General features: G+C 39.7%; 3 protein-coding genes across 11 annotated transcripts; all 3 read left to right on the forward strand.

Moving 5' to 3' along the window:
- The first annotated feature begins 5,070 nt into the window (after positions 1-5,070).
- Positions 5,071-17,555, forward strand: LOC105011695 (leucine-rich repeat-containing protein 24). The gene is made up of 5 exons (XM_010871931.5): positions 5,071-5,502; positions 6,703-6,885; positions 10,388-10,666; positions 14,195-14,363; positions 14,523-17,555. Exons 2-5 carry the CDS (start codon positions 6,733-6,735, stop codon positions 15,659-15,661), a joined length of 1,740 nt encoding a protein of 579 aa, XP_010870233.3. The 5' UTR covers positions 5,071-5,502; positions 6,703-6,732; the 3' UTR covers positions 15,662-17,555.
- Positions 17,556-22,877: 5,322 nt separating this feature from the next.
- On the forward strand, positions 22,878-28,911 carry LOC109616028. The gene is made up of 11 exons (XM_020048932.2): positions 22,878-23,187; positions 23,310-23,540; positions 23,666-23,986; positions 24,199-24,324; positions 24,417-24,460; positions 24,598-24,676; positions 25,073-25,272; positions 25,382-25,646; positions 25,727-25,869; positions 26,602-26,843; positions 26,949-28,911. Exons 1-11 carry the CDS (start codon positions 23,056-23,058, stop codon positions 27,209-27,211), a joined length of 2,046 nt encoding a protein of 681 aa, XP_019904491.2. The 5' UTR covers positions 22,878-23,055; the 3' UTR covers positions 27,212-28,911.
- Positions 28,912-29,223: 312 nt separating this feature from the next.
- On the forward strand, positions 29,224-41,751 carry ttc14 (tetratricopeptide repeat domain 14). Of its 9 annotated transcripts, XM_020049411.2 has the most exons (14): positions 30,780-31,323; positions 31,421-31,610; positions 35,537-35,661; positions 35,747-35,946; positions 36,087-36,171; positions 38,143-38,272; positions 38,366-38,521; positions 38,621-38,692; positions 38,978-39,097; positions 39,275-39,397; positions 39,482-39,599; positions 40,107-40,213; positions 40,396-40,641; positions 40,740-40,885. In XM_020049411.2, the coding sequence occupies exons 2-14, from the start codon at positions 31,477-31,479 to the stop codon at positions 40,768-40,770; spliced, it is 1,647 nt and encodes a 548-aa protein (XP_019904970.1). In that variant the 5' UTR covers positions 30,780-31,323; positions 31,421-31,476; the 3' UTR covers positions 40,771-40,885. The 9 variants fall into 9 exon arrangements, 7 of the variants coding, with proteins under 7 accessions (XP_010870225.1, XP_019904970.1, XP_010870226.1 ...); XM_010871923.4 differs by lacking the exon at positions 30,780-31,323 and adding an exon at positions 29,224-29,367 and having other exon boundaries at positions 40,396-41,751; XR_002197125.2 differs by lacking the exon at positions 40,740-40,885 and having other exon boundaries at positions 40,124-40,213; positions 40,396-40,478.
- The last annotated feature ends 11,146 nt before the right edge of the window (positions 41,752-52,897 follow it).

Genomic DNA, 52,897 nt, shown 5'->3' on the forward strand with positions numbered 1-52,897 from the left:
GCTGCCACTGTGCTGACACCTCCTCCCTCCCCCGTGTTGTCCCTGTCCTTGTCCATCTGGTCATGCTTCTGACCTGGTCTAAATTTAAATAGACTCTGGATTTAGCCCGCATGCGTTTATTCATTATTCCAACTGGACTCTTAATATTACACCCGGCACAGCCAGAAGAGGACTGGTCACCCCTCTGAGCCTGGGTCCTCTCTAGGTTTCTTCCTAAATTTCGGCCTTCTTAGGGAGTTTTTCCTAGCCACTGAAATTCAACACTACTGTTGTTTGCTCCTTGGGGTTTAAGGCCGGGTGTTTTTGTAAAAGCACTTTGTGACAACTGTTGTTGTAAAAAGGGCTTTATAAATACATTTGATTGATTGATCAAAGACAGGTGGGAAAAATAGATTATTTACTATCATTATCTCAACGTATGTTGTAGATATTACATTCCCTTTTAATTGTTTCCATGTTCTTCTGAACAACATTTTTCTAGGTCCACTTTCTAAGGGTGCTCTTTGGCTGCTGACCTATCTTAAGGAAGTGTTCAGTAAAATTAGCTATTTCCGAATATTTATCTGCTTAAAAATCTGCTTTAAATTTATAAAAGTGTTTTATTTTTTTATCTTTATTGATTTGTCTTATCTTTAATGTTATTTATGAAATAGATTTCCAGAACCAGGACTAAACTTTGCACAAGACTTTAATCTGCGGAGTCAGGGTTGCAAAAGGGCTAAGATCATTGGACCAGTAAATGAAAAGCCACTGGTTACAATTTCAAGCCAACAAGGTGAAACACCCATGTCGTTCTGACCCTCAACAAGATAGTAAACTGCTTCCACGTTGTGGCAATGAATAAGAATGTGTTCTTGCATACTTAACTGGAATATTGGTAAGGAAATACCATAACTTTCATCCCTGAATACGTAGGAAGCTCCCAGTAGATGTTGCAGTACCACAGTTTTCCATTGCATGACACCTTTCCTTATTACTGAAGAATATAAACTTTGTTTATCTAGGAATATTTCTCTGTTTTTCTCAGGGGTCAACAGTCAGTAATGACCTGTAGTGTTGGAAGTGTTTTGTATGCCTTGAAAAGGCTTTTAGTCTTAATATATTGAAATTGTACAACTGCACAAAATGGTTAGTCATCATATTACAGTTGTGCTCATACGTTTGCATACCCTGGCAGAAATTGTGACATTTTGGAAATGATTTTGAAAATATGAGTGATCAAGCCTAAAACTGTCTTTTATTTAAGGATAGTGATCATAAGAAGCCATGCGTTATCACATAGTTATTTGGCTCCTTTTTAAATCATAACAGGGCTCCAAACAAAAAAATCAATTAAGGAGCCATTGGCTACTATAGGGGAAAAAAACACGCGCCACAATTTTTTTTTAAGAGCCACATAACAATGCACTTACTTTTATTCACCTTGTTGTGTGCATGTCTCTCCTCTTCCGACTTATGAACTATATACAGTCAAATTTGAATCTGAGCCAGTGTCACTGCCATTGACCATGATTATATATATAGCCTAATCTGTAGGAAATGTGCATTTCTCTCTTGAGCGTTCACTAGCCTAATGCAAAGATCGCAAGTCAGTAGGCTATTGTCAACCTAATCTTTGTAGCCGACAGAAAACACTTGTTTATTAATAAACAATTAAAATGTCTCATTGCAAACCATAGACAATAGCATATAAGAGGCGCAAACAGAGTGGAAATTGCAGGCGCGGCTCGAAATGGCTGTTACTTCAAATAGAGCATATTTTAAACTAATCGGTTAACCGGTTTCAACCGGCTAATGAGGCTTGGCGGTCAGTCAAGAACATTTTTAGTTTTCGCCATAGTGGAAGGGGGCCAGACTATGTACAAATGAATGACATTAACAAAACAAATGAAGCGATAGGCTACTGGTTATAAAACATGCACGTATGCACATTTTACAATCAAAGGGAGTAAATTTGTATTGTCGCCAATGGCGACCTTGGCAGAAATGTCACTCGCAAATAAATATATTTGGTCGCAAATGCGACCATTTTAGTCGCAGTTTGGAGCCCTGCATAATGATCACAGAAATCACCCAAATGGGCCTGATTAAAAATGTACATAGCCTTGAATGGTTGGCCTTGTTAAAGACACACAAAGTGACACACACATAGGTGAAAATGGCAATTAAAGGTGAATTTCCAACACCTGTGGCTTTTTAAATTTAAATTAGTTTCGGTGTATAGTCAATGAGTTTGGTAGCTCTCACGTGGATGCACTGTGCAGGCAAGATACTGAGCATAAAAGAACTGTCAAAAGACCTGCGTGACAAGGTAATGGAGTTTTATAAAGATGGAAAAGGATATAAAAAGATATCCAAAGTCTTGCAAATGCCAGTCAGTACTGTTCAATCACTTACTGAGAAGTGGAAAATTCTGAGATCTCTTAATACCAAGTCAAGGTCAAGTAGACCAAGAAAGATTTCAGCCAAAACTGCCAGAAGAATTGTTTGGGATAAAAAGGAAAACCCACAAGTAACCTCAGGGCAAATACAGGCTGCTCTGGAAAAAGACAGTGTGGTTGTTTCAAGGAGCACAATACGACAATACTTGAACAAAAATGAGCTGCATGGTCGAGTTGCCAGAAAGATGCCTTTACTGCGCCAATGCCACAAAAAAGCCCAGTTACAATATGCCTGACAACACCTTGACACGCCTCACAGCTTCTGGCACACTGTAATTTAGAGTTACAAGACCAAAATAGAGCTTTATGGTCACAAAAAGTGTACCTATGATGAAAATTACAGGCATCTCTCATCTTTTTACGTGGGAGAACTTGCACAATTGGTGTCTGACTAAATACTTTTTTGCCCGACTATATATTTAGAGTTCAGTTTTGGTCATTTAACTTGCAGTAATCAACCTCCTGTAACAATCAAAACAATTGGGGGAAACAATACAAGAAAAGGCTACAATTTCCAAAAATATTTTTGAATTTGAAGGACCAATTTAGATTTTTGGACCTATAATTAATGTATACACTGCTCAAAAATATTAAGGTAACACATAATCATCACAGTATAACACTGTCAACTTAACTTCAGGGATATCAATCTGTCCAGATAGGAAGCATAAGCTATTGTGAATCAATGTAATCTGTTTTGGTGCAAATGAAAGTGACAACAGGTGCACTAGAGAGGCAACATCAAGACAACCCTGAAAAAGGGAACGGTTTTGCAGGTGGTGGCCACAGACAATTGCTCTCTCCTTAACCTTCCTGACTGATTCTTCTCTAGTTTTGTGTTTTGGGTTGATGCCGTAGAAAGGCATCAACCCAGCAGCAGGACAGGTATCTGCTCCTTTGTGCAAGGAGGAACCAGAGCCCTACAAAATGACCTCCAGTGGGCAACTGGTGTGAATATTTCTAACCAAACTGTCATAAACAGACTCCATGAGGGTGGCATGAGGGCCCTAGTGGGACCAGTGCTCACAGCACAGCACCATGCAGCTCGATTGGCATTCGCCAGAGAACACCAGAATTGGTGTTCTTCACAGATGAGAGCAGGTTCACACTGAGCACACGTGACAGATGTGAAAGAGTCTGGAGACGCCATTGGTGAACGTTATGCTGCCTGCAACATCATCCAGCATGACCGATTTGGTGGTGGGTCAGTGATGGTCTGGGGAGGCATATCCTTGGAGGGTCACACAGACCTCCACATTCTAGCCAAATGTACCCTGACTGCTGTTAGGTAAATCCTCAGACCCATGGCCAGACCTTACACTGGTGCAGTGGGCCCTGCCATGGGTTCCTCCTGGTGCAGGACAATGCCCGGCCTCATGTGGCCAGAGTGTGTAGGCAGTTCCTGGATGACGAAGGCATTGATGCCATTGACTGGTCCTCATGTTCCCCAGATCTGAATCTAATTGAGAACCTATGGGGCATTATGTATCGGTGCATCCAATGCCGCCAGTTGTAGCGCTACAGACTGTCCAGGAGCTCACTGATGCCCTGATCCAGGTCGGGGAGAAGACCCGCCAGGAAACCATCCACTGTCTCATCAGGAGCATGCCCAGACATAGATACAGGCACGTGGGGGCCCTACATACTACATACACATTGAGTTGCCATGATAAAATTCAACGAAGTTGGAACAGTCTGTGATTTCAACTATTTATTTAGATTTTCGTTGCGAGTTTGAATCGAGCCCTCAATAGACTCTGTGCACCAGCGTAGTGAGGAACTTCCGCTTTTGTCTAGAAGTCGGTATTGCAGTTTCCGGTTTACTTACTAATACTCATCCGCATTAGTAAACACCTGAACTCACAACAAGATGAGTGATGCTGTTGTACGGGAAAAAAAAGAAATATAATGTACGTGACTCATTTAAGTTTCAAGGTACAAGTGGGGCAAGATAACCCTTGTTCTGCTTGCTTGTTGGAGCAGGGGACCAGGCATCAACAATTCGATGGACATCACTAATGCTTATTTTAGGCAGGTCTTGGAGACATCTACTAAAAAAAACGGAAATTTTGGGCGACTCGGGTGATCGCCTTAAGTAAACCGGAAAATGATATGCCGACATCTGGCTAAAGCGGAAGTTCGTCCATACGCTTGTGCACAGAGCCTATTGGTTGGTGATTATGGTTTCCACTGATCGTTGTTACACCATTTTGTACCCAAAGTAAACCCAATTATCCTTTTTTAATTGTATTGTTGTACACTCTACACACTCTACAGCTTCAAAACATGGGTCAAACTGAAATGTTGATATCATTAATAGTGATTCCACAGCTCTGACATTTATCTGCTCCCATCCTTTTATAGAATACACATTTTTTTTATTTTTGCTGCTAATCTTCGCATTAAGAATCGTCGTTGCTCATACAAAAAATGATACTTTGCTAAATTGTCTTTTGAATCATTATTTCAACCATTCTTTTTTCATTATTGTTTTGTCATTTTAATATGTAAATGATTAAATTATCTACTTTTAGGAATAAGAAAAAGGAAACATTGTCCACAATGCAAAATGTATTGACATGATGTGAAGCATTTGTTGGGAAGGGAGGGGCTAGAAACATGAAACGTAGTGAATTGGATGATACCGTGCGTGCGCAAAGGGTGACAATAACTGGATGAAATGAAAGAGAAAGGAAATATCCTGATACATTGGAATATTTATTTTTGTTTGTTTGGAATACATTTATGTCGACTATGGCATGTATTGTTGATGGTGGACTTACGTTGCGCGTAGACTACATTATTATGTAAGCATATTTATTAGAATGCGGGCCCCTCGATGTGTCATTATAATGGATCGACGATAGCTAAAGAATTGGACAATGTGTTTAAAGCGTCGAATGCTTTTTACAGAGGTGATCCTGTTAAATTATGATTGTAACGGCTCACTGTAAAGGAACGTGTTCCTGTGCTTCACTTCAAAATAGCGCTCTCTTCCAAGTTGATGCATTCGAAACCTGGCCGATTATAATTGCATAGCGCATCACTCCATCGTTCTCTGGTACGTTTCCATTGATGGTGATTTCTTTAAATTGTTTTTAAATGTGACATAATGTGTGTTATGCACTGTGTATCCTTATGTTGATGCGTTTTTTTTTCACAGTGTAAGCTAGGCGTGCCTGTCAGATATGGATTTATTGTGGTAGCGTGTAGGCTTTTGTTGTAGGTTTCATGATATAATAGCAATAATAACGGTATATATAATATAAGAACGCATTATTCATGTTAATGAACTTGAACTAACAGTATTTTTTAAAAATATATTAGAATCCATTTTCAATTGTGTTAATGTAGAGCTCCCTTAAACATTAGGCCTTTGTTTTAATGGGACTCCCTGCTGAAGTAAAAGGTTAGATACAATGAAAATGTTACTGGTGTTATGTACTGGTTTTCGCTATTTACCTGTGGAAAATATAGTTTAGATCATAATCTCAGTATTTCCTATATGTATAATTAAGTATTGGCATGTTCTTTTTCTTAGATTTAGGGCAGAGTAACAATAGGTTATAAACCCCAAAATACCTCAAATATGCAATCAGTGCAAAGAGGTCAGGAGCATCATAGCTTAAAGGCATAAACACAGATAGGCTTCTTTCGCAAAACATATCAAAACTGCTTTGCAGGCTGCATAAGACTTGACTATTCCCCTGGAGTTGCCTCACAGCCCCCTGGGAATCCTTCCAGGGCGCTTGCTAGGTGTCAGGCTTATTAGAGCTAGATGTATGCTTACTGCCTGGTCAATGCTTGGAATTGATCTCATCTTCTACAAGGAGACTTTGCTCTACTCTCAATTCAAACTTGTACTTCCACATCTGCCTGCAGCAGTCTATGTTTAGAATGCAGGCAATGAAATCTGGCTAATAAAGGCTCCTTAATATGGCATTAACATGCCTGCTCGGAATATGAATTGTACCAACCAGCTGTGGGACCTCCAAGAGACAAGTGTATTTAACCTGAAAAAACTTCAACTTCATTTCACAAGGTGGACTCCATTCAACTATTCAATTGTCCCGCACCTCATTCAAGTGTGTCTTATGAAAGGGCCTGAGTATATTATATATAAACAACACACACACGTACAATAAAAAAAAAAATATATAGTCGTTTTTTTAACCAGCTCTCAACTCCTCCTCATTGTGTAGTCACGTCAGCCAAGCTTGCTTCCTCTTCCAACTCTAAACCTCCATCTCTCTTTCCTCAGTCTGTCTCTCTCAGTCTAGAAACTGGCACAATGGCCTTCTCCTTTTTGCTCTTCCTGATGTTATCGCTTCACACCCTCCCATCCATTTGCTGTCCAGTGGGATGTCGCTGCTATAGCCTGACAGTGGAGTGTGGCTCAATGGGCCTTCGGGACATCCCTTCGCATGTCCCATCTTCCACACAGGTTAGGCTCTGATGACTTCATACTTCTACTACATCTGTTTCCTAGACACATGTACTACCCACCACCACAAAATATAGACAGGCTTGTGTTAGGTTTCTACTTTGTTGTGTGGCATGTATATTTCAACACCATTATTCCCAGGGGTTTGCAGCAACCTGTTTAGGTGCTGTGTGTTCTGCCAATAAGGAGTGAAGTGTCCATGTGTGTGTGTGTGTGTGTGTGTGTGTGTGTGTGTGTGTGTGTGTGAATGCACAAGAGAGTGGGAGTTGTTATGGTAGAATTAAAAGGTCAGCCTTGAAATTGATTTGATTTGTGGCAGTGTTGTCTGTGCAGGAGGGCTGTCCCTGAATCAAAAAATATTTTTTCTACCATATAATCAGGGTTTGGGATTAATGGATTACATGTGTTAAAATATGTTACAATGTTACATGAAACTCGTAAAAAAAAACACAAATGTAATTCATTATGTTACAAGCAAAAAATACATTTTAATTGGATTACAGATGCTTTTTGGAAAAGTAGATGATTTCTTCTTTGATTACTTTTGACTTGTTAAAAATAATAATGACCCGTTGGATGTTCAATCTTGTTTGTAATATAAGCCTTTATCTTAAAAACATTGTTTCATGACCAAAAGTTGCAATTGATTTGTTGAACAACAAAGTGCAGTTAAGAGTGACGAACACCCTCCTGCCCACCACTGACCCTGATTTTGATTGGGATTTACGATGATATTTCTGAGACAGGGAGAGGTCCTTTTTGACAAGATGGGACCACTTTTTTAAAACAGTGTGATTTTCAAAGACAAGTGCAACTTCAGTGGGATGATGTGACTGGAGTAGACCTTACCAGTCTCCCTCTGGTGGCCAGGTTGATCTGTATAGGAAATTAGTTAGGTATATTGATTATAAGCAGAATTGTATTAGCAGATATACCAGCTAATTCTACAAGATTGGCCTATGAGATAAAAATCATCAGCTAGCCATTTCAGACCAATCATTTAAATAATTTTGTATTTAGATGTTGGCGCTGCTGAGAGACATTTTAAGCAGCTGTCCTCTGCCTGCTCTAGCAAATTGTGCTTTTGACACAGTGTTTGCTCTCTAATAATTTTTCCTCTTGCTCTACAGACCTATCTTACATGCAAAACATTTTATAATATACTGCACCCCCCAGAATAATGGGAAAATCTAACCTTTAATAGGAAAGAAATCTACCCTTCAATTCAGGTAATATTGCTTAAAGAAAAAAAAAAATCTAAATTAAGAAATACATATTTTTCTGTGTCAGAATTATTAGCAACCTTAGTAATTCTTATGACAAGAAGGATCCAAGTCTACTTTGCCCCTGTGCACAGTAAGGAGAATGATTCGAGAGTGGAGAGAAAAATGCATTTCTGGTGATTTACAGTTGGAGAATTTCAGAGGAATTTCCAAAAAGCTTCTACTCTGATGAAGATAAGACATGTGATAATACAACATGGTTCCAATCAAAGTTCCAGTGATATTTTGCAAACCAGCCATACCTTTATCTTGATGAGATCTCAAGAGATTTCCAATGTTCCAGATAAGGTTCAAAATGATAAATTGTTTAAAACATCTAAAGATCTGCATCAGTAACCTGACAGCATTTACATTTCTAAAATGATATATTTTAGAAACATATCAATATTAGCTAGCAGTTACATTTGTCATCCACACACTTACATAAACACACACCTACTCACCTTGAGGAGTTTGTATGCTTTCCCCCTCATTATCAATCTTTGTGTTTTCCCCTTACGTTCCTGTATTCTATTTAGACCATCTTCCTACAGGATAATGCTATTGGGCAGATCCGTCTGTCAGACCACTCTCAGCTGGGCTGCCTGCACTACTTTTACCTGCAGAACAACAGTATATCAGCCATGGAGCCTGGCGCCTTCCAAAGCCAGGGTCAGCTTCTAGAGCTGGCGCTGAATGGGAACCGCATCCACTTGGTCACAACAGATATGTTCAGAGGCCTAGAGCACCTCCGCATCTTCTACCTGGCTGGAAATGAAATCACTCGCCTACACCACTATAAGACACACTGTGTGTGTGTGTGTGTGTGTGTATGAACGCACAAGCGAGTGGGAGTTGTTATGGTAGAATTGAAAAGGTCAGCGTTGAAATTAATTTGATTTGTGGCAGTGTTGTCTGTGCAGGAGGGCTGTCCCTGAATCAAAAAATCTTGGTTGCCTACTTTTTTCTACCATATAATCAGGGTTTGGGATTAATGGATTACATGTGTTAAAATATGTTACAATGTTACATGAAACTCGTAAAAAAAAACACAAATGTAATTCATTATGTTACAAGCAAAAAATACATTTTAATTGGATTACAGATGCTTTTTGGAAAAGTAGATGATTTCTTCTTTGATTACTTTTGACTTCAGAAAACAATGACAGGTTGAAAATAATAATGACCCGTTGGATGTTCAATCTTGGTTGTAATATAAGCCTTTATCTTAAAAACATTGTTTCATAACCAAAAGTTGCAATTGATTTGTTGAACAACAAGTGCAGTTAAGAGTGACGAACACCCTCCTGCCCACCACTGACCCTGATTTTGATTGGGATTTACGATGATATTTCTGAGACAGGGAGAGGTCCTTTTTGACAAGATGGGACCACTTTTTTAAAACAGTGTGATTTTCAAAGACAAGTGCAACTTCAGTGGGATGATGTGACTGGAGTAGACCTTACCAGTCTCCCTCTGGTGGCCAGGTTGATCTGTATAGGAAATTAGTTAGGTATATTGATTATAAGCAGAATTGTATTAGCAGATATACCAGCTAATTCTACCAGATTGGCCTATGAGATAAAAATCAACAGCTAGCCATTTCAGACCAATCATTTAAATTAATTTTGTATTTAGATGTTGGTGCTGCTGAGAGACATTTTAAGCAGCTGTCCTCTGCCTGCTCTAGCAAATTGTGCTTTTGACACAGTGTTTGCTCGCTAATATTTTTTCCTCTTGCTCTACAGACCTATCTTACATGCAAAACATTTTATAATATACTGCGCCCCCCAGAATAATGGGAAAATCTAACTTTTAATAGGAGAGAAATCTACCCTTTAATTCAGGTAATATTGCTTAAAGAAAAAAGAGAGTGGAGAGTGGAGAGAAAAATGCATTTCTGGTGATTTACAGTTGGAGAATTTCAGAGGAATTTCCAAAAAGCTTCTACTCTGATGAAGATAAGATATGTGATAATACAACATGGTTCCAATCAAAGTTCCAGGGATATTTTGCAAACCAACCATACCTTTATCTTGATGAGATCTCAAGAGATTTCCAATGTTCCAGATAAGGTTCAAAATGATACATTTTAGAAACATATCAATATTAGCTAGCAGTTACATTTGTCATCCACACACTTACATAAACACACGCCTACTCACCTTGAGGAGTTTGTATGCTTTCCCCCTCATTATCAATCTTTGTGTTTTCCCCTTACGTTCCTGTATTCTATTTAGACCATCTTCCTACAGGATAATGCTATTGGGCAGATCCGTCTGTCAGACCTCTCCCAGCTGGGCTGCCTGCACTACTTGTACCTGCAGAACAACAGTATATCAGCCCTGGAGCCTGGCGCCTTCCAAAGCCAGGGTCAGCTTCTAGAGCTGGCGCTGAATGGGAACCGCATCCACTTGGTCACAGCAGATATGTTCAGAGGCCTAGAGCACCTCCGCATCTTCTACCTGGCTGGAAATGAAATCACACGTCTACACGACTATACATTCAGAGGCCTACAAGTAAGTCCCTAAATTTACTAGTTAATGTTTTGTTTATTCATTTTTTGTTTGACTGTTCCCTGCCTCTCTTGTTTGAAGACATTTTTAGTTTGAAAGCTGTTTATACTACACCTTTTGAAGTAACAGTAGGGTTTCTGCACTAAATGAACATTTCCAGGTAAAACACTTCCCAAGTCAAACACTTGTAAAGTTTTTAAAGGATCCTCCAGTGTTAAAGTTCAGAACCTTTTTGTCATTGCAAGGGGTTTGATTTTGAACCTTCTGAAAAATAAAATGGAGAGTTGGTAGGCTTGGAGAATATTTTTTTTCACAATTTAGAATACATCTAATTCACATTCATCATATTTATTATTTACAATGCAAATAACAATGTTCCTTGAATATTTATTCAAATGTAATATTAACCACACAGATCAGGTAAAATATATTTTAAAAAAATACTTAAAATACAAAAAAATACTACTGCGCACAGACTGGTGCAAGTTTCAGAATTCTGGAACAGTTGATAATTGGCCAGGAAGATGCATGGGGCATATGATGAGGCCAATTATGGTGAGGAAGATGGTGAGGCAGGCAAAGAAGAATCCAAGTATCACAGTTTCAGAACTGTACAGGCCAGTGAAATCTTGGGGTTATCAAGTCTCAAAATCAACTGTTAGATGCCACCTCCCTGTCAACTAGCTCTTTGAAAGATTTGCACAAAAGAACCCTTTCAAAACGTTTCATTTTGTCTCAGACGACCCACAAATTGCAGCACCTGAACTCTGCCAAGCATTTTTGGAACTACAAATGAAATTGTGAGTTGTGGTCTGTCTGAGACAAAATGATAAGTTTTTACTTTGAACATTGGCGCCCAATGCTGCCAGCCAGTTACCGTCATTGCTGCAGGTTGATTTCCCTGCAAAATGGCGCTTTCCTGCCTCGGTAGGGCAAACAGGTGTGTCTGCAAGTCTACCAATGCCTGCACGGAGGCTGCTGGCACAATGTGGATGGGTGTCTCAACCTCCAGGAAAGCCTGCTGTTCTTGTTGTGGGCTCATCAATGGTCAGGAATGTCATGGTGCGAAGGGCAGAGACGTGTTGGTATCCGGGTGTCGGCTCATAGAACTGGACGCCATGCTGCCGCAACTCGTTAGCAAGCACTCAAATGCTAAAACCGCTATTGTACACGTTGGTTTGAACGACAGTCGGGTCTTTGTTGGGGACAGGATTTAAAAAAAATTATAAACACTATGCTTGAATCCGGTAAAAAGTGCATCATCTCCAGTCCACTTCCATTGCTCCGTTTTACTGATATTACTTTTAGTCTTATTTTGTCATCTGGGATTATTCCAATGATTTGGAAAACTCCACATGTGCTGCATCTACATAAAGGTGGAGAAACTAGTGTCCTTGATGGAAAAACTGGCCTCATTAGGCATGAAAATGAATACTTGTTTATGGTTTTAGAACTATCTTAGTGATAGGATTCAAGCAGTTGTTTCGGATGGGTGTGAATCTAAATGTATTGCAGTTCATAAAGGAGTTCCCCAGGGTTTGATATTGGGTCCATTATTGTTTACCATATATATAAATGGTATTTTTAACAATGTGAGAAAATTTCATTTTCAATTCTATGCTGATGACACAGTATTGTATACGGCAGCTATTTCTCTTGCACAAGCATTTTTGTACTTGCAGTCTGACATATAAGCTTTACAGAATTCCCTCAGAGATCTAAAATGCAAATAAAACCAAGTGTATGGTGTTTTCTAGGTCCAGAAACGTAGGTGTGGATACTTTTAAAATTACCACACTGGACAATTTGGTTTTAGAATGTGTTACTTATACATATAAATATCTTGGTATTTGGTTAAATACAGTTTCTTTTAAAACCCACATTACTGAGTTGGTAACAAAAATTGTTTATAATGCCGTCCTACAGAAACTTCAAAATTAACTTACCTCTAAAATTATATTGAAAAACATAATCAAACATAATCACAAGATTGGATATTTCTCGAGGTTTCCCATGCTCAATCTAAGATAGGTATAACATTGTTAACCTTCTGTGCCCCTCAAACTTAGAATGATGTACGGCATGACCTTAGGTTGATGGATACTGTGTCCATAACACATTTTATAAAGTGTCTGATTGAACATTTCACAGTGAATTGTACTTGCTTTTTTAAAATGTGTTTTATAATTTTTTTTAAATGATGTCTTATTCAAGTTTTCATTGATACAGGGCACCACTGTAAATGAGACCTCAGTCTCAGCTGGTTTTCCCTGTATAAATAAAAGAAATTAATGAAATACATGACCTGCTTCAAGTACCCCCACAGCATTTTGATAAGATTGAGATCAATTCCATAATCTTCCATTTCTTCTTTTTGAGCCATTCTGTTGTACCATTGCTTTTGTGTTTTGGCTCATTGACCTGTTGCAAGATCCATGTTCCTTTTAGCTTCAGAATTTGAGACGATCAACAAATCGTCTCAAATTCTCCTAAAAAAGTATCTAGTACAATATGGAATTTCACAGTTGACTCACTGATGGCAAGTTGGCCTGGCCCTGAAGCAGTAAAGCAGCCCCAAACCATACTGCCATTGTTTCCATGTTTTATGGCTGGTAGGAGAGGCTTCTTACTGTCTTCCCATGTAAGCCATGTTTGTGCAGGCTTTTTCTGACAGTTGACTGATGCACTTTGCATGATTGTGGCAAGAGGCCTGTGTATCACTTATTACCCTGTGGTTCTTATAGACTTCTATGAGCATCTTTTGCTTGGAAACAGCTTTATAACCTCACCCAGATTCATGGGCATTAATCATCTTTCTTCTGATGGCCTTGAATAGGTCTTTTGATCTTGTCATGTTGTGTTACCACTCACCAATATAGTTTTGACCAAACCAGACCAAGGGTCTATTCTTCATGAAAGGCTGGACCCTCTCAAGTTTCTCTCTAATCATTTTATAATAATTTGCACCTGTTTTTGTGCACCTGATTCTAATTTTAACCATTTTATGTGATGATAAAGCTTGGGATGTATTAACTTTTTCTGCATGAAGCAATTGCATTCCTGTTCGTTTTAATTATAAAGTTGAGGGGGGAAAAGTAATTAGTTAAATTATGTTTACTCTATCAGCGATTTTGTTTGGGTTTTAGCTCAAACGAACATGAACAAAGTAGACAATTGAAATCACTGTTGGAACTCAAGGCTGTTCCAACTTGTGTGAATGTCATCACAATAACTCATAATGTGACCCAGTATGTCAAAAATATGTAAAAAATATTACTTTCCGAGGGTTGTACTTACTTTTCTACATGACTGTACATTGAAACATTAAAGGTTTCTCCAAATTCCTCTTTAGTTCATTGAAAGTGCCAATACTGCATCGAACCAGCATCCATTTAAAAGAAGAAAAACTGTAATTATATAGAGTATACAGTTCTACAAAACACCACAACAATTGCTGTTTTCTTGTCAATAACTTTCCCTACATTATATCACTATAAATTATTAAAAATATTACCATATTTGCTTTTATAGCGTCTTCAAGAGCTTCACCTGCAGCAGAACAGCATTGAAATGCTGGGAGACCAAGCTTTAGTTGGTCTGTCTTCTCTTGCCCTTCTTGACCTCAGCCGGAATAATCTGCACACTATTGGCCCTGCCACCCTGCGGCCCCTTGTCAGCCTGCAGGTGCTACGTGTTACAGGTAAAGGAACGGTGTGGGCCTGTGGGTCTAGAATGGAAGCCTACACTGAATATACTGCCCTTGATCTTAAAACGAAATACCACATTCTAATTCTCTGGCTTAATTGTCTCAGTATTGTGTTTCATTCTTTTCTATTTCTATGATACTTTCCTTCTGTAGACAATCCGTGGCGTTGCGACTGTGCCCTGCACTGGCTGCGAAGCTGGATCGATGAGGAGGGCCAGCGCTTGCTGAGCTCGGCCGAACGGCGCCTGCTGTGTTCAGAGCCGCCTCGACTTTCACACCTTAGCCTTGTGGAGGTACCTCTTAACAGCCTGGTGTGCATCCCCCCTGTGGTGAACCTGGAGCCCCGTCGCCTGGCCGTGCACCTCGGGGAGAGTCTGCGCGTCTCGTGCCATGCTTCTGGTTACCCACGGCCTCAGGTCACCTGGAGGAAGGCGTCGCAGGGCAAGGTGGAGTTCTCTCCGCGTGGGCTTGTACAGGACCTGAGTGGTGGGGGGAGCGCGGGGGCTGAGGAAGAATCACATCCAGGTACAGGGAGGGTGAGACTCCAAAAAGAGGATGGGGAGCGCTTCAGTCGAGACACAGGCAGTGGGATGCTATTCCTTAGCAATGTGACAGTAGCTCATGCCGGGCTTTATGAGTGTGAGGCCTGGAATGCTGGTGGTGTGGCCCGTGTGACCTTTCAGCTCGCAATCAATTCCTCGTCCTCTTCTGGTTGGTCACCTGCCTCATACGCCCCGTCCTGGCCTCGTCTACGCTCTAATCGGCCAACGTCTTCAGATGTGAGTCGAGAGCCCCTTTACGCCCTTGGCAGCATGGCCTTCAGCTCGCTGGGAGCTGCTACGCAGACCGCCATTGCCATAGGGATCTCACTGCTGACCCTCACTGCCCTACTACTGGTGGCGATGATCTACAGCCGGCACCGCCAGCGGCTGAAGGACGCCGATGACAAGGAGGAAAGCATCCTGTATGTCAACGATTACTCTGATGGACCAACAACCTTTGCCCAACTGGAGGAGTACCGTGATGAGCGTGGCCATGAGATGTATGTTCTTAACCGAGCCAAGCCCGTCCTTCCACCTTCCACTACAGCTGCTACCACCACACTGGGGTACCAACAGCAGGAGCCGCTATCCCCAACAAAGCCTCAAAGGGAGTCGGATATAAGGACAATGAGAAGGATGGCGGGGGAGGGTGGGGAGGCAGAGCCGGTGACAGCCGAGTCGGAGGGCTTGTTTCTTAATCACGCAGGGTTGTTCCTTGACTCACAAATTGCATATGAGATCCACTGCTAAAGGCCCACAGGAGTATGTTCAGGGGAAGCGAACCCATAGTGCTCAATGTCACTTGGTGGCCGAATCTCCAGACTGCAGATCAGACGTGACAATGAAGTTTAAATGACTCATAAATCCTGATTGCTCTAGCTCCAGAGAGGCAAGCATGAGTGGCAGTGAGATGTAAGACATGTAAGGAGAGGTTCTGTACCTCCCTCAATCAGAAGCCACACTGTACTGTACCTTACTGTCAGCTGTGAAAATTAATTTAATGTTGTGTTGATTAACTCCAGCTTGAAGATATAGCTACTCTTGTATGGAGACCCCTACATTGAGTGGAGAGTGATGAGTGTGGTGAAAAGACCTTAATTGTGCCACTTTCACTATTAACATCAATTCTACTATAAAAGTGATCAAAACATACCTACATGACTAGTTTGATAGGTCGAGAAATGTAAGAGTGAAATGTAGTTTATGAAAATTTTCTCTGTGACTAAATAATTACCAACCAGGATTCTCAAATTTCAGCATAATGTTATTTCCTAAGATTTCCTCCGTCAAAGATATATATATACATACATACATGTATAGTTGAAAGAGCCCCCTGCATTTCGGTCCTGTTCCTTTCAATGTATTGGTAAACTGCATACTGTATGCCACCAAATGTCAATATGCATGAAATGAAGGTAAGGAGTTGTAGTATATAGAAGGGCATTACCAGAAATCAGTCCCTTCCTATAAAAGTTTGAAATAGCTGAAAGTGCTGTAGAGCTTAACTTTATAATGAAAGTATTTTTATTGCTGGTGCCTCAGTATAGGTTTTTTGTTAGATGGTAGGTATAATCTACCATAACCAAGTTACATATGGACTTTTGTATTTTAAGTTCCACTTTTGTATTTTAAGTATCAGAATTCCCAAGATTGGCAAAGTTATTATAAACCCACTCAGCCATACACTGTAAAGTACCTTAAAATGTATACACTCAAACTGAACCAAATTGTATGCCCTTGTTACTATTAAATTATATTTTGTCCACTTACAAGCAAATACTTCATGAATTTACATTTACAAATCAGTGTGCAAGATAGCTATTAAAATACTCTGTAAACTAGGCCTTTAAAATTTGCGCTGCATGACTTATCCTGTGGCTTCCAACTTACTGCTAAAAAGCTTGATAATTTATTGCAGCAGTAATGAATTATGCCAAAAGTAAACCAACATTTCTTCTAGCTGACTAGTTAACCTAGCAAAACACCTCACTATACAGTCCTAACAACAGTATAATCCCCAAAACAACCAACAAAATAGAAGACCTTTGCCACCAAAAAGATTAGAGATTGACTTACATATTGAATGCCTTGGTGCAAATAGTTGAGCTGAGTTAGCTATCAGGTACAGAATATGGGGGGAGTGGGCTGATGTCAGACCATTTCCGCAGGTTTACTGTGTTGCTGTGTTGAAGGTGAACATGCTGAAAATCTATATTTTGACTCATTTAAATAATGTTTTGGAGGCAGCGATTTAGACTGCTAGACTACCCTAGGCCATGATTTTCAGAGTGTAAGCATGTGGCATGGTGGGATGTAAAAATGTAGGCTGTTCTGTGAAAACTGCTGCTTATTTGGCACTCTTCTGATTTTAAGAAAGCACTGTTGCTAGCAGCAAAGCTAGCTAGCCTGTCAATTCCAAATCCAAATAGCTTGAAATCCAATGATAACGTAACTAATGGAAAATTAGATACCTTCCAATAATCCAGTGTTAAAGGACAAGGAAAACACAACATCAGTGTATGTGTAGTGGCTAACATTAGCATGTTCAAGATAGCTAGTGTTGCTCTGCTCATTGGCTCCTTTTTATGATGTTGGCAGTAGTGTTGTGGGTAGTTCTGAAGATTTATAAAAATCTGTTAATGCAAATGTGGCTCACCACCCACAGGAGGGACCATAAGGGGCCGGTGCAAAGAGGATCGGGCGGCAGTCGAAGGCAGGGGCCTAGACAACCCGATCTCTGGACACAGAAACTGGCTCTAGGGACGTGGAATGTCACCTCGCTGGCGGGGAAGGAGCCTGAGTTAGTGCGTGAGGTTGAGAGGTTCCGATTAGAGGTAGTCGGGATCACCTCTACGCACGGCTTGGGCTCTGGAACCACACTCCTTGAGAGAGGATGGACTCTTCACCACTCTGGAGTTGCCCATGGTGAGAGGCGGCGGGCTGGTGTGGGTTTGCTCATAGCTCCCCAGCTCTGCCGCCATGTGTTGGAGTTTACCCCGGTGAACGAGAGGGTCGTTTCCCTGCGCCTACGGGTCGGGGATAGGTCTCTCACTGTTGTTTGTGCCTACGGGCCGAACCGCAGTGCAGAGTACCCGACCTTCTTGGAGTCTCTGGGAGGGGTGCTGGAAAGTGCTCCGACTGGGGACTCTATTGTTCTACTGGGGGACTTCAACGCCCACGTGGGCAACGACAGTGACACCTGGAGGGGCGTGATTGGGAGGAACGGCCCCCCTGATCTGAACCCGAGTGGTGTTCAGTTATTGGACTTCTGTGCTAGTCACAGTTTGTCCATAACGAACACCATGTTCAAGCATAAGGGTGTCCATCAGTGCACGTGGCACCAGGACACCCTAGGCCGCAGGTCGATGATCGACTTTGTTGTCGTCTCATCTGACCTGCGGCCGTATGTCTTGGACACTCGGGTGAAGAGAGGGGCGGAGCTGTCAACTGATCACCACCTGGTGGTGTGTTGGATCCGATGGTGGGGGAGGAAGCTGGACAGACTCGGCAGGCCCAAGCGTACTGTAAGGGTCTGCTGGGAACGTCTGGCCGAGTCTCCTGTCAGAGAGATCTTTAACTCCCACCTCCGGCAGAGCTTCGACTGGATCCCGAGGGAGGTTGGAGATATTGAGTCCGAGTGGACCATGTTCTCCACCGCCATTGTCGAAGCGGCCGCTCGGAGCTGTGGCCGTAAGGTCTCCGGTGCCTGTCGAGGCGGCAATCCCCGAACCCGGTGGTGGACACCGGAAGTAAGGGATGCCGTCAAGCTGAAGAAGGAGTCCTATCAGGCCTGGTTGGCTTGTGGGACTCCTGAGGCAGCTGACGGGTACCGACAGGCCAAGCGGGCTGCAGCCCGGGTGGTTGTGGAGGCAAAAACTCGGGCCTGGGAGGAGTTCGGTGAGGCCATGGAGAAGGACTATCGGCTGGCCTCGAAGAGATTCTGGCAAACCATCCGGCGCCTCAGGAGAGGGAAACAGTGCCCTACCAACGCTGTTTACAGTAGAGGTGGGCAGCTGTTGACCTCAACTGAGGATGTCGTCGGGCGGTGGAAGGAGTACTTCGAGGATCTCCTCAATCCCGCTGACATGTCTTCCATTGAGGAAGCAGAGGATGAGGGCTCAGTGGTGGACTCGTCCATCACCCGGGCTGAAGTCACAGAGGTGGTCAAGAAACTCCTCGGTGGCAAGGCACCGGGGGTGGATGAGATCCGCCCTGAGTACCTCAAGTCTCTGGATGTTGTGGGGCTGTCTTGGTTGACACGCCTGTGCAACATCGCGTGGCGGTCGGGGACAGTGCCTCTGGGATGGCAGACCGGGGTGGTGGTCCCTCTTTTTAAGAAGGGGGACCGGAGGGTGTGTTCCAACTATAGGGGGATCACACTTCTCAGCCTCCCCGGGAAAGTCTATGCCAGGGTTCTGGAGAGGAGAATACGGCCGATAGTAGAACCTCGGATTCAGGAGGAACAGTGTGGTTTTCGTCCGGGCCGTGGAACACTGGACCAGCTCTATACCCTCTACGGGGTGTTGGAGGGTTCATGGGAGTTTGCCCAACCAATCCACATGTGTTTTGTGGATTTGGAGAAGGCATTCGACTGTGTCCCTCGCGGCATCTTGTGGAGGGTGCTTGGGGAATATGGGGTCCTGGGTCCTTTGCTAAGGGCTGTCAGGTCCCTATACAACCGAAGCAGGAGCTTGGTCCGCATTGCCGGCAGTAAGTCAGACTTGTTCCCAGTGCATGTTGGACTCCGGCAGGGCTGCCCTTTGTCACCGGTTCTGTTTGTAATTTTTATGGACAGAATTTCTAGGCGCAGCCAGGGGCCGGAGGGTGTCAGGTTTGGGGACCACACGATTTCGTCTCTGCTCTTTGCAGATGATGTTGTCGTGTTGGCCCCTTCTAACCAGGACCTTCAGCATGCACTGGGACGGTTTGCAGCCGAGTGTGAAGCGGTGGGGATGAAAATCAGTACCTCCAAATCCGAGGCCATGGTCCTCAGTCGGAAAAGGGTGGCTTGCCCACTTCAGGTTGGTGGAGAGTGCCTGCCTCAAGTGGAGGAGTTTAAGTATCTAGGGGTCTTGTTCACGAGTGAGGGAAGGATGGAACGGGAGATTGACAGACGGATCGGTGCAGCTTCTGCAGTAATGCGGTCGATGTATCGGTCTGTCGTGGTGAAGAAAGAGCTGAGCCGCAAGGCGAAGCTCTCGATTTACCAGTCAATCTACGTTCCTACTCTCACCTATGGTCATGAGCTTTGGGTCATGACCGAAAGGACAAGATCCCGGATACAGGCGGCCGAAATGAGTTTTCTCCGCAGGGTGGCTGGGCGATCCCTTAGAGATAGGGTGAGAAGCTCGGTCACCCGGGAGGAGCTCAGAGTAGAGCCGTTGCTCCTCCACATCGAGAGGGGTCAGCTGAGGTGGCTTGGGCATCTTTTTCGGATGCCTCCGGAACGCCTTCCTGGGAAGGTGTTCCGGTCCCATCCCACCGGGAGGAGACCCCGGGGAAGACCTAGGACACGCTGGAGGGACTATGTCTCCCGGCTGGCCTGGGAACGCCTCGGTGTCCCCCCGGAAGAGCTAGAGGAAGTGTCTGGGGAGAGGGAAGTCTGGGCATCCCTGCTTAGACTGCTGCCCCCGCGACCCGGCCCCGGATAAGCGGTAGAAGATGGATGGATGGATGGATGGTGTATTTTGCTGTTTAAGAAAATACTATAGTAGCCAAATTCAGACCATTTAACTCTAAAAAAGATCTGAAAGGATCTCAGGATTTGTCAAAAGCAATTATTGGCAAAACAAATAACATTGGCTGTCTGAAAGCATCCCATTTCTCTTGCAATACATTTATTGAAAAATTCCCCAAAATGAAACCTTTAATGTACAGTTTGCACCCACAGTGCAAAAACAAGTAATGGAGGACCAAAGTCTTCCAATCGAACTATATAGCCATGTTGCAAATTTTGCATGGTCTCACAAAACATAGTTTTGCCCTAAATATAAATTATGTTTGGCACAATCCCAACAGGACATCACCCAAAGAAAACCTCTGTTAGCACACTTCTGCTAGAAAATGTTTTTCAATTTATTTTTCTCAGTTAGACCATCTCTACTGTGAAGCATAGTGATGGCAGCATTATGTCATGGGAATTATTTCCCACTTCAGTGAAAACATGGTTTGAATGTGAGTGTTATGCCATAAAAATGCTCCCATTTTGGATTGAGTCTCACTTTTCTGCTGTCCCACAAATTATGTTGCCTTCACAATAACCTATAATACATCTCTGGACTTAGCAAAACTCTGGTCATTATTCATGTATGGCCTCTTTTCAGTAAAATTCCTATCACAAGTCAGAAGATTGAATAAACTTTATTTGAATTTGTTTGCAAAGTTGTAATGAATTGCTATGTGCAAATTAGTTTGTTTTCCCAAAAAAGGCGTGTGACCTCAGTAATATGTTTGATGGTGTACTGCCGAAGTGGTCTATTACATGTTAAAAATCATTTTTGATCATTCTTGTGATGTACGGCCTTATTGATTACAGCTTCTGTTTCCAAGCACTCTGCAATGCATAGTGCCTAAGAACAACTTTTAGCCAGGGTTTATTGGCTATATACCGCACTACCCTATTGCTATATATTACTCTAAAAAGATGACCCCACCATTTTGTCATTGCCAATAGCCAATATTGGACTCAAGTTTCCACAAAACTCAAGAATTGCAGAATGACATGGTCCAGGGCAGTGTTTCTCAAACTGCAGCCCATGGGCCGGATGTGGACAGAGACACCTGAACTTGCGGTGGATTAGCTTGTCTGTTATGCAATTATTTACTACAGAAATTAGCATAGGCAAGGCTGTCTGATACTGAATAGACTAGAAAGGCTTGTGTGAGCTTGGGAATTCGTGCAATTGGAATTTTAATTATTTTTGACGTTTACACTTTTTTGTCCAGTTAGTGTATTATTAATAACAAAAAACCCTCCTTGTGTCCCATCAGTACCTACGCAAACCTGCAAATGATCTGTGTGCTAGGGGAAACAATTGTCCAGTACTGCTTGCCATTGAGTTGCTTCAGACAAAATGGACATAGTGAGGGTGGACCCCAGGAAGAGTAGCCATTGCTTTGGCTGTGCTAATGGGCATCCTGATAAAATATCAAAATACCACCTTGGGCTGCTTGAGCATCTGCCTGATGCGCATACTCACACAATCTAGATTGTGTCTTGATGGACTCGCTTACGTTTATGAATTCTTTAACAGGATATGAACTGAACTATAGATTCAATTTACACTTTGGTGTCAACTAACTCTTTCAACTGAAACACTTGACATTACTGACAATAGTCGAGCTGTCTGCACTAGCATTGTCAGTCAGAACTGTTACTTTGTATCTTACTGTTACTGGTCACAGTCAGGGTTTGATTACTTTGACAGGAACCCAGCTGTCCAGCCACAATGCTGCTATATAATTCCTTAGTATAGCACTGAAGTGATTATTTGATAAAGATCTACTTATAAAGCCAATGAAAACTGTGCCATTAGTGAAGACTGGGAAGGAGACGTGTACTCATGCATACTCCAGCTAATTCTAGCCACTTTAATTGATCAGGTTTTTGTCAATATTAAGATATTGTTATCGCCTGTATGATAAGCGGGTGAGGAGTGCCCTAACAGAATTGAATGGAACACACACACACTATTATAGATTAGAAATATATTGTTTTTAACTGTATAATTTTTCTAAATTCATCAGAAATAAATGGTAAAATATGAATAGGATTTGGTACATTTTTTATTGGAAATGTTTAGTAAAAATCTGGCCATTTCCTTGCTATGAGTCACACAAAATAAGCCCTATAATTGGATGAAATGTAAACATTGGTCAATCAGACCAGCGAACAAAGGTCATTTGAAAGGTTTAAGATATTCAGCTCACAAGATCAATGACAAAGGATTAAATTTAAGAGAAGGTAATGGGTGGTGGTGTGATTCCTGTCTTTTGTCAAGACTAGCATTAAATGCAAATATCCACCCCTACCAGGACCAATCACTCAGGGCAGGAAAGGAGCAGCATAAAGTAGGTGAACGTTTTGAAAGATCTACCATTCAGAAAACTTTGCACTGTGGTTAGGAGAGTAGAATGCTGTAGTCATGATTTTGACTGAGCATATTGAGATGAAGCAGTTTACAACTGTAAACAAGTTTGCTGTGCCTAGAGCAACAACTTTGCAATATGAACAAGAGACTCCGGTAGACAGCAAAGCCACTGAAGCAATTGAACAGGTAAAATGAACTGTTGATCCTCTATGACTGAGTGATATTTAGGTCAAGTTGTTACTGATATTGACCAGATTATAGTATGGTGCTTTGCTATTTTAATCTAGATGTTGCTTAAATGTCCATAGACTCAGCAACTTGAGCACCCGCTTATAGTTCTCCCGTTGGAGGAAGTGGATCAAGAAACACATGAACACCAGGAGGAGATTGTGACACCAAAGAATGAGAACGACTACATACCAATAATTACAAGTGACATTAATGAGAGCATTGAGATCGAAATGGAGGTGTTTCCCCCGTCAGGCCTAACTGAAAGTGATCTGCTGGAGATTACTCGAGATGACTCTGCCATGTCCCTGGTAAGAACCTCAATTTGGTTTTGTCCTTTTAATTTACATCAAATCAAATCCTGAATTTGTGAATGACATACTCAACTTTCACATTTTAATCTAGAATATGATGAATATTATTTCCTTTTATGAAGACACCAGAAATAGTTGCACCAGTCCCATCCGAACCGATCCGACCAAGCAGCCTGAAATGGAAGAGAATGACACAAAAGAAGACTGGTTTGGTGGTTAAGGATGTGATATGTTTGCCACAAGGCTACTATTTGTCTCAGGAGGACAGGCACACTGTCCCAAGAGGCAAGGAGAGGTCAGAGCTAGCTGCAATGGGCCTCATCGCTAGGATGACCATTGACAACTCGTGGCTTCCTCATCAAATGGAGAGCCGTATTGCCTCTCTGTTCAGTAGCCGCTTCTACAGTGGACACGACCAAACATTCACCTTTACATACCTTCAGGTAATTATGATGGAGTATAACTTAACATTTTAACCAATTATCAGACACTTATCTAGAGCAACTTTCAGGAGATATTAAGGATAACTTTATTGCTTAATTAAACAACCAATGATGTTTCCACCTTAACGACTTGGGGCGATGTGCAACTAAATAATGTAAATGTATGTGCATGTGCTTTTGTCTCTGTGACCCTACCTACATTCTGAAAATAGTGTCTTCAAGGCTCCCGTGTGCTGTTTGTTCCAAACACTCAACTAAAGTGGAGTGGGGAAGAGGCGCTGCGGATAGCTGGGCACGGTCCCTTGTTTATTCTTTGTCACTTGGATTTCAGCTCTGAGGTAAATAGATAATGAAGAAATGAATACGATTTACATTTATTTATTTGCTGTGCAATCATTTAAAATATTTATTTGATTTTGTTATACCACAGATAGACTGTAAGTGGCAAAGAAACAGGGCACCATTAATAAACAGGTATGTACATTATATTTAATTCTATTTGGATCTTCATTAACGTCAGTGGAATCTATTTTCATGACCCAACATTGCGTCTTTGTCAATATATCATCATAGCAACCTCAATGCAAACCACTCAACTGTTTTTCATGTAGACACGATTACTTTGTGGGTGACAATAAAGAGAAGGTGAAAAGAATAGAGTCTCCCCTGCCTGCCGCTACTAATGAGGAGGTAAGCTGATAGTTACCTCAGTTACTTATTTTTTAGGAAAAAAAATATATTTCTCGTACAAACTGGAATCAATAATAGAAATACAAATTAACATGAATACAATAAAAAGTAACAGGAATTTCTTATGTTGACCAAAAGGCAATTCATATGTTTTGAGATGGCTAAAGGAAATGCCATAATGTAATTTGGATAAAATGGGCACGTTGAAGACTGTGTGGAACAGGGAAAAGAACAAAAGGAAGAAAAAAAAGAGTTATGGCAATCACACAACACTCTACAGTAGCAATTTGCTTAAGTTTTGAATACTGACCAAACACAAAAAATTGCTTTAAACAATTTTCTCTGGGGGCCTAAGACTTCCACAGTACTATATGTAAAATGCTGTGACTTTTTTAGGAAGTGAACACCATCCTCCAAACATACAGAGAACAAAACACAATGCCTGAAATCCAAATGAACATGTATCTGAGGCGGAGACACACATTCAGAAGTGCCCTGAAAGAGATGGGGAAAAAGTCATTCTCCTTCAAGGCAACTCCTCTATTCCACTTTAAAGGAGAAAAAGTTGATGAATGGCCTCAGAAAGAGTTTTTCAGGTGAATTGCTTCCTTTTTTAATTTACATTGAACAGTAAACTGTTTTTGGTCCTCCTTTGTAACAGAAAATTTACTTCTTTAATTCACAAATTGTTAACCCGATTTATAGACTCATCATGTTAGGATTACAGGAGAGCAGTATCCTGGAGGGTCGCCGGGGGCATCTGTTATTTGCTTATGACCAGACTGCTCTGGAGGAGAGGAGGTACTATACTGCAGGAGTCATGGTAGCCTGGTCCCTGCTTCATGGGGGTCCTGGACCATACTGCCTACATAAATCCCTTTACATGCTCATGTGTGGCCACAGCCCTTCCCTGGAAGATTTCAGATGGACGGACATTTCTGATGTGGATGTACAGATGAAACTGCAGCAGGTACTACTTCAGACCTAATAAAACTTGTACTCACCTTTTTTAAATAATTTATCTCTTGTTCTACCTTTTTTTATTATTAGATCAGTTCCACCAGCTTCCAGAGATTGACCCCAAACCTGTGTGAGTGGATCGCAGACTGTGGAGTTCCAGGGATCTACAGATCCCAAATTAAAGACATGACCTCTATCTACACCCGTATAATAAGACACTGGATTTATTACAGGTAGGAGATGATATTGTTTATAATATTGTTTATATTCAAAATGTTTTTTGCACACTTTTTCAGCATTTGGTTTAGCAGTCTTCAAGAATCCCCCATAGCTGGGACCTTAATAATATAGACTTTTGTCACGGATCTGGGTCTGGTTTGATATAATCGCCACATGTCTGAAGTATGTGAAATTTCAAGTAATTTTACCAACCAGTTAGCCTTCAAGTTATAACATCTGATCAGTAATGGAAAGGTTGCAAGACTGAACCTCAGACTGGCAAGACGAAAAAAAGTTGTCGTTTTCTTCCTAAGAAAGACAGTTAATCCCGCATTTATTCTCATTTAGTTGGTGGATTTAGCAGAGGAAATAAAATGTTATAGTTACATGTTTTTTCCAAAGGTTACTCTGAGATTACTTGAGTGTAGAAAGAGTAGTTGAGTGACTGCTATTAATGTGAGTTAATAGGAAATTTACAATTTGTTATCGTTCTCAGTTAAAACCTAGGCCTATGTAGTTTAGGATGTCCAGATCCAGCTGATTCTAGAAGCAGCCCTTTACATAGTGCACCCAATAGTTTAACAGTAATGAGCTCCAAAAATGTTCTAGAAGATCTATGCCTATGAGGTCTGCATACGTCTTGGTGTGAACAGCTCTAATTTGGTAATCTTTCTGCTCTTTATGATCATATAGTATGGAACTACAGGTTTGGTTGATATCACAGTTGGTGTTTGCACTTTTAACAGGGTGGCAAGCATGATCTCTCAGTTCACGGAGGGTCTGAACAGCTGTGGTGGCATGTGGGATATCATGAAGGCTAACTCTGCAGCTTTCATGCCTGTGATGACGAGGACAGAATATGTTCTCACCTTGAAACAGTTCAGAAGCCTCTTTGAGGTGTTGTGGAGTCCTCTGGAATCAACTGCTCTTAGACAAGCTGAGGAAACCACAGTCACCTCTTGGGAGAGATTCCTCATCATGGTCAATGGTAGGTTATTTTTGCTTAGATACATGTATTGTAAATGTATATTTTGAGGATTCTGTTGTTTCCTTTTCTATTAAATGTAATCTCATATACTCCTATTCTAAACAGAACATCATACTTCCTTGTCCCTTGGGGATCTACTGGCCTTCATCACAGGCGAAGATCAAATCCCTCCTTTGGGATTCCACAAAAATCTAAGCATCAGGTTCTACGACCAGGGCCAGGACCGGCACCAGGGAATGTTTAGTGTCCATCTACCACATGCCTCTACTTGTGCTTTAGAGCTCCACCTTCCACGAGGTGTGGCCAGTCCTAGTGGGTTGAAGTTTATGCTGACAAGAGCAGTGAACAAATCTTTGGGGTTACATTAATGATGACTGCTTTCAACCAGTGATCAGTCCAACTAAAACTATATCAGGAGATTCAAGCTTTGTTTTTGATAGACCTGTCATAGATTTTGTTGATTACCATTTGGGAGGGGGCTGGGACTTTGCCCTGTTGATGTGAGCATGCACATCCATTAATAAGGGGTCTATCTTGAAACTTGTTACTTCAATTGTTTGGGGTATAATCAAATTTACATATTTAAACTCAGTAAATACGTTTTTGTTCAAGGCAATATGTCTGTACAGACATTGAAAAAAATACATATAGGAACAATTTTTGTGTTGAAATGTGCATGTCATGTTTGTGTTTCAATAAAAGGCTATTATGAGAAACATTTGGGCTATTAAAATCTTAGGTTGTAATGTTGTAGGAACAGGCCCGGTTCCTTGATGAAAGTGAGGTGGTATTTTGTTATCAATGGGGGGGTCATATCAAATTCATATATAATTTACAGTATTTAAGGGGAACCAGGACTGAGGGGGCTCAGATTCTATCTGGGGAGGCAATGCCTGGGTTTATGGTCAAGTACCTGGAGTACTCTGGAAATAGCAACATCTGACCAGAGGAAGAAAATTCCAGGGCTATTTGGGACTTTCTCCAGAGCCATTGTTTGATAGACTTGCTTGGCTGCTTTGGGTCGTTCTCTTGTTGGAAGACCCATTTTCAACCCATCTTTAGCTCCTTGACTGATGGCCTGACATTCTGTTCAAGAATCTCCTGGTGTACCTCAGAATTCATAGTTTCCTTAATGATGTGCAGTCGAACAGGTCCAAAGGAGGAAAAACAGGCCCACATCTTGACATTCCCACCACAATGCTTGACAATGTTGGGATAAGGTTATTTTAGTGGTGGGGCAGCCAAAAGTAGCAGTTTTGATAATGACTAATTTTGAAAAGTGAATTTTGACTAATCTGTCAGGAGAATAGACTTCAAGAGAACTACAGGATTGTTTATGTCTCTGGCAATGTTAAAACGGACAGTTTGGTTCTTTTGACAGCAGAGGCTTCTTCCTCCAATGAATGTCACTTCTGTTCAGTGTTCTTATTGTTAAAGCATTCTCAGTAACCTGAGATGCAGCAAGGGATGTCTGTAAATCTCCAGATGTTATGTTTGGTTTGGCTGATTTATTATTTTGATAATATATTGATAGGGCGTCCTCTGTTCTGGTAAATTGTTTCCATTGGTAAATGCCTCACAGTGGACTAATGGATGGAACATCTTTCTGAGCTGGTTGTTTAGCCTTCCCCAGACTGATGTTCTCTGAGATATCCTTTTCTCCTGTGTTGGCAAACCCGAACTAACCAGGTTTCATCAGAGTACCACTCAAACTCATTCCTACAAATCCCTCCTTTGATTGGTTTATTTGGTAGACAACTATTTCCCCACCTGATTCTACTTACCTACTTGATTTTACCAATGCAACTTGGAGTTCACTTGTTTTTGCACATTTCCTCTAACAACATATGGAATTGGAAACTATAAACCTGTTATGTTAGATAAAAAAATATGAAATCAAGATTTGACACTAAACAAATCTATGTTTAGAGGGGTTGTTAGAATTTTTTGTAAAATTAAAGGCTTTCCAACGTGACAGGAAAAAAACTAGCATAATTTTTTATTTCTAAATCACAAGGTGAAAAAGTTTCAAATGTTTCTATAAAACTGCGTAGTTGCTTCATTGGAAAACTAAGGGCTGTGCAATATGTGGCCCTTCTCTCATCTAGTCATGCGATTAGGGCACTATTGACATTTTAACCTGTGCATTATATATTTATAGAAATGTTTATAAAAATTGTATATTCACATAAAGATCTAAAGCACTGTTAAAAGCAGCACGTGTCCGTTTCTTTTAAACAGTCTGAAGTTGTTAGGTGATGTACATTTTCGTAAATGTATGTTTCACATACCGGTAAACTAGAAATACAAGACTGAATCGTTTTAACATATCCCAAAAATGTTCCTAGTTCGTTTTGTTTCTCCTGGGACAAATTAAACTGTAACACAGAAGATTGAAGTTCCGGATGCTTGGGACTTGTTTGACATGTTCCTTATAAGACCTAGTTGCTAAACGAATAATTCGCGTGTATGTTTGTAATTTTGCTACATCTACCACTGGATGGGAATAAACCACTGGCAGTCGGTAAGTACTGATGCAAAATAGCTTTTCCCCGCTATAGACAGCAGAAGCGATTAGGTAAAGTTAGCTTACGAGCTAGCTAACGTTAGTGATGCTACTGGTACAGTGCAGTATAGAAATAGCGCCATACTGGCAACATTACAGATTCGGTAGCAACAATAAGACTTCAGGATATTGCCTTCAAAATAAAGGTCCGTGGTATAACGCGATTTTAATAATATTACATTCATCTATTTTGCCGCTTGGCTTAGTGTGTATTGTAAATATATAGATAAAAAAAGAAATGTCTATATATTAAAAAAATTTAAACTAAAGAAAAGTGCGCTTTACAAAGGATGAATAATAAACTAAGGCTGAGTAAATTGAGAAATGGAGATGGAGTAAACAATGTAAACATTCTATATTTTAAAAATGAGTAGAGGAATCCTTGATGATGTAATTCTTGTTAATTTGCTGGTGTTCATTAGTTATATATGGGCTCTTTGCGCTAAATCCAGCAACACTATACTTTCCACCTCCTCCCCCATTGCAACACGTAATATACTGTACACAGGGTACATATTGCATCATAGAGCAAAAACGATTCTATATACGCCACAGGGAATGTTTTGTAGGAAATGTTCTGGAGAGTGTCTACTAACCAAATAAAATTAGTTTTGGATGGGCACTGTGTGGTCTATCCAGCAACACACATAATGTACTGTACATGGGATACATATTGCCTCATACAGAAAAACTGTTCGCAGTGAATGTATTGTAGGAAATAATCAGGAGAGTCTGGAGATTCAAGGTATGCTGGAATAGTTCATAGAAATTTTTTTTCTGTATAGGGCAATATGTCATATCCTTGTAGTTACATTGTGGCCAATGGTACGGATGAAGTAAAATGCCAGCAACAATTGCAAAAACCTAGTACCCCTTGATTTTTTTTAGCGTAAAATCACTATATATTTTCCTGAACATTTCCTACAATACATTCACTGCGGTGTATATAATAGTTTTTGCACAGTCTATAGTGTTTTGCATTTGGGACTAAAGAGGGTGTAGAAAATATTGTGTTGCTAGATGTAGCACATCGTTCCCTATGAATAGACAGGTCTGTCTTACTCTACACACTCTCCTGAACATTTCCTACATTGCTTTTTCTGTGGACAATTCATTCGTTTTTGAGCATATTCAATCACTTGCATTGCCAGAATCTTGACATTGGAACGTGTTTTAATACACACTTTTTATTGGAATTGTGCTTAAATATGATCAAATATGGATTGTTGTCAATGTTTTGAGAGGTACATTTTCTTAAACAATAAATTCAATTTATATCGGTTTTGAAGTAATACGTTGGCCTCTTTTATTTTGAAAATTTCCTCATTTTCGTGACCCGGAAGTGTTTATTTAATATTGCTCACAAGACGCTGCTGATGATGATAGTATTGTAATGCCACTGTCGCAGACAGAACACATTTGTTAGTTATATACGTGTTTATATAAGTATTTGGCTACCTAGGTATGCGTGCATGTTGTTTGGGATGGTTGGCTGTCCAGGTTGTTATTGTTATTGCCTGGTGATGGCAAGAAGACTCTTTCGGTTTATAAACAAGGTGGTTCGAGCCATACATTAAATCCTTGGTCTATCAGACCGCTCATTACCGGTATACCGAATTAGTTTCACTGTTCAAATTGCGTTGGTAACCAGTTCATAGTAGCAATAAAGGCAGATCGGTTGTTGGTGGTCAATACTGTTCATTTACGAAAGGTATTAGCTGTATCCAGGCGAACATTTAGCGTTGTAGATAAGACTTAGTATTTTGGCTACATACCACAACCCTATTGACTTATTGATTACGTAAATAGTTAATAATTAGTTGATTCCAAAGACCCGGTTGGAGTTGTAACAGCATAACAATCCAGATCATCAGGTGGGATCAGTCAGTGAAGTTCAATCCTTTCACCGGAAATGTAAATGCTGGAACGTGTTTTCTTCTAGTAATGGCATCTCCACCATGGCTTAGCCACTTGTTAACTGTTATGCTAACATATTTTTCTTCTTTTACAGGATGTAGCGCATACTTGCTAGTTAACGACAATGAATTTTGATGCCAATAATTGAAAATGGATAAAGATTTACTGAGGCAGACTTTGTCTTACCATGGCCAAAGCCTGTTTGCCCATCTCAAATGTGAACAAAGTGAAAATCCAGATTTTAAAGCTATCGAACCTGATTTATCCAAGGCCAGCTATCAAAGGTAATTGAAATGGTAAAGATTTTGATTTAGCTAGCTGAAGTGTGTTAGTCAAGGATTGTAAAAGATATGTTTTCATACTCAATGTTACAGCTTAGCTCAGTGGTTTCCAAATCAGGACCCCTGGATGTGCTTGGTAGGTCCACCTAGTGTATGCCTATTTGAGAACTCATGAGACCATAGGCTTAATGGTAAAATGCGGTTGGGGTACTTAAGGGGAAATGTGTGCAGAGTAAAATTTATTTGGTGGTACTGTAACAGACAGTGTTTGGGCACCACTGGCTAAGTCTATACAAAACCCTGCCATCAATATATTTAGTCTTTCCTGTTATCTGTAACTTACAATGTATTTATGTAGATTTACATTTTCAAATATGTCAAATGTCACCATTCTATTTTTGCAAATAATTATTAAACTAAAATTAGTGAGTAGAATGCGTGTTATTTTCAAACCTTTTGCTTACACTTAATTTTTCTTATTACGGCTGAATAACACTAATTTGGTCAACATTTCTGTATGTTTAGTTGAGCCATTCCATATTTAAACATTAACACAAGAATATACATAGAATGTGATTTTTTTTAATTAGAATTAATAGAAAATGGTAACCTAGAAGGGACAAATTAAGGATAAAAGTGTGAAAAGCAATAACAATTGTAGTTTATCATAAAATGTGTAATTATACATAAAACATCAATATATTAGTACATAATGACAATAGTTATTTTATGTGTTTTCTTAAAAAACTGCCAATTTTCCAATTTCAGTATGCACTACCGCTCAAAGGTTTGGGGTCACTTAAAATGTCTTTGTTTTTGAAAGGGTTTTCTTTTTTGTCCATTTAAAGAACATGACATTTATAAGAAATACAGTGTAGACATTGCATATGTTGTAAATTACTATTGTAGCTGGTAGCAGCTTATTTTTAATGGAATATCTAGATAGGTTTACCGAGGCCCATTATCAGCAACCATCAGTCCTGTGTTCCAATGGCACAATCCCAAGTTTATCATTTTAAAAGGCTAGTTGATCCTTAGAAAATCATTTTGCAATTATGTTAGCGTAGCTGAAAACTGTTGTGCTGATTAAAGAAGCAATAAAACCAGCCTTAGACTAGTTGAGTATCTGGAGGATCTGCAATTGTGGGTTCAATCTAGTTTGAGAAACAGACGCCTCACAGGTCCTCAATTAGCAGCTTAATTAAATAGTACAGAGACTGAGAGCACAGACACTTGGCAGAGGGAGATTGGAAAAGTGTTATGGACAGACATCTGAGTTTGAGGTGTTCAGATCACAAAGAAGAACATTTGTGAGATGCAGGCCAAATGAAAAGATGCTGGAGGAGTGCTTGATGCCATCTGATGGTATGGGGGTGCTTTGGTGGTGGTAAAGTGGGAGATTTGTTCAAGGTAAATTTAATCTTGAAGAAGGAAGGCAATCACCCAAATGATGTAATGCCATAACCTATGGACAGTGCTTGATTGGAGCCAATTTCCTCCTATAACAGGACAATGACCCCAAGCACAGCTCTAAATATTGCAAGAACTATTTATGCAAGAAGCAGTCAGCTGGTATTCTGTCTATAATGGAGTGGCCAGCACAGTCACCAGATCTCCATCCTATTCAGCTGTTGTGGGAGCAGCTTGACCTTATGCTAAATAAGAAGTACCCATCAAGCCAATCGAACTTGTGGGAGGTGCTTCAGAAAGCATGGGGTGAAATTTCATCAGATTACCTTAACAAATTGACAACTAGAATGCCAAAGGTCTGCAAAGCTGTAATTGCTGCAAATGGAGTATTCTTTGATGAAGGCAGTTTGAAGGACACTGTTATTATTTCAGTTAAAAAAAAAATATTTCTAACCTTGTCAATGACTGTGTTTCCTATTCAAAATCATTTCATGTATGTTTTCATGGGAAACAAGGGCATTTTTATGTGAATCCAAACCTTTTGAACAGTAGTGTATATTTCTAACAGAGTGGAACCTTACAGGGTGGACATTTCTAGCACTGTGAGTGAGCAAGATTGAGTAAGAGTGTTGTTGAACACTTGACCAGGGTTTGAACTTCTCTATCAAAGATATTTTAGACTTTGGAAACATTTATTTTCTCTGTAATTTAGCCTAACCTGTTTGATGTTTGAAATATTCAGACTAACACAATGAATCATTGAAATATTAGTAAAATCAAGATGGAAAAATATATACAACAATATTTTTTTATGTAAGAAATATAAAATATATACGTCAATATATATCTGAATGTGATATAATTGTGGAAAGGGGCTTTTAAATTAAAGAAATAATAAAATTCTGGGACACAGTATTAAATATGATAATAATAAATACAATATTCATGGGGGAAGCAGTTTTGATGGCAAGAATTTTTAGTAGGTGGTCTACGAAACATTGGAGTATCATATTTTATGCCTTTTTTCTCAGAAGTTTAGGTAAATTCCAATCTGAACATACAAAAATAAAATCACCTAGCATACATTCACTGAAAAAACATTTTATTTTCACTATTTTACACTAAATCATGTATTTTAATAATGATATTTTATTTTCCTGGGGACAAAAAATGCCAGCACAAAGTAGTTATGACCCATACAGTGCCTTGCAAAAGTTTTCAAACCTCTAACTAGTTGGCTGATCTTGCCTAGTCTGTTAGATTTCTTTTTTTTAAATAATTTTGAGAGTCAAACTAAATTATTGTGAGGTGACAGTGGTTTTAAGAATGTATTCAAACCCCTTTAAACTTTTTCTATGTTTTGCTATGTTTCAGCTTTATTCTAAAATTGACAACAAAAAAAAAATTTGTCAATCTACACACAATACCTCATAATGACCAAGGAAAAACAAATTTTTAGGATTTTTTGCAAATGTATTAAAAAAAGGCTTTAAGTCTGCAGCCATGTTCAGTTTGTGTTTAATTCGGGGCCTTTTTTAAACACGCTTAGGGCAGTTGATTTGATTTTGTCATTCAAGGACATTCCACTTTTTGGCCCTGAAAATTTTTTTGGTTGCTTTAACAGTGTGTTTAGGGACATTATTATGCTTTATGGTGATGTGTCATCCAATGAGTTTTGAGGCAATTCTTTGGATCTGAGCAGATATTTATTTCTGTAAACCTCAGAATTCATCCTGCTGCTGTCAGTATTGAAATGAATGAAAACAAGTGAGCCAGTTTCAGTGGCAGCTAAACATATGCAAAGCATAACCTCTCCACTTTATTTCACAGATATGTTGGTGCATCAGTTACTTTTTTCCTCCACCTCTCTTTCTTGCCATTACTCTGAAACTTAATATTTTATCTAGAATTTTGCAGGCTCTTTGTTATTTTGTAAGCCATCCTGTTTTTGATGCTAACTTGTCTTACTTGAGAATGGAAGAGACTGACACATCCAAGCCTACTTACTATCAACTGATTCTGAATGCACATCCTAGAATCAAGACTAAACATGTACAGTACCACTCTCTTGTGCAGTCCATTAAAGTAAAGCTGGCTATGAAAGATAAGCAAGCAATATATGGCATCAAACTCTCTGTGAGGAGTTATGATATTTATTGTAATGCATGGATTGCAAAGATTATGTAAAATGTCCCGTAGGGCAACGTATCGATGTATTGATGCACAATGTTTTTACAACCCCTTAGAAATTGCGCTAGGGGTTAGTCATGCAGCCACTTTGGTCACAGAGATGAGCACATTTAGCCAATTCAATAATGGCTATCAGCAGAGCACATTTTTGTATGAGCTAAGCAGTAACATTGATTATGGAAATGTTGTTCTATAGAATTATGTGTAACACTGTAGCCATGATTTAGCTCACATTTTTATAAAATATAGGTTAGTAGGACACCAACATCTCCCTTGTCAACTGTACATTTCCAGAGAGTTAACATTCAGTACACACACATCTTCTACAGGAATGATGGAGGAGAGGACAAGGCTTTAGTGGAGCAGTTCATTGCAAGAAAAGCAGACATCCTGTTTGCCCAGTCATGGAAGTCCAATGCACCTGTTGAATATGTATTGGAGGATGAAGCAGAAGGTAACTGTTATTGGCAAATGTATAGGTAAACCACTGCATTGTGTTGAATATGGCGTAATTACTTAATCCTTTTTGTTTGTTTCAGAGCCCTACGCCATCATGCCCCCTCTGGAGCAGTTCATGGAGGTGTCATTTGAGGAACGAAGGAATCTGTTGTACAGGGATATGGAGCGAGGGGACATTGTTATAGGGAGGATCAACTCCATCAGGGACTTTGGCTTCTTCGTAACACTAATTTGCATGGGTGGTGGACTGGAGAGAGACATAGAGGATTTGGAACTAACGGTAGGGATTTTGGCTTTGGTTTCATGGTCAGTTTATAGTAGTGATATTTTGTTTGATAGTTCAAAGGGTTTTCCCATCATTAGTGTTGTATTTTGAAGAAATATGATAACCTCTTGCTACACATTTTATTTTATCCTCAGGCCCTGTGTCCGCTAAGAGATGTACCTTCCAATGGCAATCATGATGATCCTCTATCGTACTATCAGATGAATGATTTGATAAGAGGTGAATGCACAGTGCACGCTAAAGAAATCATGTCACTAATAACATAGTTTTCTTGACTGATGGTCTTGAAGGAAAGTAAATCAATACAGTAAAATAATGAATATAATCCAAGAAATTGTGAATGGACAACAATCCATGTTTTGTCACCAGTTAACCAGAACACAGGAGAATAGTTTAGATATAATTTACATACAGTACCAGTGAAATGTCTGGACATACCTACTCATTCAAGGGTATGTTTTTTAGTTTTACTATTTTCCACATTGTAGAATAATAGTAAAGACCTCAAAACTGTGAAATAACACATGCAGAATCATGTAGCCACTAAAAAACCGAGCAAAATGCATTTCATACTGTAGATTCTTCACAGTAGCTACCCATTGACCTGTTGACAGCTATGCACAATCTTTGCATTCTCTCAACCATCTTTGTGCGGTAGTTACCTGGAATGCTTTTCAAACAGTCGTGAAGGAGTTCGCACATATGTCCTTTATTATGTCTGAATTGTAGTAGTCCATATTATGGCTCAAACAGCTCAAATAAGCAAAGAGAAACGACAGTCCATCATTACTTTCAATCCAGAAAAAGTGCTGTCGCAAGCACACATCAAGCACTGTGAAAATCATGTGGACCGCCACTGGAAAGGAAGAGCCAGAGTTACCTCTGCTGCAGTGCATATGCTCATTGGAGTTACCAGCATCAGAAATGGGCAATTATCTGCACCTCAAATTGCAGCCAAAATAAATACTTCATACAGAAAATGTAACAGACACATGTCAGCGTCAACTGTTCAGAGGAGGCTGTGTGAATTAGGCCTTCATGGTTGAGTTGCTGCAAAGACACCACTACTGAAAGACACTAGTATGAAGAGAATTGCTTAGGCCAAGAATTACAAGAAATGGACATTAGGCTGGTAGAAACTTTGGTTCCAACCACCGTGTCTTTGTTTGTCGTAGAGTGGTTAAATGGATGATCTGTGAAGCATGGAGGGGTGATGGAGTGGGGGTGCTTTGCAGGTGACACTGTGATTTATTTAGAATTCAAGACACGCTCAGCATACAGCATTCTGTAATGATATGCCATCCCATCTGGTTTGCACTTAGTGGGACTAATTTGTTTTCATCAAGACAATGACACAAAACACATCTCCAGGCTGTGCAAGGGCTTATTGACCAAGGAGAGTGATGGAGTGCTGAATCAGATGACCTGGCCTCCACAATCACCTGACCTCAACCCTATTGTAATGTTTTGGACATCAGAGTGAAGGAAAAGCAGTCAACAAGACTGTTGGAAAAGCCTTCCAGGAATTTCTGTCATCAATGCAAAGGGTGGCCACTTTAAATATAATTTTTTGGTTACTACTTGATTCCATATGTGTTATTTCATAGTTTTGATATCTTTACTATTATTCTACAGTGTAAAAAATAGGAGAAATAAAGAAATACCCTTGAATGAGTTGGTGTCCAAGTGTGCTTATGGGGCAGGAGGTGTTAGATAATGTGAGGCATATACTCCGGAGGTGTAGATGGCTTGGTAGCTGCGACCTAGGAATCAATGAATGAGCTTGTGAATACATTAGAGGTTCAGTAGCACGGAAGTAAGGTACTGTGTGGGTGATGATACCTGTAACAGTGATATACAGCTCCGGAAAAAATTAAGACACAATGTCACCTTTTTCTTTCCTTTCCAAAAAGGTCGAAAAGGAAGGTTTTGAGTGAGGAACAGAAGGGTTAAACATAAGAGACCACTGCAAATTGAATGCTTCTGTTCCTCACTCAAAGCGTCCCTTTTCAACTTTTTTGGAAAGGAAAGAAAAAGGTGCAGTGGTCTCTTCATTTTTTCCGGAGCTGTATATATTGTAACCTTTGTCAGTACTAGCTAATCAAATGCATGTCGTGAATGTAAATAACATTTTCACAATGCAGTTTTGTGATTTCCAAAATCACCCATATACCATGTGCTGTGCTCTAGCTGGAGTGAAAGACATTGACCGATACCATGAGAAGATAACAATTTCACTTCAGCCCTCTTCCCTCGCCACAAACTTGGTGAGCCAAAAGCTTGGAGTTCTTAGTAAAGATGATCTTCCACTTCACTACAGGTAAGAAAGACGTGTTCCAGTCAGTAGAAATCACATGGGGAAAAAATCATGCCAGAACGTAAACTAAATCTTTGTTTTAATTGTTTTCTCCAGTCGCAGTTTGAGAGTTGCCAACGATAACACTGAAACCTATGAGAGAGTTCTAGAGGGTACTCTTGGTTACTCTAACCCATTGAACGTGGAATATCTCTTAGGGAAGATTGGGATCAGTGACACACAGCCTCCTTCACTCATGAGAGGGCTACAGAGGTGAGAAGACAAGTGATTGGTCACTCAGTCTAGATATCCTGAAATTGGTACCCTTAGCCACATATCATCAGCACCTGACTGTGTTTTGGGACTCTACAGTAAACACTTCCTTGAGGAGGACTTTGCCACAACTATCCGAAAGAAGCAGTCTGCATCCTGGGCGCTTAAATGGTATGCATGACATCTGCATTTTGATCTCATTCATTTAGCAGTTGCTCTTTGGTGGGACTTAACAATAGTGAGTACATATGTTTCTGTATATTTTTATACTCGTCCCCTGTGGGATATCAAAACCCGCAACCCTGACGTTTCAAGCGTCATGCTGTCCAAACTGATCCACACTTGCCATTGGATTCAAAAGAATTGCAGCCATTTGGTCAGTCTGTGGAAACCTGTTTACCGAATGCTTGAACTGCTCCTGACTAATGTTTTTCTAACCATATATATTTGTTACAGTGTGAGGATTGGTGTGGATCACTTCAAATCTGGTCGCTATGTTGAAGCAATGAATGAGTACAACAAGGCCTTAGAGATCGATACAAACAACGTTGAAGCCCTGGTGGCCCGCGGTGCTCTGTGAGTGTCCATCTAAATTGATTTAGAATATTGTAGATTGTCAGCACTCCCAGTCTACACTGGTCTCTTTTGTTATTCTGTCACTTCTGTTGACCACAGGTTTTTGAAACAGGATTTTGTTGAATTGACATTTATTGTGCCACAGTTAATATGAACCTACCATTTGATATTTATCAGGTATGCTAACAAAGGGAGTTTGCTGAAGGCAATAACAGACTTTGAGCTGGCATTGGAAAGCTGCCCGACCCACAGAAATGCTAAGAAATACCTATGCCAAACCCTGGTTGAGCGAGGTGGCCAGTAAGTAAGAATTCTGTGCCCTTAAGTGGTTTTTAGGTGAAAACCTTTTTTCTTTTTAAATACATGTATTTTTTTCATTGTTAGACTCGAAGAGGAAGAAAAGCTGGTCACAGCTGAGGGCTTCTACAGAAAAGCCCTGGCTTTAGACGACTCCTTTCCAGATGCAAAGGAAGCATTGAGAAAAATAGAATTACTTATCCAGGTGAGCTGGAACATTCAGTGGGTTGTGCCAACTATTCCTCTTACCACTGAATTTCGTTAAATATTAACATTTTGGGGAAAGGGGTGTGTTCAATTTTGTATGTGCTGTTTGTGTGTTTTGGATTAATGTATGGAGAACCTTGTAATACTGATGAAGTGTTTTGTTGTGTGCTTGTCTGCAATCTGGGACCTTGCCCTTTGACTCTACCCGACTACCTTGATTGTCGCCTGTCTATTGGGGAAACAAACAACCTTTCAACTGGAATGAAAATGGTTGGTACGCTGGACCTGGTCTCAATGCGGTAAATGTAAACCCCTTTTTGTCCACATGGGAAAATATGTTCTCTGCCTCTAATTGTGATATCTGGATCATGCTGTGGTAAACTTGTGTGTGTGTGTGTGCCTGCCTTTCTCCCATTTTTCTAAATCATCCTAATCAATGGATGGAATGGTCTTTTACATTTTTGAAACGGGTGTAATTGTACTGTGAAAATTGACTGCTTTAAAGAAATCGCTCAAACTAAGAGAAGAGATGGCTGCGAGGGAAGCAGAAAAGGCTAAGAATGTGGAGACAAGTGCAGAAAAATTGCGTAAGATTTTAAAAGAAGAAAAAAGGTAAATCAGTAACCAGCATCAGAAAGGTAACCTGGTAAACTGTCCACTCATCGATTGTCTTGTAGAACAAAAAACATTCACAATTTAATTTGGCATAATATAAGTCATTTTAAGTGAATTGCCAATATCACCTGTTTTTATATCGTAGCTGCATAGCTTCAGTATTTGCTGTAACCCTCTAGAATGAAAAGGAAACGGAAGAGATCATCCTCCTCATCGACATCATCGTCTTCCTCTTCTGACCGATCTTCGTCGAGTCACAGAAAGTCTAAGAAGAAGAAGCGTAAACACAGACGTTCATCACGAGGGGGGAAACGCCAGCAGAGGGTTTCGTCCAGGGGTAACTGGAGTGCAGCTGATGATGAGGAAGAGTGGTATCCAGCCCCGCCAAACACATCAGCCTCCTTCCTGGATCCAAAATCCAGCAGGTACAGGTCGTTTGATGTGCCCAACAGGACTGAAGAACACAGTCAACACTACAGCAAGCACAGGAGCCAAACCCACTCACAACACTCTTTACCATCAGTTTCCACCAACGCTCCAGACAACAGAGGTAGGTTTGAAGATGACCCTTTTGACATCTCCCCTCTGCGAGCCGAATGCAGCAAGGGGAAAGGTATCTGTGATAAGACCGGTGACGGGGAGGTGAATGGCCGAGAGATGGAAGCCTCCAGGGGCCGGAAAAAGAGCCAGGAGTGTCACTTCGGCCCACAAGAAATCCCCAGGTCATCAGAGAAAGACAAAAACAGTAGAACGTCCTCTACCAGCTCCGAGCATTCTAGCAAATCTTCACGCAACGACCTCCCTTCACAGTCCCGCATATCCACTTATAGACGATCAGATAGTGGGAGGTATGGTATCACAGAGCGAGATAAAGAAGAGGAGAATAGGGGCATCCGAAGGTCTGATGGAGGAGATAACAGATCTTCCCCTTACACTTCTCGGAACGGAAAATCATCTGCAGGAGGAAGTCAGAAAAAGGAGCTACCATCTAATCTTCTAGATCTCTTCAGCCAGATAGCCCAGTTTGAAAAGGAGAAATGCAAGCCGCAAAAGTGATTTCTTTGTTTGTTTTTTCGCAACGTTTTTACATCTTGTAAAAAGGTTACTGAACAAATTGATTTATGTTATTGTAATGTTGGACAAAGTGACTGTGCCCATGGCTGTGATCATTTAGTATTGGTAATATCAAACATTTTTCTCTGAAATGTTTACACTTATTTTTGTGATAAATACTGCCTTAATATCATCAGATTGTATTTCCTGTGACCGAACGAAAATGTGCATGAGAATACATGAAAGACCTATTAACATGTCTGCTACTGGCTTGCAGCTTGAAAAATAAAGTTAATTCTTTTTAAATCAGTTTGACTTTCTGTCAGTTCAGTCAGTACAATGTTAACAAGGTACATCTCTTGAAAAAACATGGTGTCATTTCTTTCCCCTGTATTTGCTGGTAATAGATTGGAAAGTCACATTGATAAGTGAAATATTATGTTCCATTATACGCATATTTTTCAATAAATGTTCCGAAAGAGCTTTGGTCAAAGTGCCCAAGCCTGATTTGTTTGGTTAAAATATTCATCTTATTTTATGCTGGTCCAACTTTGAAATCAGGGGTTGGCAAAAGACGATGCGTGCTATGGTTAGGGCTTTTTAAAGTAATGTTCTGTCCGCTGTCCGGATCTCTCACTGTTACACATTTTTCACTTTCTGTATTTACACAAACCTGAATCCCAATAGCTTAATTGGTAAGCTGTCTTGTCGAGTCTTGTGATTTAATAACTGGACACGCAGCATATTTGCAAAGAACCCAAGCCAGGAGCTTATTCACAGCTTAACTGCACATCAGTACAATACTGAAATATTTTTGATTAATTTTGTAAAATGGGATTATTTACTAATTTCCAGGAACAGCTGTTTAGTCGTATGTGTCTCAAACTGGTTCTTTGTACTCAAATCACATTATGCACTGTCTACTCTTTTTTTAGATCTCTATAAAGTGCACTTAATCTGAATATATAAAATTAGTATGGAGCATACTACAATTTAGCTTTCCTACATCAATTATTTTATATTCTTTTTATATTTCCTAACCTTTTTTCAAATGACTTAAAATGTTTTTACCTGTTATTTTTTATGTAAAATGTTATATATGTATGACCTGCAAACAAATATTTATTTCAGAATTAGTTAGGGTCAATTGAAATGTTTTGTTAAATCTTTTTACACATCAGGAGTGGCCTTACAGGCCATCGCTCTTTGTATGAAATGCTGATTGTGCTCAAAGAAAAAAAACAGTTTTTCCACTTTCCACTGGAGGGCAGTACAACACTAGCTTTGCGTGCACATTTTCATGAAGCACAATTCCATATGACAATTTCTCCTCAATGCTTTAGGTATTTGACAGACATATTTAATGTCAACACAAATAGCTAAACATTTATTGGGTGATTTTATGAGAATGGAGTGTCTAGTAATGACAGAACTTACATCCTTCATTATATCAATGATTTGAATAATGCAGTATGTATTTTAAGCACTTTGAAAACACTGATTCACTTATGGTTTAATAAAGTTGTTATAGTCATGAAGCTGTAGCCTTGATTGTACTCTGCCAAAACCACATCCTCTTTGCAGTCCCACAATGGTAGTATTGAATATTTAACAAACGGATAGAGGTACGAATAGAAATCATTGTGTGAGGAGTGGGCATTGTGCCAATCAATGGGCTATGTTCAAATTAAAATGAATTTCCACCTAGTGTTCCAGTCTCAGCAGAGCGAAGGTAAAAGCATGTCTCTAGCAGCACTTTAGATGCTAGATGTGTACGCATGGCAATGAACTCTGGTTCATCTCCCCACAAAAACGCACAAAGACCTTTTCATTGCATCACGTCAGTGAACACATTGACTAGCTCTACTAATGTAGGGCCGCAGTCCATGGCATTAATGCGTTGCTCCCACCGCTCTCTAAAAGTGTACTCTTCTGCACAGCCAAGGAGCAAAGGTCGCCTCTTGTCTTGCATCAACTGACAAAAACAAGCACAGGTTTTTGGGCCAATTAGTTTGATGGACAGGTGACCTGTCTTCATTGGGCATGTTTATATTTTGAGTTTATGTGTCATTCCTCTAAGGTCATTTGATTTAATACGTGTATTTCTCTGTTTCCCTTGGGAATAAACAGGTAATGGCTTTTTGTTTGAAGGGCCTTAAGTCCTTGGATGAGTCTGTGTGACAGAACTAGCTATGGCTTAAGGTCAGGCCTGACTGCGTTTGATGAAACTGCAGAATTTTGCATTTGAGAATCATCCTTTCTTTGACTCATAGTTGGAGAAGCAATGGTTCTTTTCAAAAGGGAGCTTCGATTTCTACTCTTCCATAATTTCATGGGGCAAATTGACAGCTGTGCAGAGATGAGCCATTTTAATGTCTTAAAATGTGTCTTATAAGTTTAAAGTGAAAGTATTACATTATTTTTAGAGCATGAAAATGCTTTGGGTTTAAAATGAAAATAGTTAATTGGAAAGGGTACTTTAAAATGGTAAATCAGCAGTAGAAACAACACGGTTTATACCTGTCCCCCTTTAGCTGGCATTTTTTGAGATGGGACTGGAGAATTAACCTTTTAATTTCACATACAGATATACAGAGGCAAGTACTGACTACTGTTGGTACCCAAATTATAGTTCTGGCCATGTAACTAGTAAGTACTTATTTTCTGCAAGACTGAATATAATTATGTAGACCAAAATTACATATTACGAGACCGCTGATTGCCCCTTTTGGTTAATGGAGAATTATGAAAATAAAGCTTTTCTTTTCAAAACAACTGTGGGCAAAGATATTGTTTTTATTGTTTTAGATTTATTGTTTCATTTGTAGTATTGGGTCAAACCATGTTCCACTGGTGTATGTCTACCTGAAACTGATGCTTAGACCACCAGAGCAGTCTAGTCCAACCCCCAGCATATTAACCCCAGTTAGCACTGCAAAGACCTTCAACTATCTCTTACCAACCAAAGCTAACTTGTGGTCAGAGGTTTCTTTTAGAATGACTTTTCAATGTAATGCTTGTAATAGCACTCTGAATATGTCTCATTCTAATGCTTATTTCCCTAACAAGTTGTTGTTTTCCTCAGAGCACAGCTACAACCATTTCAGTTTTCCTTTTAGATTGCTATCTTTCAACCATTTGGCTTTGGCTGTTGTGCCTTGCTACAGCAGGGGACATGTTGTACAGCTTACAGAAATGTGAATCCAGCAACAAATACATTCTGATACTTTGAAAAAGTCTGCAAATTCCATTACGCATATGAACTCAAAACGATTTAGGTTAATTTAGTAAACACAGGGTCAAAGCCCTACAACAGCATAGAAATACCGAGATGAGGGTAGAATTTTGATGAGAGCAGAATTTCAGAGAGAAATGCTGACTGTGTTAGCTACCTCCCTGCCTTGGCTAAATCCAGTGGAGATAGGAAGACTTTCTAATTTGCTTTCTCCCTATTTTAATAATAGCTGTGCATAAGTAATTTATGAAAGGCCACCCAGGCACTGGCCAACGGAAAATTAAACTCATTTTATCTGAAAGCAGGTGGATTTCTATTTATCATTAACATGCATAGAATTTGCACAATGTTATTTCTGCTACTGATGGAACGTACCCAAATAATGTATGAGGGGTTTTTGCTTATGCTCGAGTGAAAATCATAGATAAAGGTACTAGCCTTTTGCAATTTTCTGCAAACGGAAACTAATTTTGGGAAGCTTCTTATTACAGGCGAGTCTCATTTGGTTTGCATTAAAGGCGGACATAAGTGACATTAGGATTTCTCACAGATTTCATGAGATGTGTTGCTTTCAGTTAAATCATTAGTCCTGCCCCTCCTCCCTATTACAGACATAAAACAATTTCTATTCATTTGTCCAATAGTGTAGCTTCATTATTTCTGTTACCCTGACGTGGATCATATTAAAAGATAACACTGAGGAGAAAAACCAGACCAAGCAAAAGTTATGTTACATGTATTTATTTTCACTAAGTACAGTGGTTGAATAAGTAATTAACTGTACTGTGTTGTTTTTTATTTATTTAATATAAACACTTTTGGTTATCCACAGCATGAGTTATTACAGTTAGAATTGTTTTACATTTTTATTATGACTGATTGCACTTTAAAATGCTGCTTTTAATGTATTATAATAAACCAAAGTGCAACTATTACTCAGTCACTACCATCAAACCACCGCCGTGTTCTCTCTGCACTCTTAGAGAAGATCATATGGTGTGATCTTTTCACACCAGTCTTTATTCTGATAGTAAACCATGATGTTTTCTCTTTTTACCCCAGCAAACAGCAAGCCTTACCCATAAAAATGCTTTACATGCATTGTTTAGTAATGTGTTTCAGACTCTCTGCACTGATCCTTGGTAAGGTACTTATGATACCATTGTTGCATAAGTACTGTATGTTATTTTGTGGCTGGGCACCTCCAGTATAGATTCTGAGGTTTCAAAGAGACGTGTGTCCCAGCAAATGGAATGCTAATCCCAATATGATATGTATGTGCCAACAAAGGAATCGTTAAAAGCTGGTAACCCTTTCAAAGAATGGCCTGGTCTTTTATGATAGTATAAGGTATTCATTTCATCCTGTCTAAAGTTGCCTCTAGAGACATAACTTTAATTTTTCTTTTTTGAAAACATGAACGCTTTCCTAGTTTTCAACAGCTATAGAGGCACACCAATGATGTTAACAGTGCTCTCTATAATACTGACAAAGTAAAATGCAAGCATGAAGGTATAAAAGAGGAACTTGCTCAATTTTACAATTGATTAATTAATTTCACCATTTATTATGTGCAGAAGAGTAAATAATATTACAATATTTCAATATTCTTGGGGTGGTTCTTACCCAAACCATTTTCTTATAGTCCTAGTTAAGTGTCCATGTTTTACTTGGTCATGATTGTGAAACACTTTTTTATAGGAGAAAAAGTATTAATATTGAATGTATTTTAACCCTGGTCCTAAGTAGATTATAAACATTTATTATGGCATGTTATCATAATATTCTGTGCAGCATATTGCAAAGTTCTGTCGGCCAGTTTTAAACATGGTGTGGAAGATCATAGTTAATTCTGCTGATTTATGGTAATGCAGCGGCCATATCACTGACTGCATCAGAAATACTAACAAGCTTAGTATAAGCTTTGGCTGAAATGTTATGAGGTTTGGATTTCTGGAACGACTACAGGCTGTAGAGCAAAATTTCGCTTCAGCAGAAATAGAACGATTCCTGTGCTTAAAAATTAGTGCTACTGCATATATTTTTTTTGCAAGGAAAGGAAGTCTGGTCTAGTGAAAATGCATTGCATGTAGACATTTTAGAGAGCAAAAGTTTTTCAGATGAGTAATCAGTAAAGAACTTACAAAATGTATTGTACAATACTAGGTTTATACTATAAATTCAAGGTACCGCTGTGATCATTATTGACTCATTTCTGATAGCTACAGTGGGGAGAACAAGTATTTGATACACTGCCGATTTTGCAGGTTTTCCAACTTACAAAGCATGTAGAGGTCTAATTATTTAAAAATCACATTGTTTGATTTTTGAATAATTAATCTGCATTTTATTGCATGACATGAGTATTTGATCACCTACCAACCAGTAAGAATTTCGGCTCTCCAGACCTGTTTTTCTTTAAGAAGCCCTCCTGTTCTTCACTCATTACCTGTATTAACTGCACCTGTTTGAACTCATTACCTGTATAAAAGACACCTGTCCACACACTCAATCAAACAGACACCAACCTGTCCACAATGGCCAAGACCAGAGAGCTGTGTAAGGACATCAGGGATAAAATTGTACAATCTGCACAAGGCTGGGATGGTCTACAGGACAATAGGCAAGCAGCTTGGTGAGAAGGCAACAACTGTTGGCGCAATTATTAGAAAATGGAAGAAGTTCAAGATGATGATCAATCTCCCTCGGCCTGGGGCTCCATGCAAGATCTCACCTCGTGGGGCATCAATGATCATGAGGAAGGTGAGGGATAAGCCCAGAACTACACGGAAGGACCTGGTCAATGACCTGAAGAGAGCTGGGACCACAGTCTCAAAGAAAACCATTAGCAATACACTACGCCGTCATGGATTAAAATCCTGCAGTGCACGCAAGGTCCCCCTGGTCTAAACTCCACTTGCTGTGTTTGGAGGAAGAAGAAGGATGAGTACAACCCCAAGAACACCATCCCAACCATGAAGCATGGAGATGGAAACATCATTCTTGTGGGATGCTTTTCTGCAAAGGGGACAGGACGACTGCACCGAATTGATGGGAGGATGGATTGGACCATGTACCCTCAGTAAGAGCATTGAAGATTTGTCGTGGCTGGGTCTTCCAGCATGACAACGACCTGAAACACACAGCCAGGGCAACTAAGGAGTGGCTCCGTAAGAAGCATCTCAAGGTCCTGGAATAGAGAATAGAAAATCTTTGGAGGGAGCTGAAAGTCTGTATTGCCCAGCGACAGCCACAAAACCAGAAGGGTTCTGGAGAAGGTCTGAAAGGAGGAGTGGGCCAAAATCCCTGCTGCAGTGTACGCAAACCTGGTCAAGAACTACAGGAAACATATGATCTCTGTAATTGCAAACAAAGTTTTCTGTTCCAAATATTAAGTTTTGCTTTTCTGATGTATCAAATACTTATGTCATGCAATAAAGTGCAAATTAATTACTTAAAAATCATACAGTGATTTTCTGGATTTTTTTTTTTTTTTTTACAGATTTCTACATGCTTTGTAAGTAAGAAACACTGCCAATTTTTCAGGTTATCAAATACTTGTTCTCCCCACTGTAGATGTTTAACTAAGCTATAAAAACACATTGAGTACATATTATCTGACATAACCATGTCATGCTTACAATACTCATCATGTCTGATGCATCACAGACAGAGATGCACTTTTTAAGGTCTCTGTAATATAACCCTATTTGTGTCTTTAAGTTACATTAATATCACAAATCTTGCTTCTTTGCTATTTTTAATCTAAAAGAGGAAGCTAAAGTGTAACATGTAAGACCACAGAGTGAGAGAGGTCTGTATCGGACCAAACATTAAAGCTATACAGCGATAAGTTTATTACAGCTTTTCATGTTATAAAAGTAACATTTTTTGAAGTCGAGAATTGAGAGTTTTAATGGATGGTCAACTATTACCACTCTCCAGTTAGCTAAACCCAGACCAGTGCTACACACTCTTCTCTCAATAAATCATGTTTTAATATGAAAAATAAAAAACAGCTGCTGTAACAATCCTGTCTTGGCTAACAACCACCCCCTCCCCAAACCACTTCCCCCCTCTCCTTGAATAAGCATGCAGTCCCTCACAGATTTGGCACTTGTGGCAGGTAACTCAGAAAATCAATTTATGTAAACTCTGTGTTATCAAAAAGAAACATTTGGAGCTGTAAGAATGGCCTTCAAAAAAAGGACAGTCTCATCTCATTAAAGGAGCAGAAATAGTGGAATTAGCCTGAATCTAATTACAGGCCACTACACTAATGTAAAAACATGACAGAATTTTTTCTCTTCATTTTTATTCATTTTGACTAGTAATTAGTTTTGACCTCAAAAATGCCACCCTTTAATCATCAAAAGGCAGATGTGATTTGCAGTGCAATATAATCTTGCTTTAATGAAGAACTAATGGACACATTGCAAATTACTTTTTTCCTGTTGAACAGGGAGAAAATCTATTTCCTGCTTTTGAAAAGATCAAGAGTATCTTTGATAATGGCAAGAGCAGCCCAGGCAGCTCTCCTGCATCGAGCCAACAAGCTCTTTTACTCGACTCACAATTAGCAACAAAGCAGCGAAAATGCATCAGTACAGTAGAATTGCTCTCCATGGCTCAACCCTCGAGCTACCGACGCCTTGTTAGAGCCAGGGCTAAAGTGTCAGTGTGGAACAATGAACCATGATAAATTACCCTCCCCAAAAAAAGATGTACTACTCATTTTCAATTATAGCTATAATGCACCACAGATTGGAGGAAAATTGGACATGCATTGAGAACAAACAGTAATAGATTTTAAGCTCTCTTTCTTTCCCTCATCTCCTGTTTCTGTTTATGTAACAGGAGAGCAACATTTTGGGGCAAAAATACCCCCAATATGCATGCTCATGTTGATTGATAATGGTAATTTGTGTTCTACCGGTTCAGATTTTGTATAATGATTGGTGAAGATAGAATAGGTGCCAGCATTATGTGTGAGTTTACATTGAAGATTTTTTTTGAGTGATGGTAGATAAACAAAGCAACCATTGAGGTAAGTCAAATTCATCACTTGTAAATTTAGCTTTCACAACATTATCAATTTTCTTTGGCCAACTATGGTTTTAGTGTGATTATAATGAAATATATCATTCAGCTTTGTAAACCTCTTAAAAGACAGCAGACTTCCAAATATTTGACAAAATACTGACAGCAAATGAGAATAATTCAAGGCATAAAAAGGGATGTGAAAACTAGAAAGGGTCTGACTTGAACACATGTATCTCTATGTGCATGCATATTACAAAAATGGGAGAGAGGTTGAAAGCCTAATGGAAGTTGGCTTAACTCTAGAGACAGCCCTGTTGTATATCTGATTACCGGGCCAATCATTTTCTTTCTTAAATAAGGAAAAAATTGGATAGGATAAATGAAATTTGTCTGTCATATTGCAATAAGTTGCCACGGGAGATTGTGTATTTCATAATCATTCATCATTCCCACTAGTGTACAGGCTTAGCATAATGGAATTCTTGAACTGCTTTAAATCTTGAAGTGAGGACAGACCGGCCCCTGAATGCTTATATGGTAATATTTCACTTGAGCCCAGTGAAATATTTTCACAAGCTTATTGATTCGATTTTCTTTCACTTATTACAGAGATAGTTGGACATCTGTGCACAATTTCTCAAATTGAGTTTATTTTAGTGAAAGCAATTTAAAACAACTAAAAATACCTCTGTACATTCTTCTCTATACATTTATTTGGTAAAAACAAGACATGTCTTTTTACAACAAGTATTTCTGTGAGAAATATTGCTAGTGACTCATTTTTGAGAAAAATACAGTAATTATATAAGGAATGTCATAAGAATATATTATACAATTTATATTACCACTGAATTTAATTGATTTGGCTGTCAAATGTAGTTGCTTCATCGAGCTATATGAACAACAGTTCACTAAACATATGTCGCTCTCGATAAGAGCCTTGCTTTATGATTAAAATACTGGATGGAAGGATGGTGAGGTTCCTTGCTGGCATATTGGAGTAGACAGGAATTTCTAAATCTTTGATATTGGCCACTAGATGTCATAGTTTAAAAACAAATAGAAAAGAAAAAATTTCCTGGGATCACGTTCAATCAACTCCACAGTGTTTAAATTGTTTACACACTGTTTATTAAGTACTATTAAAAAATATTAGTTTTCCTCCTGTTTACATTATTATACAGACAAATTATACAGACAAAATATTTTTGTATATGTAAAAATAAGTAATAACCATAAAGGTTTATTGGTTGTATAAAGCAGAGATAGCGATGGTCCACAAGGAGCTAACAAAAGTTATAAATCAGGAGAGGGGTATCAAAGAATTTCAAAGGCATTGCATGTATTGTATTATGGAACATAGTGAAGATCATCATTAAGAAGTGGAGGCGAAATGGCACCAGGGTGCCTCCAGTGTTGAAAAGATCAAAAGAATGCTCATCAGGGAAGTTACCAAGAGGCCAGAGGTCTTAGCAGAGCTGCAGGAATTTCTGTCAGGAACTGGGCATCCCTGCATATTACAACCAAGTATTCTCCAGAAGACTGAGGCTGGAAGTATAGAAGCCATTTCTAACAAAAATAAGAAACTAGAACCCCTTGTGTTTTCCAAAAGGTCATTTATATCTTGTGAAATTGTTAGGTGAAATGTCAGAACATTTTAAGAAGCTAGGAAAGTTTAAGACAGAAAACTCAGTAAATATGTAAAGTTAAGACAGAAGAGTGTAGACAGAAAACTCCAAAAAATTGTCAGCATCCAATGAATAGTACTCCAAGCCTAACTATTAGAGGGACTGAAGGAAATATAGAAGGAAAGTGTTCGCTTCACATTTGTTAGAATGATCTGACACCCAACCATTCTTGAATTTTCTCAGGGCTCCCTTGTAAAAGAGATTTGATTATCTCAATGGGACATCCCCTGGTAAAATAAAGGATACATTTAAAAAAAAAAAAATGTCCTTGTTGCCTTAAAGCCAGAAACATGCTGATGAAGTAAATGTTTACCATTTGACCATTCAACAATAGTAAAATAATTAAGGGTAAAAACAATAAAAGTACAGTAAATAGGAATTAAGTTAAGCATGAAAAGCTGTATTTTTAGATGGTAGATGCACTAGGTAAGATTTTTTCAGTAAACAAAACAATTTTGCAATTACTCAGCGGTCAGAGTGAGTTCCGAACACAATGCCCGATAGGGAATGAAGTTCTGAATAATAATATGAAAAATAGAATTACCTGTTCGAAAAAGAAAGCACTAACACAGAGTTTGACGTTATTCTTAGCCTTGCTAACATTAGCTTAGTATTCCTGGTTGCTCTTTATATAGAGCTAGCCTGTCTTCTTTCACTTCTTTGCAGTTTTTGTAGTGTATGCTGTAGTAGACAAGGGAGGAATAGGCAGTTTGTCGTCCTGGTCTCTAGCTGCCATTATAATTTCTTACAGCAAGTGAACTACTCTCCCTATGGTGTACTTATGCTATATACACTGCTTAAAACTGCCCAGTTAGGAAGCACAAGAGGTTGTGAATCAATGTCACCTGTTTTGGTGGAAATTAAAGTGACAACAGGTGCACTGGAGAGGCAACAGCAAGACATCCCCCAAAAAGGGAATGGTTTGCATTTTGTGTCCTTGTCACTACTGGTAGCATGAGGCAGTCCATTCAGGTTGCACAGGCAGTCCAGCTCCTCCAGGATGTCACATCCATACATGCCGTCGCAAGAAGGTTTTCTGTGTCTCCCAGTACAGTCTCAAGAGCATGGAGTAGATGTGGTCCGTTACACAAGGAATGTTGGACATGGCCATAGAATGGCATCACCCCAGCAGCAGGACAGGTATCTGCTCTTTTGTGCAAGGAGGAACATGAGGACCACTGCCAGAGCCCTACATAATGACCTCCAATGGCCTACTGGTGTGCATGTTTCTGACCAAATTGTCAGAAACAGACTCAATGAGGGTGGCATGAGGGCCCGACGTCCTCTGGTGGGACCTGTGCTCACAGCCCAGCACAGTGCAGCTCAATTGGTATTTGCCAGAGAACACCAGAATTGGCAGGTCCGCCACTGATGCCACGTTGTCTTCTGTTAGCATCTAACCACAAGTGCAAATTGAAGATTGCAGAAAATTTACAAGTGAAACAATTATGAACAATGTATCTTATAAGTGGGATGTATAAATGTGCAATGATGGCAAATTGAAGGTCCAAGGTAGCATGTGCAACTGAAATGCAGGGATGGCAATAATAAGGTTCCCGAGGTAAACACCTACGTGTGACAACTGAAAATGTCCTTATCAAACTTTGCAAAACAATGTTACAGTCCAGTACTGCAAAGAGAATAGTGCAACAAGATCCCTGA

Source organism: Esox lucius, chromosome 8 (assembly GCF_011004845.1).
Source record: "Esox lucius isolate fEsoLuc1 chromosome 8, fEsoLuc1.pri, whole genome shotgun sequence".
NCBI lineage: Eukaryota > Metazoa > Chordata > Actinopteri > Esociformes > Esocidae > Esox > Esox lucius.

Excerpts from the sequence above, each read along its gene's own strand:
- LOC105011695 (XM_010871931.5), top strand. The coding sequence starts at position 6,733 with ATGGCCTTCTCCTTTTTGCTCTTCCTGATGTTATCGCTTCACACCCTC. Across the intron at positions 10,667-14,194 it reads ATACATTCAGAGGCCTACAA|CGTCTTCAAGAGCTTCACCT; the intron begins GTAAGTCCCTAA and ends TTGCTTTTATAG. Across the intron at positions 14,364-14,522 it reads GCAGGTGCTACGTGTTACAG|ACAATCCGTGGCGTTGCGAC; the intron begins GTAAAGGAACGG and ends TTCCTTCTGTAG.
- LOC109616028 (XM_020048932.2), top strand. The coding sequence starts at position 23,056 with ATGATTTTGACTGAGCATATTGAGATGAAGCAGTTTACAACTGTAAAC. Across the intron at positions 23,541-23,665 it reads ATGACTCTGCCATGTCCCTG|ACACCAGAAATAGTTGCACC; the intron begins GTAAGAACCTCA and ends CCTTTTATGAAG. Across the intron at positions 24,461-24,597 it reads AGGGCACCATTAATAAACAG|ACACGATTACTTTGTGGGTG; the intron begins GTATGTACATTA and ends TTTTTCATGTAG.
- ttc14 (XM_010871923.4), top strand. The coding sequence starts at position 31,477 with ATGGATAAAGATTTACTGAGGCAGACTTTGTCTTACCATGGCCAAAGC. Across the intron at positions 39,098-39,274 it reads CTGGTGGCCCGCGGTGCTCT|GTATGCTAACAAAGGGAGTT; the intron begins GTGAGTGTCCAT and ends GATATTTATCAG. Across the intron at positions 40,214-40,395 it reads ATTTTAAAAGAAGAAAAAAG|AATGAAAAGGAAACGGAAGA; the intron begins GTAAATCAGTAA and ends GTAACCCTCTAG.